This window comes from Schistocerca gregaria, unplaced genomic scaffold (assembly GCF_023897955.1).
Source record: "Schistocerca gregaria isolate iqSchGreg1 unplaced genomic scaffold, iqSchGreg1.2 ptg000174l, whole genome shotgun sequence".
Classification (NCBI taxonomy): Eukaryota; Metazoa; Arthropoda; class Insecta; order Orthoptera; family Acrididae; genus Schistocerca; species Schistocerca gregaria.
In genome coordinates, this window is record NW_026061726.1 from 4,846,481 (window position 1) to 4,918,569 (window position 72,089).

Sequence of the window (72,089 nt, forward strand, 5' to 3'; positions counted from 1 at the left end):
GGAGTAATGTCTCAGACAGTCTACACTTTGATCGTTCCCTGGAAGACCAGTAGTAGTTTCCGATGCACATGTGGAGGCATTCTGTAATCGGTGGACTATCAGACTATTGATGAAACACAGAAATTGCATCGGGATTGAATACAACAGTCACTATGCGCACTCTCCTCTATGGGAGTAATGTCTCAAACAGTCTGCGCTTTGATCGTTCCCAGGAAGACCAGTAGTAGTTTCCGATGCACATCTGGTGGCATTCTGTAATCTGTGGACTCTCTGAGTGTTGATGAAACAGAGAAATTGCATTGGGATTGAATACAATAGTCACCATGCGCACTTTCCTCCATGGGAGTAATTTCTCAAACAGTCTAACCTTTGATCATTCCCTGGAAGACCAGTAGTAGTTTCCGATGCACATCCGAAGGCATTCTGTAATCTGTGGTCTATCAGAGTGTTGATGAAACACAGAAATTGCATCGGGATTGAATACAACAGTCACCAGACGCTATTTCCTCCATGGGAGTAATGTCATAAACAGTCTACGCTTTGATCGTTCCCAGGAAGACCAGTAGTAGTTTCCGATGCACATCTGGAGGCATTCTGTAATCTGTGGACTATCAGAGTGTTGATGAAACACAGAAATTGCATCGGGATTGAATACAACAGTCACCATCGGCACTTTCCTCCATGGGAGTAATGTCTCAAACAGTTTACGCTTTGATCGTTTCCTGGAAGACCAGTAGTAGTTTCCGATGCACATCTGGAGGCATTCTGTAATCTGTGGACTATCAGAGTGTTGATGAAACACAGAAGTTGCATCGGGATTGAATACAACAGTCACCATGCGCACTTTCCTCCATGGGAGTAATGGCTGAAACAGTCTACGCTTTGATCGTTCCCTGGAAGACCAGTAGTAGTTTCCCATGCACATCTGTACGCAATCTGTAATCCTTGGACCTTCAAAGTGTTGATGAAACACAGAAATTGCCTCGGGATTGAATACAACAGTCAGCATGCGCACTTTCCTCCATGGGAGTAATGTCTCAAACAGTCTACGCTTTGATCGTTCGCTGTAAGACCAGTAGTAGTTTCCGATGCACATCTGGAGGCATTCTGTAATCTGTGGACTATCAGAGTGTTGATGAAACACGGAAATTGCATCTGGATTAAATACAACCGTCACCTAGCACACTCTCCTCCATGGGAATAATGTCTCAAAGGGTCTACGCATTGATCGTTCCCAGGAAAACCAGTAGTAGTTTCCGATGCACATCGGGGGGCATTCTGTAATCTGTGGACTATCAGAGTGTTGATGGAACACAGAAGTTGCATCGGGATTCAATACAACAGTCACCATGCGCCCATTCCTCCATGGGAGTAATGCCTCAAACAGTCTACACTTTGATCGTTTCCTGGAACTCCAGTAGTAGTTTCTGAGGCTCATCTGGAGGCATTCTGTAATCTGTGGACTATCAGAGTGTTGATGAAACACAGTAATTGCATCGGGATTGAATACAACAGTCACCATGCGCACTTTCCTCCATGGGAGTAATGTCTCAGACAGTCTACGCTTTGATCGTTCCCTGGAAGACCAGTAGAAGTTTCCGATGCACATCTGGAGGCATTCTGTGATCTGTGGACTATCAGAGTGTTGATGAAACACAGTAATTGCATCGGCATTGAATACAACAGTCACCATGCGCACTTTCCTCCATGGGAGTAATGGCTGAAACAGTCTACGCTTTGATCGTTCCCTGGAAGACCAGTAGTAGTTTCCCATGCACATCTGGAGGCATTCTGTAATCCTTGGACCTTCAATGTGTTGATGAAACACAGAAATTGCCTCAGGATAGAATACAACAGTCACCATGCGCACTTTCCTCCATGGGAGTAATGTCTCAATCAGTCTACGCTTTGATCGTTCCCTGGAAGACCAGTAGTAGTTTCCGATGCACATCTGGAGGCATTCTGTAATCTGTGGACTATCAGAGTGTTGATGAAACACAGAAATTGCATCGGGATTGAATACAACAGTCACCATCGGCACTTTCCTCCATGGGAGTAATGTCTCAAACAGTTTACGCTTTGATCGTTTCCTGGAAGACCAGTAGTAGTTTCCGATGCACATCTGGAGGCATTCTGTAATCTGTGGACTATCAGAGAGTTGATGAAACACAGAAGTTGCATCGGGATTCAATACAACAGGCACCATGCGCACATTCCTCCATGGGAGTAATGCCTCAAACAGTCTACACTTTGATCGTTTCCTGGAACTCCAGTAGTAGTTTCTGAGGCTCATCTGGAGGCATTCTGTAATCTGTGGACTATCAGAGTGTTGATGAAACACAGTAATTGCATCGGGATTGAATACAACAGTCACCATGCGCATTTTCCTCCATGGGAGTAATGTCTCAGACAGTCTACGTTTTGATCGTTCCCTGGAAGACCAGTAGAAGTTTCCGATGCACATCTGGAGACATTCTGTAATCTGTGGACTATCAGAGTGTTGATGAAACACAGTAATTGCATCGGCATTGAATACAACAGTCACCATGCGCACTTTCCTCCATGGGAGTAATGGCTGAAACAGTCTACGCTTTGATCGTTCCCTGGAAGACCAGTAGTAGTTTCCCATGCACATCTGGAGGCATTCTGTAATCTGTGGACTATCTGAGTGTTGATGAAACACAGAAATTGCATCGGGATTGAATACAACAGTCACCATGCGCACTTTCCTCCATGGGAGTAATGTGTCAAACAGTCTAAGCTTTGATCGTTACCTGGAAGACCAGTAGTAGTTTCCGATGCACATCTGGAGGCATTCTGTAATCTGTGGACTATCAGAGTGTTGATGAAACACAGTAATTGCATCGGGAATGAATACAACAGTCACCATGCGCACTTTCCTCCATGGGAGTAATGTCTCAGACAGTCTACGATTTGATCGTTCCCTTGAAGACGAGTAGTAGTTTCCGATGCACATCTGGAGGCATTCTGTAATCTGTGGACTATCAGAGTGTTGATGAAACACAGAGATTGCATCTTGATTGAATACAAAAGTCACCATGCGCACTTTCCTCCATGGGATTAATGGCTCAAACAGTCTACGCTTTGATCGTTCCCTGGAAGACCAGTAGTAGTTTCCGATGCACATCTGGAGGCATTCTGTAATCTGTGGACTATCTGCGTGTTGATGAAACACAGAAATTGCATCGGGATTGAATACAACAGTCACCATGCGCACTTTCCTCCATTGGAGTAATGTCTCAAACAGTCTAAGATTTGATCGTTACCTGGACGACCAGTAGTAGTTTCGGATGCACATCTGGAGGCATTCTGTATTCTGTGGACTATCTGAGTGTTGATGAAACACAGAAATTGCATCGGGATTGAATACAACAGTCACCATGCGCACTTTCCGCCATGGGAGTAATGTCTCAAACAGTCTACGCTTTGATCGTTCCCTGCAAGATCAGTAGTAGTCTCCGATGCACATCTGGAGGCATTCTGTAATCCTTGGACCTTCAAAGTGTTGATGAAACACAGAAATTGCATCGGGATTGAATACAACAGTCACCATGCGCACTTTCCTCCATGGAAGTAATGTCTCAAACAGTCTACGCTTTGATCTTTTTCTGGAAGACCAGTAGTAGTTTCCGATGCACATCTGGAGGAATTCCGTAATCTGTGGACTATCAGAGTGTTGATGAAACACAGAAATTGCATCGGGATTGAATACAACTTTCACCATGCGCACTTACCTCCATGGGAGTAATGTCTCAAACAGTCTACGGTTTGATCGTTCCCTGGAAGACCAGTAGTAGTTTCCGATGCACATCTGGAGGCATTCTGTAATCTGAGGACTATCAGAGTGTTGATGAAACACTGTAATTGCATCGGGATTGAATACAACAGTCACCATGCGCACTTTCTGATGGGAGTAATGTCTCAAACAGTCTACGCTTTGATCGTTCCCTGGAAGACCAGTAGTAGTTTCCGATTCACATCTGGAGGCATTCTGAAATCTGTGGACTATCAGAGTGTTGATGAAACACAGAAATTCCATCGGGATTGAATTAGAAAGTCACCATGCGCACTTACCTCCATGGGAGTAATGTCTCAGACAGTCTACGCTTTGATCGTTACCTGGAAGACCAGTAGTAGTTTCCGATGCACATCTGGAGGCATTCTGTATTATGTGGACTATCAGAGTGTTGATGAAACACAGAAATGGCATCGGGATTGAATACAACAGTCACCATCCGCACTTTCCTCCATGGTAGTAATGTCTCAAACAGTCTACGCTTTGATCGTTCCCTGCAAGACCAGTAGTAGTTTCCGATGCACATCTGGAGGCATTCTGTAATCCTTGGACCTTCAAAGTGTTGATGAAACACAGAAATTGCATCGGGATTGAATACAACAGTCACCATGCGCACTTTTTTCCATGGAAGTAATGTCTCAAACAGTCTACGCTTTGATCGGTCACTGGAAGACCAGTAGTAGTTTCCTATGCACATCTGGAGGCATTCCGTAATCTGTGGACTATCAGAGTGTTGATGAAACACAGAAATTGCATCGATATTGAATACAACAGTCACCATGCGCAGTTTCCTCATTGGGAGTAATGTCTCAAACAGTCTACGCTTTAACCGTTCCCTGGAAGACCAGTAGTAGTTTCCGATGCACAGCTGGAGGCATTCTGTACTCCTTGGACCTTCAAAGTGTTGATGAAACACGGAAATTGCCTTGGGATTGAATACAACAGTCATCATGCGCACTTTCCTCCATGGGAGTAATGTCTCAAACAGTCTACGCTTTGATCGTTCCCTGGAAGACCAGTAGTAGTTTCCGATGCACATCTGGTGGCATTCCGTAATCTGTGGACTATCAGAGTGTTGATGAAACACAGAAATTGCATCGATATTGAATACAACAGTCACCATGCGCAGTTTCCTCATTGGGAGTAATGTCTCAAACAGTCTACGCTTTAATCGTTCCCTGGAAGACCAGTAGTAGTTTCCGATGCACATCTGGAGGCATTCTGTACTCCTTGGACCTTCAAAGTGTTGATGAAACACGGAAATTGCCTTGGGATTGAATACAACAGTCATCATGCGCACATTCCTCCATGGGAGTAATTTCTCAAACAGTCTACGCTTTGATCGTGTCCTGGAAGACCAGTAGTAGTTTCCGATGCACATCTGGAGGCATTCTGTAATCTGTGGACTATCAGAGTGTTTATGAAACACAGAAATGGCATCGGCATTGAATACAACAGTCACCATGCGCACATTCCTCCATGGGAGTAATGTCTCAGACAGTCTACATTTTGATCGTTCCGTGGAAGACCAGTAGTAGTTTCCGATGCAGATCTGGAGGCATTCTGTAATCTGTGGACTATCAGAGTATTGATGAAACACAGAAATTGCATCGGGATTGAATACAACAGTCACCATGCGCACTCTCCTCCATGGGAGTAAAGTCTCAAACAGTCTACGCTTTGATCGTTCCCCAAAAGACCAGTAGTAGTTTCCGATGCACATCTGGAGGCATTCTGTAATCTGTGGACTATCTCAGTGTTGATGAAACACAGAAATTGCATCGGGATTCAATACAATAGTCACCATGCGCACTTTCCTCCATGGGAGTAATTTCTCAAACAGTCTAAGCTTTGATCGTTCCCTGGAAGACCAGTAGTAGTTTCCGATGCACATCCGAAGGCATTCTCTAATCTGTGGACTATCAGAGTGTTGATGAAACACAGAAATTGCATCGGGATCGAATACAACAGTCACCAGCCGCTATTTCCTCCATGGGAGTAATGTCTCAAACAGTCTACGCTTTGATCGTTCCCTGGAAGACCAGTAGTAGTTTCCGATGGACATCTGGAAGCATTCTGTAATCCTTGGACCTTCAAATTGTTGATGAAACACAGAAATTGCCTCGGGATTGAATACAATAGTCACCATGCGCACTTTCCTCCATGGGAGTAATGTCTCAAAGAGTCTACGCTTTGATCGTTCCCTGGAAGACCAGTAGTAGTTTCCGACGCACATCTGGAGGCATTCTGTAATCTGTGGACTATCAGAGTGTTGATGAAACACAGAAATTGCAGCGGGATTGAATACAACAGTCACCATCGCCACTTTCCTCCATGTGATTAATTTCTCAAACAGTCTACGCCTTGATCGTTTCCTGGAAGACCAGTAGTAGTTCCCGATGCACATCTGGAGGCATTCTGTAATCTGTGGACTATCAGAGTGTTGATGAAACACAGTTATTGCATCGGGATTGAATACAACAGTCCCAATGCGCACTTTCCTCAATGGGAGTAATGTATCAGACAGTCTACGCTTTGTTCGTTCCCTGGAAGACCAGTAGTAGTTTCCGATGCACATCTTGAGGCATTCTGTAATCTGTGGACTATCAGCGTGTTGATGAAACACAGAAATTGCATTAGGATTGAATACAACAGTCACCAGGCGCTACTTCCTCAATGGGAGTAATGTCTCAAACAGTCTACGCTTTGATCGTTCCCTGGGAGTCCAGTAGTAGTTTCCGATGCACATCTTTACGCGATCTGAAATCCTTGGACCTTCAAAGTGTTGATGAAACACAGAAATTGCCTCGGGATTGAATACAACAGTCACCGTGCGCACTTTCCTCCATGGGAGTAATGTCTCAAACAGTCTACGTTTTGATCGTTCCCTGGAAGGCCAGTAGTAGTTTCCGATGCACATCTGGAGGCATTCTGTAATCCTTGGACTTTCAAAGTGTTGATTAAACACAGAAATTGATTCGGGATTGAATACAACAGTCACCATACGCACTTTCCTCCATGGGAGTAATGTCTCAAACAGTCTACGTTTTGATCGTTTCCTGGAAGAGCAGTAGTAGTTTCCGATGCACATCAGGAGGCATTCTGTAATCTGTGGACCATCAGAGTGTTGATGAAACACAGTAATTGCATCGGGATTGAATACAACAGTCACCATGCGCACTTTCCTCCATGGGAGTAATGTCTCAGACAGTCTACACTTTGATCGTTCCCTGGAAGACCAGTAGTAGTTTCCGATGCACATGTGGAGGCATTCTGTAATCGGTGGACTATCAGAGTATTGATGAAACACAGAAATTGCTTCGGGATTGAATACAACAGTCACTATGCGCATTCTCCTCTATGGGAGTAATGTCTCAAACAGTCTACGCTTTGATCGTTCCCAGGAAGACCAGTAGTAGTTTCCGATGCACATCTGGTGGCACTCTGTAATCTGTGGACTCTCTGAGTGTTGATGAAACAGAGAAATTGCATCGGGATTGAATACAATAGTCACTATGCGCACTTTCCTCCATGGGAGTAATTTCTCAAACAGTCTAACCTTTGATCATTCCCTGGAAGACCAGTAGTAGTTTCCGATGCACATCCGAAGGCATTCTGTAATCTGTGGTCTATCAGAGTGTTGATGAAACACAGAAATTGCATCGGGATTGAATACAACAGTCACCAGACGCTATTTCGTCCATGGGAGTAATGTCATAAACAGTCTACGCTTTGATCGTTCCCTGGAAGACCAGTAGTAGTTTCCGATGGACATCTAGAGGCATTCTGTAATCTATGGACCTTCAAATTGTTGATGAAACACAGAAATTGCCTCCGGATTGAATACTATATTCACCATGCGCACTTTCCTCCATGGGAGTAATGTCTCAAACAGTCTACGTTTTGATCGTTCCCTGGAAGACCAGTAGAAGTTTCCGATGCACATCTGGAGACATTGTGTAATCTGTGGACTATCAGAGTGTTGATGAAACACAGTAATTGCATCGGCATTGAATACAACAGTCACCATGCGCACTTTCCTCCATGGGAGTAATGGCTGAAACAGTCTACGCTTTGATCGTTCCCTGGAAGACCAGTAGTAGTTTCCCATGCACATCTGGAGGCATTCTGTAATCTGTGGACTATCTGAGTGTTGATGAAACACAGAAATTGCATCGGGATTGAATACAACAGTCACCATGCGCACTTTCCTCCATGGGAGTAATGTGTCAAACAGTCTAAGCTTTGATCGTTACCTGGAAGACCAGTAGTAGTTTCCGATGCACATCTGGAGGCATTCTGTAATCTGTGGACTATCAGAGTGTTGATGAAACACAGTAATTGCATCGGGAATGAATACAACAGTCACCATGCGCACTTTCCTCCATGGGAGTAATGTCTCAGACAGTCTACGATTTGATCGTTCCCTGGAAGACCAGTAGTAGTTTCCGATGCACATCTGGAGGCATTCTGTAATCTGTGGACTATCAGAGTGTTGATGAAACACAGAGATTGCATCTTGATTGAATACAAAAGTCACCATGCGCACTTTCCTCCATGGGATTAATGGCTCAAACAGTCTACGCTTTGATCGTTCCCTGGAAGACCAGTAGTAGTTTCCGATGCACATCTGGAGGCATTCTGTAATCTGTGGACTATCTGCGTGTTGATGAAACACAGAAATTGCATCGGGATTGAATACAACAGTCACCATGCGCACTTTCCTCCATTGGAGTAATGTCTCAAACAGTCTAAGATTTGATCGTTACCTGGACGACCAGTAGTAGTTTCGGATGCACATCTGGAGGCATTCTGTATTCTGTGGACTATCTGAGTGTTGATGAAACACAGAAATTGCATCGGGATTGAATACAACAGTCACCATGCGCACTTTCCGCCATGGGAGTAATGTCTCAAACAGTCTACGCTTTGATCGTTCCCTGCAAGATCAGTAGTAGTCTCCGATGCACATCTGGAGGCATTCTGTAATCCTTGGACCTTCAAAGTGTTGATGAAACACAGAAATTGCATCGGGATTGAATACAACAGTCACCATGCGCACTTTCCTCCATGGAAGTAATGTCTCAAACAGTCTACGCTTTGATCTTTCTCTGGAAGACCAGTAGTAGTTTCCGATGCACATCTGGAGGAATTCCGTAATCTGTGGACTATCAGAGTGTTGATGAAACACAGAAATTGCATCGGGATTGAATACAACTTTCACCATGCGCACTTACCTCCATGGGAGTAATGTCTCAAACAGTCTACGGTTTGATCGTTCCCTGGAAGACCAGTAGTAGTTTCCGATGCACATCTGGAGGCATTCTGTAATCTGAGGACTATCAGAGTGTTGATGAAACACTGTAATTGCATCGGGATTGAATACAACAGTCACCATGCGCACTTTCTGCCATGGGAGTAATGTCTCAAACAGTCTACGCTTTGATCGTTCCCTGGAAGACCAGTAGTAGTTTCCGATTCACATCTGGAGGCATTCTGAAATCTGTGGACTATCAGAGTGTTGATGAAACACAGAAATTCCATCGGGATTGAATTAGAAAGTCACCATGCGCACTTACCTCCATGGGAGTAATGTCTCAGACAGTCTACGCTTTGATCGTTCCCTGGAAGACCAGTAGTAGTTTCCGATGCACATCTGGAGGCATTCTGTATTCTGTGGACTATCAGAGTGTTGATGAAACACAGAAATGGCATCGGGATTGAATACAACAGTCACCATCCGCACTTTCCTCCATGGTAGTAATGTCTCAAACAGTCTACGCTTTGATCGTTCCCTGCAAGACCAGTAGTAGTTTCCGATGCACATCTGGAGGCATTCTGTAATCCTTGGACCTTCAAAGTGTTGATGAAACACAGAAATTGCATCGGGATTGAATACAACAGTCACCATGCGCACTTTTTTCCATGGAAGTAATGTCTCAAACAGTCTACGCTTTGATCGGTCACTGGAAGACCAGTAGTAGTTTCCTATGCACATCTGGAGGCATTCCGTAATCTGTGGACTATCAGAGTGTTGATGAAACACAGAAATTGCATCGATATTGAATACAACAGTCACCATGCGCAGTTTCCTCATTGGGAGTAATGTCTCAAACAGTCTACGCTTTAACCGTTCCCTGGAAGACCAGTAGTAGTTTCCGATGCACAGCTGGAGGCATTCTGTACTCCTTGGACCTTCAAAGTGTTGATGAAACACGGAAATTGCCTTGGGATTGAATACAACAGTCATCATGCGCACTTTCCTCCATGGGAGTAATGTCTCAAACAGTCTACGCTTTGATCGTTCCCTGGAAGACCAGTAGTAGTTTCCGATGCACATCTGGTGGCATTCCGTAATCTGTGGACTATCAGAGTGTTGATGAAACACAGAAATTGCATCGATATTGAATACAACAGTCACCATGCGCAGTTTCCTCATTGGGAGTAATGTCTCAAACAGTCTACGCTTTAATCGTTCCCTGGAAGACCAGTAGTAGTTTCCGATGCACATCTGGAGGCATTCTGTACTCCTTGGACCTTCAAAGTGTTGATGAAACACGGAAATTGCCTTGGGATTGAATACAACAGTCATCATGCGCACATTCCTCCATGGGAGTAATTTCTCAAACAGTCTACGCTTTGATCGTGTCCTGGAAGACCAGTAGTAGTTTCCGATGCACATCTGGAGGCATTCTGTAATCTGTGGACTATCAGAGTGTTTATGAAACACAGAAATGGCATCGGCATTGAATACAACAGTCACCATGCGCACATTCCTCCATGGGAGTAATGTCTCAGACAGTCTACATTTTGATCGTTCCGTGGAAGACCAGTAGTAGTTTCCGATGCAGATCTGGAGGCATTCTGTAATCTGTGGACTATCAGAGTATTGATGAAACACAGAAATTGCATCGGGATTGAATACAACAGTCACCATGCGCACTCTCCTCCATGGGAGTAAAGTCTCAAACAGTCTACGCTTTGATCGTTCCCCAAAAGACCAGAAGTAGTTTCCGATGCACATCTGGACGCATTCTGTAATCTGTGGACTATCTCAGTGTTGATGAAACACAGAAATTGCATCGGGATTCAATACAATAGTCACCATGCGCACTTTCCTCCATGGGAGTAATTTCTCAAACAGTCTAAGCTTTGATCGTTCCCTGGAAGACCAGTAGTAGTTTCCGATGCACATCCGAAGGCATTCTCTAATCTGTGGACTATCAGAGTGTTGATGAAACACAGAAATTGCATCGGGATCGAATACAACAGTCACCAGCCGCTATTTCCTCCATGGGAGTAATGTCTCAAACAGTCTACGCTTTGATCGTTCCCTGGAAGACCAGTAGTAGTTTCCGATGGACATCTGGAAGCATTCTGTAATCCTTGGACCTTCAAATTGTTGATGAAACACAGAAATTGCCTCGGGATTGAATACAATAGTCACCATGCGCACTTTCCTCCATGGGAGTAATGTCTCAAAGACTCTACGCTTTGATCGTTCCCTGGAAGACCAGTAGTAGTTTCCGACGCACATCTGGAGCTATTCTGTAATCTGTGGACTATCAGAGTGTTGATGAAACACAGAAATTGCAGCGGGATTGAATACAACAGTCACCATCGCCACTTTCCTCCATGTGATTAATTTCTCAAACAGTCTACGCCTTGATCGTTTCCTGGAAGACCAGTAGTAGTTCCCGATGCACATCTGGAGGCATTCTGTAATCTGTGGACTATCAGAGTGTTGATGAAACACAGTTATTGCATCGGGATTGAATACAACAGTCCCCATGCGCACTTTCCTCAATGGGAGTAATGTACCAGACAGTCTACGCTTTGTTCGTTCCCTGGAAGACCAGTAGTAGTTTCCGATGCACATCTTGAGGCATTCTGTAATCTGTGGACTATCAGCATGTTGATGAAACACAGAAATTGCATTAGGATTGAATACAACAGTCACCAGGCGCTACTTCCTCAATGGGAGTAATGTCTCAAACAGTCTACGCTTTGATCGTTCCCTGGGAGTCCAGTAGTAGTTTCCGATGCACATCTTTACGCGATCTGAAATCCTTGGACCTTCAAAGTGTTGATGAAACACAGAAATTGCCTCGGGATTGAATACAACAGTCACCGTGCGCACTTTCCTCCATGGGAGTAATGTCTCAAACAGTCTACGTTTTGATCGTTCCCTGGAAGGCCAGTAGTAGTTTCCGATGCACATCTGGAGGCATTCTGTAATCCTTGGACTTTCAAAGTGTTGATTAAACACAGAAATTGATTCGGGATTGAATACAACAGTCACCATACGCACTTTCCTCCATGGGAGTAATGTCTCAAACAGTCTACGTTTTGATCGTTTCCTGGAAGAGCAGTAGTAGTTTCCGATGCACATCAGGAGGCATTCTGTAATCTGTGGACCATCAGAGTGTTGATGAAACACAGTAATTGCATCGGGATTGAATACAACAGTCACCATGCGCACTTTCCTCCATGGGAGTAATGTCTCAGACAGTCTACACTTTGATCGTTCCCTGGAAGACCAGTAGTAGTTTCCGATGCACATGTGGAGGCATTCTGTAATCGGTGGACTATCAGAGTATTGATGAAACACAGAAATTGCATCGGGATTGAATACAACAGTCACTATGCGCATTCTCCTCTATGGGAGTAATGTCTCAAACAGTCTACGCTTTGATCGTTCCCAGGAAGACCAGTAGTAGTTTCCGATGCACATCTGGTGGCACTCTGTAATCTGTGGACTCTCTGAGTGTTGATGAAACAGAGAAATTGCATCGGGATTGAATACAATAGTCACTATGCGCACTTTCCTCCATGGGAGTAATTTCTCAAACAGTCTAACTTTTGATCATTCCCTGGAAGACCAGTAGTAGTTTCCGATGCACATCCGAAGGCATTCTGTAATCTGTGGTCTATCAGAGTGTTGATGAAACACAGAAATTGCATCGGGATTGAATACAACAGTCACCAGACGCTATTTCGTCCATGGGAGTAATGTCATAAACAGTCTACGCTTTGATCGTTCCCTGGAAGACCAGTAGTAGTTTCCGATGGACATCTAGAGGCATTCTGTAATCTATGGACCTTCAAATTGTTGATGAAACACAGAAATTGCCTCCGGATTGAATACTATATTCACCATGCGCACTTTCCTCCATGGGAGTAATGTCTCAAACAGTCTACGCTTTGATCGTTCGCTGGAAGACCAGTAGTAGTTTCCGATGCACATCTGGAGGCATTCTGTAATCTGTGGACTATCAGAGTGTTGATGAAACACAGAAATTGCATCGGGATTGAATACAACAGTCACCATCGCCACTTTCCTCCATGGGATTAATTTCTCAAACAGTCTACGCTTTTATCGTTTCCTGGAAGACCAGTAGTAGTTCCTGATGCACATCTGGAGGCATTCTGTAATCTGTGGACTATCAGAGTGTTGATGAAACACAGTTATTGCAGCGGGATTGAATACAACAGTCCCCATGCGCACTTTCCTCCATGGGAGTAATGTATCAGACAGTCTACGCTTTGTTCTTTCCCTGGAAGACCAGTAGTAGTTTCCGATGCACATCTGGAGGCATTCTGTAATCTGTGGACTATCAGAGTGTTGATGAAACACAGAAATTGCATCGGGATTGAATACATCAGTTACCATCGCCACTTTCCTCCATGGGAGTAATGTCTCAAACAGTCTAAGCTTTGATCGTTCCCTGGAAGACCAGTAGTAGTTTCCGATGCACATCTGGAGACATTCTGTAATCCTTGGACCTTCAATGTGTTGATGAAACACAGAAATTGCCTCAGGATAGAATACAACAGTCACCATGCGCACTTTCCTCCATGGGAGTAATGTCTCAAACAGTATACGCTTTGATCGTTCCCTGGAAGGCCAGTAGTAGTTTCCGATGCACATCTGGAGGCATTCTGTAATCTGTGGACTATCAGAGTGTTGATGAAACACAGAAATTGCATCGGGATTAAATACAACAGTCACCATCGGCACTTTCCTCCATGGGAGTAATTTCTCAAACAGTTTACGCTTTGATCGTTTCCTGGAAGACCAGTAGTAGTTTCCGATGCACATCTGGAGGCATTCTGGAATCTGTGGACTATCAGAGTGTTGATGAAACACAGAAGTTGCATCGGGATTCAATACAACAGTCACCATGCGCACATTCCTCCATGGGAGTAATGCCTCAAACAGCCTACACTTTGATCGTTTCCTGGAACTCCAGTAGTAGTTTCTGTGGCTCATCTGGAGGCATTCTGTAATCTGTGGACTATCAGAGTGTTGATGAAACACAGTAATTGCATCGGGATTGAATACAACAGTCACCATGCGCACTTTCCGCCATGGGAGTAATGTCTCAAACAGTCTACGATTTGATCGTTCCCTAGAAGACTAGTAGTAGTTTCCGATGCACATCTAGAGGCATTCTGCAATCTGTGGACCGTCAGAGTGTTGATGAAACACAGTAATTGCATCGGGATTGAATACAACAGTCACCATGCGCACTTTCTGCCATGGGAGTAATGTCTCAAACAGTCTACGCTTTGATCGTTCCCTGGAAGACCAGTAGTAGTTTCCGATGCACATCTGGAGGCATTCTGTAATCTGAGGACTATCAGAGTGTTGATGAAACACTGTAATTGCATCGGGATTCAATACAACAGTCACCATGCGCACTTTCCGCCATGGGAGTAATGTCTCAAACAGTCTACGATTTGATAGTTCCCTAGAAGACTAGTAGTATTTTCCGATGCACATCCGAAGGCATTCTGTAATCTGTGGTCTATCAGAGTGTTGATGAAACACAGATATTGCATCGGGATTGAATACAACAGTCACCAGGCTCTATTTCCTCCATGGGAGTAATGTCTCAAACAGTCTACGCTTTAATCGTTCCCTGGAAGACCAGTAGTAGTTTCCGATGCACATCTGGAGGCATTCTGTACTCCTTGGACCTTCAAAGTGTTGATTAAACACAGAAATTGATTCGGGATTGAATACAACAGTCACCATACGCACTTTCCTCCATGGGAGTAATGTCTCAAACAGTCTACGCTTTGATCGTTTCCTGGAAGAGCAGTAGTAGTTTCCGATGCACATCAGGAGGCATTCTGTAATCTGTGGACCATCAGAGTGTTGATGAAACAGAGTAATTGCATCGGGATTGAATACAACAGTCACCATGCGCACTTTCCTCCATGGGAGTAATGTCTCAGACAGTCTACACTTTGATCGTTCCCTGGAAGACCAGTAGTAGTTTCCGATGCACATGTGGAGGCATTCTGTAATCGGTGGACTATCAGAGTATTGATGAAACACAGAAATTGCATCGGGATTGAATACAACAGTCACTATGCGCACTCTCCTCAATGGGAGTAATGTCTCAAACAGTCTACGCTTTGATCGTTCCCAGGAAGACCAGTAGTAGTTTCCGATGCACATCTGGTGGCATTCTGTAATCTGTGGACTCTCTGAGTGTTGATGAAACAGAGAAATTGCTTCGGGATTGAATACAATAGTCACCATGCGCACTTTCCTCCATGGGAGTAATTTCTCAAACAGTCTAACCTTTGATCATTCCCTGGAAGACCAGTAGTAGTTTCCGATGCACATCCGAAGGCATTCTGTAATCTGTGGTCTATCAGAGTGTTGATGAAACACAGAAATTGCATCGGGATTGAATACAACAGTCACCAGACGCTATTTCGTCCATGGGAGTAATGTCATAAACAGTCTACGCTTTGATCGTTCCCTGGAAGACCAGTAGTAGTTTCCGATGGACATCTAGAGGCATTCTGTAATCTATGGACCTTCAAATTGTTGATGAAACACAGAAATTGCCTCCGGATTGAATACAATATTCACCATGCGCACTTTCCTCCATGGGAGTAATGTCTCAAACAGTCTACGCTTTGATCGTTCGCTGGAAGACCAGTAGTAGTTTCCGATGCACATCTGGAGGCATTCTGTAATCTCCGGACTATCAGAGTGTTGATGAAACACAGAAATTGCATCGGGATTGAATACAACAGTCACCATCGCCACTTTCTTCCATGGGATTAATTTCTCAAACAGTCTACGCTTTTATCGTTTCCTGGAAGACCAGTAGTAGTTCCTGATGCACATCTGGAGGCATTCTGTAATCTGTGGACTATCAGAGTGTTGATGAAACACAGTTATTGCAGCGGGATTGAATACAACAGTCCCCATGCGCACTTTCCTCCATGGGAGTAATGTATCAGACAGTCTACGCTTTGTTCGATCCCTGGAAGACCAGTAGTAGCTTCCGATGCACATCTGGAGGCATTCTGTAATCTGTGGACTATCAGAGTGTTGATGAAACACAGAAATTGCATCGGGATTGAATACAACAGTCACCATCGCCACTTTCCTCCATGGGAGAAATGTCTCAAACAGTCTAAGTTTTGATCGTTCCCTGGAAGACCAGTAGTAGTTTCCGATGCACATCTGGAGGCATTCTGTAATCTGTGGACTATCAGAGTGTTGATGAAACACAGAAATTGCATTTGGACTGAAAACAACAGTCACCAGGCGCTACTTCCTCAATGGGAGTAATGTCTCAAACAATCTACGCTTTGATCGTTCCCTGGGAGTCCAGTAGTAGTTTCCGATGCACATCTGTACGCAATCTGTAATCCTTGGACCTTCAAAGTGTTGATGAAACACAGACATTGCCTCGGGATTGAATACAACAGTCAGCATGCGCACTTTCCTCCATGGGAGTAATGTCTCAAACAGTCTACGCTTTGATCGTTCGCTGTAAGACCAGTAGTAGTTTCCGATGCACATCTGGAGGCATTCTGTAATCTGTGGACTATCAGAGTGTTGATGAAACACGGAAATTGCATCTGGATTAAATACAACTGTCACCTAGCACACTCTCCTCCATGGGAATAATGTCTCAAAGTGTCTACGATTTGATCGTTCCCAGGAAAACCAGTAATAGTTTCCGATGCACATCGGGGGGCATTCTGTAATCTGTGGACTATCTGAGTGTTGATGTAACACAGAAATTGCATCGGGATTGAATACAACAGTCGCCATGCGCACTTTCCTCCATGGTAGTAATATCTCAAACAGTCTAAGCTTTGATCGTTCCCTGGAAGACCAGTAGTAGTTTCCGATGCACATCTGAAGGCATTCTGTAATCTGTGGACTATCACAGTGTTGATGAAACACGGAAATTGCATCGGGATTGAATACAACAGTCACCAGGCGCTATTTCCTCCATGGGAGTAATGTCTCTAACAGTCTACGCTTTGATCGTTCCCTGGAAGACCAGTAGTAGTTTCCGATGCACATCTGGAGGCATTCTGTAATCCTTGGACCTTCAATGTGTTGATGAAACACAGAAATTGCCTCAGGATAGAATACAACAGTCACCATGCGCACTTTCCTCCATGGGAGTAATGTCTCAAACAGTATACGCTTTGATCGTTCCCTGGAAGACCGGTAGTAGTTTCCGATGCACATCTGGAGGCATTCTGTAATCTGTGGACTATCAGAGTGTTCATGAAACACAGAAATTGCATCGGGATTGAATACAACAGTCACCATCGGCACTTTCCTCCATGGGAGTAATTTCTCAAACAGTTTACGCTTTGATCGTTTCCTGGAAGACCAGTAGTAGTTTCCGATGCACATCTGGAGGCATTCTGGAATCTGTGGACTATCAGAGTGTTGATGAAACACAGAAGTTGCATCGGGATTCAATACAACAGTCACCATGCGCACATTCCTCCATGGGAGTAATGTCTCAAACAGTCTACGCTTTGATCGTTCCCTGGAAGACCAGTAGTAGTTTCCGATGCACATCTGGAGGCATTCTGTAATCTGAGGACTATCAGATTGTTGATGAAACACTGTAATTGCATCGGGATTCAATACAACAGTCACCATGCGCACTTTCATCCATGGGAGTAATGTCTCAAACAGTCTACGATTTGATCGTTCCCTTGAAGACTAGTAGTAGTTTCCGATGCACATCTGGAGGCATTCTGCAATCAGTGGACTATCAAAGTGTTGATGAAACACAGAAATTGCATCGGGATTGAATACAACAGTCACCATGCTCACTTTCTGCCATGGGAGTAATGTCTCAAACAGTCTACGCTTTGATCGTTCCCTGGAAGACCAGTAGTAGTTTCCGATTCACATGTGGAGGCATTCCGAAATCTGTGGACTATCAGAGTGTTGATGAAACACAGAAATTGCATCGGGATTGAATTAGAAAGTCACCATGCGCACTTACCTCAATGGGAGTAATGTCTCAGACAGTCTACGCTTTGATCGTTACCTGGAAGACCAGTAGAAGTTTCCGATGCACATCTGGAGGCATTCTGTAATCTGAGGACTATCAGAGTGTTGATGAAACACTGTAATTGCATCGGGATTGAATACAACAGTCACCATGCGCACTTTCCGCCATGGGAGTAATGTCTCAAACAGTCTACGATTTGATCGTTCCCTAGAAGACTAGTAGTAGTTTCCGATGCACATCTGGAGGCATTCTGCAATCAGTGGACTATCAGAGTGTTGATGAAACACAGATATTGCATCGGGATTGAATACAACAGTCACCAGGCTCTATTTCCTCCATGGGAGTAATGTCTCAAACAGTCTACGCTTTAATCGTTCCCTGGAAGACCAGTAGTAGTTTCCGATGCACATCTGGAGGCATTCTGTACTCCTTGGACCTTCAAAGTGTTGATGAAACACGGAAATTGCCTTGGGATTGAATACAACATTCATCATGCGCACTTTCCTCCATGGGAGTAATGTCTCAAACAGTCTACGCTTTGATCGTTCCCTGGAAGACCAGTAGTAGTTTCCGATGCACATCTGGAGGCATTCTGTAATCCTTGGACCTTCAAAGTGTTGATTAAACACAGAAATTGATTCGGGATTGAATACAACAGTCACCATACGCACTTTCCTCCATGGGAGTAATGTCTCAAACAGTCTACGCTTTGATCGTTCCCAAAAAGACCAGTAGTAGTTTCCGATGCACATCTGGAGGCATCCTGTAATCTGAGGACTATCAGAGTGTTGATGAAACACTGTAATTGCATCGGGATTGAATACAACAGTCACCATGCGCACTTTCCGCCATGGGAGTAATGTCTCAAACAGTCTACGATTTGATCGTTCCCTAGAAGACTAGTAGTAGTTTCCGATGCACATCTGGAGGCATTCTGCAATCTGTGGACTATCAGAGTATTGATGAAACACAGAAATTGCATCGGGATTGAATACAACAGTCACCATGCGCACTCTCCTCCATGGGAGTAATGTCTCAAACAGTCTACGCTTTGATCGTTCCCAAAAAGACCAGTAGTAGTTTCCGATGCACATCTGGAGGCATTCTGTAATCTGTGGACTATCTCAGTGTTGATGAAACACAGAAATTGCATCGGGATTGAATACAATAGTCACCATGCGCACTTTCCTCCATGGGAGTAATTTCTCAAACAGTCTAAGCTTTGATCGTTCCCTGGAAGACCAGTAGTAGTTTCCGATGCACATCCGAAGGCATTCTCTAATCTGTGGACTATCAGAGTGTTGATGAAACACAGAAATTGCATCGGGATTGAATACAACAGTCACCAGCCGCTATTTCCTCCATGGGAGTAATGTCTCAAACAGTCTAAGCTTTGATCGTTCCCAGGAAGACCAGTAGTAGTTTCCGATGCACATCCGAAGGCATTCTGTAATCTGTGGTCTATCAGAGTGTTGATGAAACACAGAAATTGCATCGGGATTGAATACAACAGTCACCAGGCTCTATTTCCTCCATGGGAGTAATGTCTCAAACAGTCTACGCTTTAATCGTTCCCTGGAAGACCAGTAGTAGTTTCCGATGCACATCTGGAGGCATTCTGTACTCCTTGGACCTTCAAAGTGTTGATGAAACACGGAAATTGCCTTGGGATTGAATACAACAGTCATCATGCGCACTTTCCTCCATGGGAGTAATGTCTCAAACAGTCTACGCTTTGATCGTTCCCTGGAAGACCAGTAGTAGTTTCCGATTCACATCTGGAGGCATTCTGTAATCCTTGGACCTTCAAAGTGTTGATTAAACACAGAAATTGATTCGGGATTGAATACAACGGTCACCATACGCACTTTCCTCCATGGGAGTAATGTCTCAAACAGTCTACGCTTTGATCGTTCCCAAAAAGACCAGTAGTAGTTTCCGATGCACATCTGGAGGCATTCTGTAATCTGAGGACTATCAGAGTGTTGATGAAACACTGTAATTGCATCGGGATTGAATACAACAGTCACCATGCGCACTTTCCGCCATGGGAGTAATGTTTCAAACAGTCTACGATTTGATCGTTCCCTAGAAGACTAGTAGTAGTTTCCGATGCACATCTGGAGGCATTCTGCAATCTGTGGACTATCAGAGTATTGATGAAACACAGAAATTGCATCGGGATTGAATACAACAGTCACCATGCGCACTCTCCTCCATGGGAGTAATGTCTCAAACAGTCTACGCTTTGATCGTTCCCAAAAAGACCAGTAGTAGTTTCCGATGCACATCTGGATGCATTCTGTAATCTGTGGACTATCTCAGTGTTGATGAAACACAGAAATTGCATCGGGATTGAATACAATAGTCACCATGCGCACTTTCCTCCATGGGAGTAATTTCTCAAACAGTCTAAGCTTTGATCGTTCCCTGGAAGACCAGTAGTAGTTTCCGATGCACATCCGAAGGCATTCTCTAATCTGTGGACTATCAGAGTGTTGATGAAACACAGAAATTGCATCGGGATTGAATACAACAGTCACCAGCCGCTATTTCCTCCATGGGAGTAATGTCTCAAACAGTCTACGATTTGATCGTTCCCTGGAAGACCAGTAGTAGTTTCCGATGGACATTTGGAAGCATTCTGTAATCCTTGGACCTTCAAATTGTTGATGAAACACAGAAATTGCCTCGGGATTGAATACAATAGTCACCATGCGCACTTTCCTCCATGTGAGTAATGTCTCAAAGAGTCTACGCTTTGATCGTTCCCTGGAAGACCAGTAGTAGTTTCCGACGCACATCTGGAGGCATTCTGTAATCTGTGGACTATCAGAGTGTTGATGAAACACAGAAATTGCAGCGGGATTGAATACAACAGTCACCATCGCCACTTTCCTCCATGTGATTAATTTCTCAAACAGTCTACGACTTGATCGTTTCCTGGAAGACCAGTAGTAGTTCCCGATGCACATCTGGAGGCATTCTGTAATCTGTGGACTATCAGAGTGTTGATGAAACACAGTTATTGCATCGGGATTGAATACAACAGTCCCCATGCGCACTTTCCTCAATGGGAGTAATGTATCAGACAGTCTACGCTTTGTTCGTTCCCTGGAAGACCAGTAGTAGTTTCCGATGCACATCTTGAGGCATTCCGTAATCTGTGGACTATCAGCGTGTTGATGAAACACAGAAATTGCATTAGGATTGAATACAACAGTCACCAGGCGCTACTTCCTCAATGGGAGTAATATCTCAAACAGTCTACGCTTTGATCGTTCCCTGGGAGTCCAGTAGTAGTTTCCGATGCACATCCGAAGGCATTCTGTAATCTGTGGACTATCAGAGTGTTGATGAAACACAGAAATTGCAGCGGGATTGAATACAACAGTCACCATCGCCACTTTCCTCCATGTGATTAATTTCTCAAACAGTCTACGCCTTGATCGTTTCCTGGAAGACCAGTAGTAGTTTCCGATGCACATGTCTAGGCATTCTGTAATCGGTGGACTATCAGAGTATTGATGAAACACAGAAATTGCATCGGGATTGAATACAACAGTCACTATGCGCACTCTCCTCTATGGGAGTAATGTCTCAAACAGTCTACGCTTTGATCGTTCCCAGGAAGACCAGTAGTAGTTTCCGATGCTCATCTGGTGGCATTCTGTAATCTGTGGACTCTCTGAGTGTTGATGAAACAGAGAAATTGCATCGGGATTGAATACAATAGTCACCATGCGCACTTTCCTCCATGGGAGTAATTTCTCAAACAGTCTAACCTTTGATCATTCCCTGGAAGACCAGTAGTAGTTTCCGATGCACATCCGAAGGCATTCTGTAATCTGTGGTCTATCAGAGTGTTGATGAAACACAGAAATTGCATCGGGATTGAATACAACAGTCACCAGACGCTATTTCGTCCATGGGAGTAATGTCATAAACAGTCTACGATTTGATCGTTCCCTGGAAGACCAGTAGTAGTTTCCGATGGACATCTAAAGGCATTCTGCAATCTATGGACCTTCAAATTGTTGATGAAACACAGAAATTGCCTCCGGATTGAATACAATATTCACCATGCGCACTTTCCTCCATGGGAGTAATGTCTCAATCAGTCTACGCTTTGATCGTTCGCTGGAAGACCAGTAGTAGTTTCCGATGCACATCTGGAGGCATTCTGTAATCTGTGGACTATCAGAGTGTTGATGAAACACAGAAATTGCATCGGGATTGAATACAACAGTCACCATCGCCACTTTCCTCCATGGGATTAATTTCTCAAACAGTCTACGCTTTTATCGTTTCCTGGAAGACCAGTAGTAGTTCCTGATGCACATCTGGAGGCATTCTGTAATCTGTGGACTATCAGAGTGTTGATGAAACACAGTTATTGCAGCGGGATTGAATACAACAGTCCCCATGCGCACTTTCCTCCATGGGAGTAATGTATCAGACAGTCTACGCTTTGTTCGTTCCCTGGAAGACCAGTAGTAGTTTCCGATGCACATCTGGAGGCATTCTGTAATCTGTGGACTATCAGAGTGTTGATGAAACACAGAAATTGCATCGGGATTGAATACAACAGTCACCATCGCCACTTTCCTCCATGGGAGAAATGTCTCAAACAGTCTAAGCTTTGATCGTTCCCTGGAAGACCAGTAGTAGTTTCCGATGCACATCTGGAGGCATTCTGTAATCTGTGGACTATCAGAGTGTTGATGAAACACAGAAATTGCATTTGGACTGAAAACAACAGTCACCAGGCGCTACTTCCTCAATGGGAGTAATGTCTCAAACAGTCTACGCTTTGATTGTTCCCTGGGAGTCCAGTAGTAGTTTCCGATGCACATCTGTACGCAATCTGTAATCCTTGGACCTTCAAATTGTTGATGAAACACAGACATTGCCTCGGGATTGAATACAACAGTCAGCATGCGCACTTTCCTCCATGGGAGTAATGTCTCAAACAGTCTACGCTTTGATCGTTCGCTGTAAGACCAGTAGTAGTTTCCGATGCACATCTGGAGGCATTCTGTAATCTGTGGACTATCAGAGTGTTGATGAAACACGGAAATTGCATCTGGATTAAATACAACTGTCACCTAGCACACTCTCCTCCATGGGAATAATGTCTCAAAGTGTCTACGATTTGATCGTTCCCAGGAAAACCAGTAGTAGTTTCCGATGCACATCGGGGGGCATTCTGTAATCTGTGGACTATCTGAGTGTTGATGTAACACAGAAATTGCATCGGGATTGAATACAACAGTTACCAGGCGCACTTTCCTCCATGGGAGTAATGTCTCAAACAGTCTACGCTTTGATCGTTCCCTGGAAGACCAGTAGTAGTTTCCGATGCACATCTGGAGGCATTCTGTAATCCTTGGACCTTCAATGTGTTGATGAAACACAGAAATTGCCTCAGGATAGAATACAACAGTCACCATGCGCACTTTCCTCCATGGGAGTAATGTCTCAAACAGTCTACGCTTTGATCGTTGCCTGGAAGACCAGTAGTAGTTTCTGATGCACATCTGGAGGCATTCTGTAATCTGTGGACTATCAGAGTGTTGATGAAACACAGAAATTGCATCGGGATTGAATACAACAGTCACCATCGGCACTTTCCTCCATGGGAGTAATTTCTCAAACAGTTTACGCTTTGATCGTTTCCTGGAAGACCAGTAGTAGTTTCCGATGCACATCTGGAGGCATTCTGGAATCTGTGGACTATCAGAGTGTTGATGAAACACAGAAGTTGCATCGGGATTCAATACAACAGTCACCATGCGCACATTCCTCCATGGGAGTAATGTCTCAAACAGTCTACGCTTTGATCGTTCCCTGGAAGACCAGTAGTAGTTTCCGATGCACATCTGGAGGCATTCTGTAATCTGAGGACTATCAGATTGTTGATGAAACACTGTAATTGCATCGGGATTCAATACAACAGTCACCATGCGCACTTTCCGCCATGGGAGTAATGTCTCAAACAGTCTACGATTTGATCGTTCCCTAGAAGACTAGTAGTAGTTTCCGATGCACATCTGGAGGCATTCTGCAATCAGTGGACTATCAGAGTGTTGATGAAACACAGAAATTGCATCGGGATTGAATACAACAGTCACCATGCTCACTTTCTGCCATGGGAGTAATGTCTCAAACAGTCTACGCTTTGATCGTTCCCTGGAAGACCAGTAGTAGTTCCGATTCACATCTGGAGGCATTCCGAAATCTGTGGACTATCAGAGTGTTGATGAAACACAGAAATTGCATCGGGATTGAATTAGAAAGTCACCATGCGCACTTACCTCCATGGGAGTAATGTCTCAGACAGTCTACGCTTTGATCGTTACCTGGAAGACCAGTAGAAGTTTCCGATGCACATCTGGAGGCATTCTGTAATCTGAGGACTATCAGAGTGTTGATGAAACACTGTAATTGCATCGGGATTGAATACAACAGTCACCATGCGCACTTTCCGCCATGGGAGTAATGTCTCAAACAGTCTACGATTTGATCGTTCCCTAGAAGACTAGTAGTAGTTTCCGATGCACATCTGGAGGCATTCTGCAATCAGTGGACTATCAGAGTGTTGATGAAACACAGATATTGCATCGGGATTGAATACAACAGTCACCATGCGCACTTTCTGCCATGGGAGTAATGTCTCAAACAGTCTAAGCTTTGATCGTTCCCTGGAAGACCAGTAGTAGTTTCCGATGCACATCCGAAGGCATTCTGTAATCTGTGGTCTATCAGAGTGTTGATGAAACACAGAAATTGCATCGGGATTGAATACAACAGTCACCAGGCTCTATTTCCTCCATGGGAGTAATGTCTCAAACAGTCTACGCTTTAATCGTTCCCTGGAAGACCAGTAGTAGTTTCCGATGCACATCTGGAGGCATTCTGTACTCCTTGGACCTTCAAAGTGTTGATGAAACACGGAAATTGCCTTGGGATTGAATACAACAGTCATCATGCGCACTTTCCTCCATGGGAGTAATGTCTCAAACAGTCTACGCTTTGATCGTTCCCTGGAAGACCAGTAGTAGTTTCCGATGCACATCTGGAGGCATTCTGTAATCCTTGGACCTTCAAAGTGTTGATTAAACACAGAAATTGATTCGGGATTGAATACAACAGTCACCATACGCACTTTCCTCCATGGGAGTAATGTCTCAAACAGTCTACGCTTTGATCGTTCCCAAAAAGACCAGTAGTAGTTTCCGATGCACATCTGGAGGCATTCTGTAACCTGAGGACTATCAGAGTGTTGATGAAACACTGTAATTGCATCGGGATTGAATACAACAGTCACCATGCGCCACTTTCCGCCATGGGAGTAATGTCTCAAACAGTCTACGATTTGATCGTTCCCTAGAAGACTAGTAGTAGTTTCCGATGCACATCTGGAGGCATTCTGCAATCTGTGGACTATCAGAGTATTGATGAAACACAGAAATTGCATCGGGATTGAATACAACAGTCACCATGCGCACTCTCCTCCATGGGAGTAATGTCTCAAACAGTCTACGCTTTGATCGTTCCCAAAAAGACCAGTAGTAGTTTCCGATGCACATCTGGAGGCATTCTGCAATCTGTGGACTATCTCAGTGTTGATGAAACACAGAAATTGCATCGGGATTGAATACAATAGTCACCATGCGCACTTTCCTCCATGGGAGTAATTTCTCAAACAGTCTAAGCTTTGATCGTTCCCTGGAAGACCAGTAGTAGTTTCCGATGCACATCCGAAGGCATTCTCTAATCTGTGGACTATCAGAGTGTTGATGAAACACAGAAATTGCATCGGGATTGAATACAACAGTCACCAGCCGCTATTTCCTCCATGGGAGTAATGTCTCAAACAGTCTACGCTTTGATCGTTCCCTGGAAGACCAGTAGTAGTTTCCGATGGACATCTGGAAGCATTCTGTAATCCTTGGACCTTCAAATTGTTGATGAAACACAGAAATTGCCTCGGGATTGAATACAATAGTCACCATGCGCACTTTCCTCCATGGGAGTAATGTCTCAAAGAGTCTACGCTTTGATCGTTTCCTGGAAGACCAGCAGTAGTTTCCGACGCACATCTGGAGGCATTCTGTAATCTGTGGACTATCAGAGTGTTGATGAAACACAGAAATTGCAGCGGGATTGAATACAACAGTCACCATCGCCACTTTCCTCCATGTGATTAATTTCTCAAACAGTCTACGCCTTGATCGTTTCCTGGAAGACCAGTAGTAGTTCCCGATGCACATCTGGAGGCATTCTGTAATCTGTGGACTATCAGAGTATTGATGAAACACAGTTATTGCATCGGGATTGAATACAACAGTCCCCAAGCGCACTTTCCTCAATGGGAGTAATGTATCAGACAGTCTACGCTTTTTTCGTTCCCTGGAAGACCAGTAGTAGTTTCCGATGCACATCTTGAGGCATTCCGTAATCTGTGGACTATCAGCGTGTTGATGAAACACAGAAATTGCATTAGGATTGAATACAACAGTCACCAGGCGCTACTTCCTCAATGGGAGTAATATCTCAAACAGTCTACGCTTTGATCGTTCCCTGGGAGTCCAGTAGTAGTTTCCGATGCACATCTGTACGCGATCTGAAATCCTTGGACCTTCAAAGTGTTGATGAAAGACAGAAATTGCCTCAGGATTGAATACAACAGTCACCATGCGCACTTTCCTCCATGGGAGTAATGTCTCAAACAGTCTACGTTTTGATCGTTCCCTGGAAGACCAGTAGTAGTTTCCGATGCACATCTGGAGGCATTCTGTAATCCTTGGACCTTCAAAGTGTTGATTAAACACAGAAATTGATTCGGGATTGAATACAACAGTCACCATACGCACTTTCCTCCATGGGAGTAATGTCTCAAACAGTCTACGATTTGATCGTTTCCTGGAAGAGCAGTAGTAGTTTCCGATGCACATCAGGAGGCATTCTGTAATCTGTGGACTATCAGAGTGTTGATGAAACACAGAAGTTGCATCGGGATTCAATACAACAGTCACCATGCGCACATTCCTCCATGGGAGTAATGCCTCAAACAGTCTACACTTTGATCGTTTCCTGGAACTCCAGTAGTAGTTTCTGAGGCTCATCTGGAGGCATTCTGTAATCTGTGGACTATCAGAGTGTTGATGAAACACAGTAATTGCATCGGGATTGAATACAATAGTCACCATGCGCACTTTCCTCCATGGGAGTAATGTCTCAGACAGTCTACGCTTTGATCGTTCCCTGGAAGACCAGTAGAAGTTTCCGATGCACATCTGGAGGCATTCTGTAATCTGAGGACTATCAGAGTGTTGATGAAACACTGTAATTGCATCGGGATTCAATACAACAGTCACCATGCGCACTTTCCGCCATGCTTGTAATGTCTCAAACAGTCTACGATTTGATCGTTCCCTAGAAGACTAGTAGTAGGTTCCGATGCACATCTAGAGGCATTCTGCAATCTGTGGACTATCAGAGTGTTGATGAAACACAGTAATTGCATCGGGATTGAATACAACAGTCACCATGCGCACTTTCTGCCATGGGAGTAATGTCTCAGACAGACTACGCTTTGATCGTTCCCTGGAAGACCAGTAGTAGTTTCCGATGCACATCTGGAGGCATTCTGTAATCGGAGGACTATCAGAGTGTTGATGAAACACTGTAATTGCATCGGGATTCAATACAACAGTCACCATGCGCACTTTCCGCCATGGGAGTAATGTCTCAAACAGTCTACGATTTGATCGTTCCCTAGAAGACTAGTAGTAGTTTCCGATGCACATCTGGAGGCATTCTGCAATCAGTGGACTATCAGAGTGTTGATGAAACACAGAAATTGCATCGGGATTGAATACAACAGTCACCATGCGCACTTTCTGCCATGGGAGTAATGTCTCAAACAGTCTACGCTTTGATCGTTCCCTGGAAGACCAGTAGTAGTTTCCGATTCACATCTGGAGGCATTCCGAAATCTGTGGACTATCAGAGTGTTGATGAAACACAGAAATTGCATCGGGATTGAATTAGAAAGTCACCATGCGCACTTACCTCCATGGGAGTAATGTCTCAGACAGTCTACGCTTTGATCGTTACCTGGAAGACCAGTAGAAGTTTCCGATGCACATCTGGAGGCATTCTGTAATCTGAGGACTATCAGAGTGTTGATGAAACACTGTAATTGCATCGGGATTGAATACAACAGTCACCATGCGCACTTTCCGCCATGGGAGTAATGTCTCAAACAGTCTACGATTTGATCGTTCCCTAGAAGACTAGTAGTAGTTTCCGATGCACATCTGGAGGCATTCTGCAATCAGTGGACTATCAGAGTGTTGATGAAACACAGAAATTGCATCGGGATTGAATACAACAGTCACCATGCGCACTTTCTGCCATGGGAGTAATGTCTCAAACAGTCTAAGCTTTGATCGTTCCCTGGAAGACCAGTAGTAGTCTCCGATGCACATCCGAAGGCATTCTGTAATCTGTGGTCTATCAGAGTGTTGATGAAACACAGAAATTGCATCGGGATTGAATACAACAGTCACCAGGCTCTATTTCCTCCATGGGAGTAATGTCTCAAACAGTCTACGCTTTAATCGTTCCCTGGAAGACCAGTAGTAGTTTCCGATGCACATCTGGAGGCATTCTGTAATCCTTGGACCTTCAAAGTGTTGATTAAACACAGAAATTGATTCGGGATTGAATACAACAGTCACCATACGCACTTTCCTCCATGGGAGTAATGTCTCAAACAGTCTACGCTTTGATCGTTCCCAAAAAGACCAGTAGTAGTTTCCGATGCACATCTGGAGGCATTCTGTAATCTGAGGACTATCAGAGTGTTGATGAAACACTGCAATTGCATCGGGATTGAATACAACAGACACCATGCGCACTTTCCGCCATGGGAGTAATGTCTCAAACAGTCTACGATTTGATCGTTCCCTAGAAGACTAGTAGTAGTTTCCGATGCACATCTGGAGGCATTCTGCAATCTGTGGACTATCAGAGTATTGATGAAACACAGAAATTGCATCGGGATTGAATACAACAGTCAACATGCGCACTCTCCTCCATGGGAGTAATGTCTCAAACAGTCTACGATTTGATCGTTCCCAAAAAGACCAGTAGTAGTTTCCGATGCACATCTGGAGGCATTCTGTAATCTGTGGACTATCTCAGTGTTGATGAAACACAGAAATTGCATCGGGATTGAATACAATAGTCACCATGGGCACTTTCCTCCATGGGAGTAATTTCTCAAACAGTCTAAGCTTTGATCGTTCCCTGGAAGACCAGTAGTAGTTTCCGATGCACATCCGAAGGCATTCTCTAATCTGTGGACTATCAGAGTGTTGATGAAACACAGAAATTGCATCGGGATTGAATACAACAGACACCAGCCGCTATTTCCTCCATAAGAGTAATGTCTCAAACAGTCTACACTTTGATCGTTTCCTGGAAGACCAGTAGTAGTTTCCGATGGACATCTGGAAGCATTCTGTAATCCTTGGACCTTCAAATTGTTGTTGAAACACAGAAATTGCCTCGGGATTGAATACAATAGTCACCATGCGCACTTTCCTCCATGGGAGTAATGTCTCAAAGAGTCTACGCTTTGATCGTTCCCTGGAAGACCAGTAGTAGTTTCCGACGCACATCTGGAGGCATTCTGTAATCTGTGGACTATCGGAGTGTTGATGAAACACAGAAATTGCAGCGGGATTGAATACAACAGTCACCATCGCCACTTTCCTCCATGTGATTAATTTCTCAAACAGTCTACGCCTTGATCGTTTCCTGGAAGACCAGTAGTAGTTCCCGATGCACATCTGGAGGCATTCTGTAATCTGTGGACTATCAGAGTGTTGATGAAACACAGTTATTGCATCGGGATTGTATACAACAGTCCCCTTGCGCACTTTCCTCAATGGGAGTAATGTATCAGACAGCCTACGCTTTGTTCGTTCCCTGGAAGACCAGTAGTAGTTTCCGATGCACATCTTGAGGCATTCCGTAATCTGTGGACTATCAGAGTGTTGATGAAACACAGAAATTGCATCGGGATTGAATACAACAGTCACCAGCCGCTATTTCCTCCATGGGAGTAATGTCTCAAACAGTCTACGCTTTGATCGTTCCCTGGGAGTCCAGTAGTAGTTTCCGATGCACATCTGTACGCGATCTGAAATCCTTGGACCTTCAAAGTGTTGATGAAACACAGAAATTGCCTCGGGATTGAATACAACAGTCACCATGCGCACTTTCCTCCATGGGAGTAATGTCTCAAACAGTCTACGTTTTGATCGTTCCCTGGAAGACCAGTAGTAGTTTCCGATGCACATCTGGAGGCATTCTGTAATCCTTGGACCTTCAATGTGTTGATTAAACACAGAAATTGATTCGGGATTGAATACAACAGTCACCATACGCACTTTCCTCCATGGGAGTAATGTCTCAAACAGTCTACGTTTTGATCGTTTCCTGGAAGAGCAGTAGTAGTTTCCGATGCACATCAGGAGGCATTCTGTAATCTGTGGACCATCAGAGTGTTGATGAAACACAGTAATTGCATCGGGATTGAATACAACAGTCACCATGCGCACTTTCCTCCATGGGAGTAATGTCTCAGACAGTCTACACTTTGATCGTTCCCTGAAAGACCAGTAGTAGTTTCCGATGCACATGTGGAGGCATTCTGTAAACGGTGGACTATCAGAGTATTGATGAAACACAGAAATTGCATCGGGATTGAATACAACAGTCACTATGCGCACTCTCCTCTATGGGAGTAATGTCTCAAACAGTTTACGCTTTGATCGTTCCCAGGAAGACCAGTAGTAGTTTCCGATGCACATCTGGTGGCATTCTGTAATCTGTGGACTCTCTGAGTGTTGATGAAACAGAGAAATTGCATCGGGATTGAATACAATAGTCACCATGCGCACTTTCCTCCATGGGAGTAATTTCTCAAACAGTCTAACCTTTGATCATTCCCTGGAAGACCAGTAGTAGTTTCCGATGCACATCCGAAGGCATTCTGTAATCTGTGGTCTATCAGAGTGTTGATGAAACACAGAAATTGCATCGGGATTGAATACAACAGTCACCAGACGCTATTTCCTCCATGGGAGTAATGTCATAAACAGTCTACGCTTTGATCGTTCCCTGGAAGACCAGTAGTAGTTTCCGATGGACATCTAGAGGCATTCTGTAATCTATGGACCTTCAAATTGTTGATGAAACACAGAAATTGCCTCCGGATTGAATACAATATTCACCATGCGCACTTTCCTCCATGGGAGTAATGTCTCAAACAGTCTACGCTTTGATCGTTCGCTGGAAGACCAGTAGTAGTTTCCGATGCACATCTGGAGGCATTCTGTAATCTGTGGACTATCAGAGTGTTGATGAAACACAGAAATTGCATCGGGATTGAATACAACAGTCACCATCGCCACTTTCCTCCATGCGATTAATTTCTCAAACAGTCTACGCTTTTATCGTTTCCTGGAAGACCAGTAGTAGTTCCTGATGCACATCTGGAGGCATTCTGTAATCTGTGGACTATCAGAGTGTTGATGAAACACAGTTATTGCAGCGGGATTGAATACAACAGTCCCCATGCGCACATTCCTCCATGGGAGTAATGTATCAGACAGTCTACGCTTTGTTCGTTCCCTGGAAGACCAGTAGTAGTTTCCGATGCACATCTGGAGGCATTCTGTAATCTGTGGACTATCAGAGTGTTGATGAAACACAGAAATTGAATCGGGATTGAATACAACAGTCACCATCGCCACTTTCCTCCATGGGAGTAATGTCTCAAACAGTCTAAGCTTTGATCGTTCCCTGGAAGACCAGTAGTAGTTTCCGATGCACATCTGGAGGCATTCTGTAATCTGTGGACTATCGGAGTGTTGATGAAACACAGAAATTGCATTTGGACTGAATACAACAGTCACCAGGCGCTACTACCTCAATGGGAGTAATGTCTCAAACAGTCTACGCTTTGATCGTTCCCTGGGAGTCCAGTAGTAGTTTCCGAAGCACATCTGTACGCAATCTGTAATCCTTGGACCTTCAAAGTGTTGATGAAACACAGAAATTGCCTCGGGATTGAATACAGCAGTCAGCATGCGCACTTTCCTCCATGGGAGTAATGTCTCAAACAGTCTACGCTTTGATCGTTCGCTGTAAGACCAGTAGTAGTTTCCGATGCACATCTGGAGGCATTCTGTAATCTGTGGACTATCAGAGTGTTGATGAAACACAGAAATTGCATCGGGATTGAATACAACAGTCACCATCGGCACTTTCCTCCATGGGAGTAATTTCTCAAACAGTTTACGCTTTGATCGTTTCCTGGAAGACCAGTAGTAGTTTCCGATGCACATCTGGAGGCATTCTGGAATCTGTGGACTATCAGAGTGTTGATGAAACACAGAAGTTGCATCGGGATACAATACAACAGTCACCATGCGCACATTCCTCCATGGGAGTAATGCCTCAAACAGTCTACACTTGATCGTTTCCTGGAACTCCAGTAGTAGTTTCTGAGGCTCATCTGGAGGCATTCTGTAATCTGTGGACTATCAGAGTGTTGATGAAACACAGTAATTGCATCGGGATTGAATACAACAGTCACCATGCGCTCTTTCCTCCATGGGAGTAATGTCTCAGACAGTCTACGCTTTGATCGTTCCCTGGAAGACCAGTAGAAGTTTCCGATGCACATCTGGAGGCATTCTGTAATCTGAGGACTATCAGAGTGTTGATGAAACACTGTAATTGCATCGGGATTCAATACAACAGTCACCATGCGCACTTTCCGCCATGGGAGTAATGTCTCAAACAGTCTACGATTTGATCGTTCCCTAGAAGACTAGTAGTAGTTTCCGATGCACATCTGGAGGCATTCTGCAATCAGTGGACTATCAGAGTGTTGATGAAACACAGAAATTGCATCGGGATTGAATACAACAGTCACCATGCGCACTTTCTGCCATGGGAGTAATGTCTCAAACAGTCTACGCTTTGATCGTTCCCTGGAAGACCAGTAGTAGTTTCCGATGCACATCTGGAGGAATTCTGTAATCTGAGGACTATCAGAGTGTTGATGAAACACTGTAATTGCATCGGGATTCAATACAACAGTCACCATGCGCACTTTCCGCCATGGGAGTAATGTCTCAAACAGTCTACGATTTGATCGTTCCCTAGAAGACTAGTAGTAGTTTCCGATGCACATCTGGAGGCATTCTGCAATCAGTGGACTATCAGAGTGTTGATGAAACACAGAAATTGCATCGGTATTGAATACAACAGTCACCATGCGCACTTTCTGCCATGGGAGTAATGTCTCAAACAGTCTACGCTTTGATCGTTCCCTGGAAGACCAGTAGTAGTTTCCGATTCACATCTGGAGGCATTCCGAAATCTGTGGACTATCAGAGTGTTGATGAAACACAGAAATTGCATCGGGATTGAATTAGAAAGTCACCATGCGCACTTACCTCCATGGGAGTAATGTCTCAGACAGTCTACGCTTTGATCGTTACCTGGAAGACCAGTAGTAGTTTCCGATGCACATCTGGAGGCATTCTGTATTCTGTGGACTATCAGAGTGTTGATGAAACACAGAAATGGCATCGGGATTGAATACAACAGTCACCATCCGCACTTTCCTCTATGGTAGTAATGTCTCAAACAGGCTACGCTTTGATCGTTCCCTGCAAGACCAGTAGTAGTTTCCGATGCACATCTGGAGGCATTCTGTAATCCTTGGACCTTCAAAGTGTTGATGAAACACAGAAATTGCATCGCGATTGAATACAACAGTCACCATGCGCACTTTCTTCCATGGAAGTAATGTCTCAAACAGTCTACGCTTTGATCGGTCCCTGGAAGACCAGTAGTAGTTTCCGATGCACATCTGGAGGCATTCCGTAATCTGTGGACTATCAGAGTGTTGATGAAACACAGAAATTGCATCGATATTGAATACAACAGTCACCATGCGCAGTTTCCTCATTGGGAGTAATGTCTCAAACAGTCTACGCTTTGATCGTTTCCTGGAAGAGCAGTAGTAGTTTCCGATGCACATCTGGAGGCATTCTGTAATCTGTGGACTATCAGAGTATTAATGAAACACTGATATTGCTTCGGGATTGAATACAACAGTCACCATGCACACTTACCTCCATGGGAGTAATGTCTCAAACAGTTTACTCTTTGATCGTTCCCTGGAAGACCAGTAGTAGTTTCCGATGCACATCTGGAGGCATTCTATAATCTGTGGACTATCAGAGTGTGGATGAAACAAAGAAATTGCATCGGGATTGAATACAACAGTCACCACGCGCACTTACCTCCATGGGCGTAATGTCTCAAAAAGTCTACGCTTTGATCGTTTCCTGGAAGACCAGTAGTAGTTTCCGATGCACATCTGGAGCCATACTGTAATCTGTGGACTCTCAGAGTGTAGATGAAACCAAAATTGCATCGGATTGATTACAACAGTCACCATGCGCACTTTCCTCCATGGGAGTAATGTCTCAAACAGTCTACGCTTTGATCGTTCCAAGGAAGACCAGTAGTAGTTTCCGATGCACATCTGGAGGCATTCTGTAATCTGTGGACTATCAGAGTGTTGATGAAACACAGAAATTGCTTCGGGATTGGATACAACACTCACCATGCGCACTTTCCCCCATGGGAGTAGTGTCTCAAACAGTTTACGTTTTTGCTCGTTAGCTCGAAGACCAGTAGTAGTTTCCAATGCACATCTGGTGGCATTCTGTAATCTGCGGACTATCAGAGTGTTGTTGAAACACGGTAATTGCATCGGGATTGAATACAACAGTCATCATGCGCACTTTCCTCCATGGGAGAAATGTCTCAAACAGTCTACGCTTTGATCGATACCAGGAAGACCTGTAGTAGTTTCCGATGCACATCTGGAGGCATTCTGTAATCTGTGGACTATCTGAGTGTTGATGAAACACAGAAATTGCATCGGGATTGAATACAATAGTCACCATGCGCACTTTCCTCCATGGGAGTAATTTCTCAAACAGTCTAAGCTTTGATCGTTCCCTGGAAGACCAGTAGTAGTTTCCGATGCACATCCGAAGGCATTCTGTAATCTGTGGTCTATCAGAGTGTTGATGAAACACAGAAATTGCATCGGGATTGAATACAACAGTCACCAGGCTCTATTTCCTCCATGGGAGTAATGTCTCAAACAGTCTACGCTTTAATCGTTCCCTGGAAGACCAGTAGTAGTTTCCGATGCACATCTGGAGGCATTCTGTACTCCTTGGACCTTCAAAGAGTTGATGAAACACGGAAATTGCCTTGGGATTGAATACAACAGTCATCATGCGCACTTTCCTCCATGGGAATAATGTCTCAAACAGTCTACGCTTTGATCGTTCCCTGGAAGACCAGTAGTAGTTTCCGATGCACATCTGGAGGCATTCTGTAATCTGTGGACTATCAGAGTGTTGATGAAACACAGAAATTGCATCGGGATTGAATACAACAGTCACCATCAACACATTCCTCCATGGGAGTAATTTCTCAAACAGTCTACGCTTTGATCGTGTCCTGGAAGACCAGTAGTAGTTTCCGATGCACATCTGGAGGCATTCTGTAATCTGAGGACTATCAGAGTGTTTATGAAACACATAAATGGCATCGGCATTGAATACAACAGTCACCATGCGCACATTCCTCCATGGGAGTAATGTCTCAGAGAGTCTACATTTTGATCGTTCCGTGGAAGACCAGTAGTAGTTTCCGATGCACATCTGGAGGCATTCTGTAATCTGTGGACTATCAGAGTGTTGATGAAACACAGAAATTGCATCGGGATTGAATACAACAGTCACCAGCCGCTATTTCCTCCATGGGAGTAATGTCTCAAAGAGTCTACGCTTTGATCGTTCCCTGGAAGACCAGTAGTAGTTTCCGATGGATATCTGGAAGCATTCTGTAATCCTTGGACCTTCAAATTGTTGATGAAACACAGAAATTGCCTCGGGATTGAATACAATAGTCACCATGCGCACTTTCCTCCATGGGAGTAATGTCTCAAAGAGTCTACGCTTTGATCGTTCCCTGGAAGACCAGTAGTAGTTTCCGATGCACATCTGGAGGCATTCTGTAATCTGTGGACTATCAGAGTGTTGATGAAACACAGAAATTGCAGCGGGATTGAATACAACAGTCACCATCGCCACTTTCCTCCATGTGATTAATTTCTCAAACAGTCTACGCCTTGATCGTTTCCTGGAAGACCAGTAGTAGTTCCCGATGCACATCTGGAGGCATTCTGTAATCTGTGGACTATCAGAGTGTTGATGAAACACAGTAATTGCATCGGCATTGAATACAACAGTCACCATGCGCACTTTCCTCCATGGGAGTAATGGCTGAAAGAGTCTACGCTTTGTTCGTTCCCTGGAAGACCAGTAGTAGTTTCCGATGCACATCTTGAGGCATTCTGCAATCTGTGGACTATCAGCGTGTTGATGAAACACAGAAATTGCATTAGGATTAAATACAACAGTCACCAGGCGCTACTTCCTCAATGGGAGTAATGTCTGAAACAGTCTACGCTTTGATCGTTCCCTGGGAGTCCAGTAGTAGTTTCCGATGCACATCTGTACGCGATCTGAAATCCTTGGACCTTCAAAGTGTTGATGAAACACAGAAATTGCCTCGGGATTGAATACAACAGTCACCATGCGCACTTTCCTCCATGGGAGTAATGTCTCAAACAGTCTACGCTTTGATCGTTCCCTGGAAGACCAGTAGTAGTTTCCGATGCACATCTGGAGGCATTCTGTAATCCTTGGACCTTCAAAGTGTTGATTAAACACAGAAATTGATTCGGGATTGAATACAACAGTCACCATACGCACTTTCCTCCATGGGAGTAATGTCTCAAACAGTCTACGTTTTGATCGTTTCCTGGAAGAGCAGTAGTAGTTTCCGATGCACATCAGGAGGCATTCTGTAATCTGTGGACCATCAGAGTGTTGATGAAACACAGTAATTGCATCGGGATTGAATACAACAGTCACCATGCGCACTTTCCTCCATGGGAGTAATGTCTCAGACAGTCTACACTTTGATCGTTCCCTGGAAGACCAGTAGTAGTTTTCGATGCGCATGTGGAAGCATTCTGTAATCGGTGGACTATCAGAGTATTGATGAAACACAGAAATTGCATCGGGATTGAATACAACAGTCACTATGCGCACTCTCCTCTATGGGAGTAATGTCTCAAACAGTCTACGCTTTGATCGTTCCCAGGAGGACCAGTAGTAGTTTCCGATGCACATCTGGTGGCATTCTGTAATCTGTGGACTCTCTGAGTGTTGATGAAACAGAGAAATTGCATCGGGATTGAATACAATAGTCACCATGCGCACTTTCCTCCATGGGAGTAATTTCTCAAACAGTCTAACCTTTGATCATTCCCTGGAAGACCAGTAGTAGTTTCCGATGCACATCCGAAGGCATTCTGTAAACTGTGGTCTATCAGAGTGTTGATGAAACACAGAAATTGCATCGGGATTGAATGCAACAGTCACCAGACGCTATTTCCTCCATGGGAGTAATGTCATAAACAGTCTACGCTTTGATCGTTCCCTGGAAGACCAGTAGTAGTTTCCGATGGACATCTGGAGGCATTCTGTAATCTGTGGACTATCAGAGTGTTGATGAAACACAGAAATTGCATCGGGATTGAATACAACAGTCACCATCGCCACTTTCCTCCATGGGATTAATTTCTCAAACAGTCTACGCTTTGATCGTTTCCTGGAAGACCAGTAGTAGTTCCTGATGCACATCTGGAGGCATTCTGTAATCTGTGGACTATCAGAGTGTTGATGAAACACAGTTATTGCAGCGGGATTGAATACAACAGTCCCCATGCGCTCTTTCCTCCATGGGAGTAATGTATCAGACAGTCTACGCTTTGTTCGTTCCCTGGAAGACCAGTAGTAGTTTCCGATGCACATCTGGAGGCATTCTGTAATCTGTGGACTATCAGAGTGTTGATGAAACACAGAAATTGCATCGGGATTGAATACAACAGTCACCATCGCCACTTTCCTCCATGGGGGTAATGTCTCAAACAGTCTAAGCTTTGATCGTTCCCTGGAAGACCAGTAGTAGTTTCCGATGCACATCTGGAGGCATTCTGTAATCTGTGGACTATCAGAGTGTTGATGAAACACAGAAATTGCATTTGGACTGAATACAACAGTCACCAGGCGCTACTTCCTCAATGGGAGTAATGTCTCAAACAGTCTACGCTTTGATCGTTCCCTGGGAGTCCAGTAGTAGTTTCCGATGCACATCTGTACGCAATCTGTAATCCTTGGACCTTCAAAGTGTTGATGAAACACAGAAATTGCCTCGGGATTGAATACAACAGTCAGCATGCGCACTTTCCTCCATGGGAGTAATGTCTCAAACAGTCTACGCTTTGATCGTTCGCTGTAAGACCCGTAGTAGTTTCCGATGCACATCTGGAGACATTCTGTAATCTGTGGACTATCAGAGTGTTGATGAAACACGGAAATTGCATCTGGATTAAATACAACTGTCACATAGCACACTCTCCTCCATGGGAATAATGTCTCAAAGTGTCTACGATTTGATCGTTCCCAGGAAAACCAGTAGCAGTTTCCGATGCACATCGGGGGGCATTCTGTAATCTGTGGACTATCTGAGTGTTGATGTAACACAGAAATTGCATCGGGATTGAATACAACATTCGCCATGTGCACTTTCCTCCATGGTAGTAATATCTCAAACAGTCTAAGCTTTGATCGTTCCCTGGAAGACCAGTAGTAGTTTCCGATGCACATCTGAAGGCATTCTGTAATCTGTGGACTATCACAGTGTTGATGAAACACGGAAATTGCATCGGGATTGAATACAACAGTCACCAGGCGCTATTTCCTCCATGGGAGTAATGTCTCTAACAGTCTACGCTTTGATCGTTCCCTGGAAGACCAGTAGTAGTTTCCGATGCACATCTGGAGGCATTCTGTAATCCTTGGACCTTCAATGTGTTGATGAAACACAGAAATTGCCTCAGGATAGAATACAACAGCCACCATGCGCACTTTCCTCCATGGGAGTAATGTCTCAAACAGTATACGCTTTGATCGTTCCCTGGAAGACCAGTAGTAGTTTCCGATGCACATCTGGAGGCATTCTGTAATCTGTGGACTATCAGAGTGTTGATGAAACACAGAAATTGCATCGGGATTGAATACAACAGTCACCATCGGCACTTTCCTCCATGGGAGTAATACCTCAAACAGTTTACGCTTTGATCGTTTTCTGGAAGACCAGTAGTAGTTTCCGATGCACATCTGGAGGCATTCTGGAATCTGTGGACTATCAGAGTGTTGATGAAACACAGAAGTTGCTTCGGGATTCAATACAACAGTCACCATGCGCACTTTCCTCCATGGGAGTAATGTCTCAGACAGTCTACGCTTTGATCGTTCCCTGGAAGACCAGTAGAAGTTTCCGATGCACATCTGGAGGCATTCTGTAATCTGTGGACTATCAGAGTGTTGATGAAACACAGTAATTGCATCGGCATTGAATACAACAGTCACCATGCGCACTTTCCTCCATGGGAGTAATGGCTGAAACAGTCTACGCTTTGATCGTTCAGTGGAAGACCAGTAGTAGATTCCCATGCACATCTGGAGGCATTCTGTAATCCTTGGACCTTCAATGTGTTGATGAAACACAGAAATTGCCTCAGGATAGAATACAACAGCCACCATGCGCACTTTCCTCCATGGGAGTAATGTCTCAAACAGTATACGCTTTGATCGTTCCCTGGAAGACCAGTAGTAGTTTCCGATGCACATCTGGAGGCATTCTGTAATCTGTGGACTATCAGAGTGTTGATGAAACACAGAAATTGCATCGGGATTGAATACAACACTCACCATCGGCACTTTCCTCCATGGGAGTAATACCTCAAACAGTTTACGCTTTGATCGTTTTCTGGAAGACCAGTAGTAGTTTCCGATGCACATCTGGAGGCATTCTGGAATCTGTGGACTATCAGAGTGTTGATGAAACACAGAAGTTGCTTCGGGATTCAATACAACAGTCACCATGCGCACTTTCCTCCATGGGAGTAATGTCTCAGACAGTCTACGATTTGATCGTTCCCTGGAAGACCAGTAGAAGATTCCGATGCACATCTGGAGGCATTCTGTAATCTGTGGACTATCAGAGTGTTGATGAAACACAGTAATTGCATCGGCATTGAATACAACAGTCACCATGCGCACTTTCCTCCATGGGAGTAATGGCTGAAACAGTCTACGCTTTGATCGTTCAGTGGAAGACCAGTAGTAGATTCCCATGCACATCTGGAGGCATTCTGTAATCTGTGGACTATCTGAGTGTTGATGAAACACAGAAATTGCATCGGGATTGAATACAACAGTCACCATGCGCACTTTCCTCCATGGGAGTAATGTGTCAAACAGTCTAAGCTTTGATCGTTACCTGGAAGACCAGTAGTAGTTTCCGATGCACATCTGGAGGCATTCTGTAATCTCCGGACTATCAGAGTGTTGATGAAACACTGTAATTGCATCGGGATTGAATACAAGTCACCATGCGCACTTTCCGCCATGGGAGTAATGTCTCAAACAGTCTACGCTTTGATCGTTCCCTGGAAGCCCAGTAGTAGTTTTCGATGCACATCTGGACGCAATCTGTAATCTGTGGACTATCAGAGTGTTGATGAAACACAGAAGTTGCCTCGGGATTCAATACAACAGTCACCATGCGCACATTCCTCCATGAGAGTAATGCCTCAAACAGTCTACGGTTTGATCGTTTCCTGGAAATCCAGTAGTAGTTTTCGATGCACATCTGGAGGCATTCTGTAATCTGTGGACTATCAGAGTGTTGATGAAACACAGTAATTGCATCGGGAATGAATACAACAGTCACCATGCGCACTTTCCTCCATGGGAGTAATGTCTCAGACAGTCTACGATTTGATCGTTCCCTGGAAGACCAGTAGTAGTTTCCGATGCACATCTGGAGGCATTCTGTAATCTGTGGACTATCAGAGTGTTGATGAAACACAGACATTGCATCTTGATTGAATACAAAAGTCACCATGCGCACTTTCCTCCATGGGATTAATGGCTCAAACAGTCTACGCTTTGATCGTTTCCTGGAAGACCAGTAGTAGTTTCCGATGCACATCTGGAGGCATTCTGTAATCATTGGACTATCTGCGTGTTGATGAAACACAGAAATTGCATCGGGATTGAATACAACAGTCACCATGCGCACTTTCCTCCATGGGAGTAATGTCTCAAACAGTCTAAGCTTTGATCGTTACCTGGACGACCAGTAGTAGTTTCCGATGCACATCTGGAGGCATTCTGTATTCTGTGGACTATCTGAGTGTTGATGAAACACAGTAATTGCATCGGGATTGAATACAACAGTCACCATGCGCACTTTCCTCCATGGAAGTAATGTCTCAAAAAGTCTACGCTTTGATCTTTCTCTGGAAGACCAGTAGTAGTTTCCGATGCACATCTGGAGGAATTCCGTAATCTGTGGACTATCAGAGTGTTGATGAAACACAGAAATTGCATCAAGATTGAATACAACATTCACCATGCGCACTTACCTCCATGGGAGTAATGTCTCAAACAGTCTACGATTTGATCGTTCCCTGGAAGACCAGTAGTAGTTTCCGATGCACATCTGGAGGCATTCCGTAATCTGAGGACTATCAGAGTGTTGATGAAACACTGTAATTGCATCGGGATTCAATACAACTGTCACCATGCGCACATTCCGCCATGGGAGTAATGTCTCAAACAGTCTACGATTTGATCGTTCCCTAGAAGACTAGTAGTAGTTTCCGATGCACATCTGGAGGCATTCTGCAATCAGTGGACTATCAGAGTGTTGATGAAACACAGAAATTGCATCGGGATTGAATACAACAGTCACCATGCGCACTTTCTGCCATGGGAGTAATGTCTCAAACAGTCTACGCTTTGATCGTTCCCTGGAAGACCAGTTGTAGTTTCTGATTCACATCTGGAGGCATTCTGAAATCTGTGGACTATCAGAGTGTTGATGAAACACAGAAATTGCATCGGGATTGAATTAGAAAGTCACCATGCGCACTTACCTCCATGGGAGTAATGTCTCAGACAGTCTACGCTTTGATCGTTTCCTGGAAGACCAGTAGTAGTTTCCGATGCACATCTAGAGGCATTCCGTAATCTGTGGACTATCAGAGTGTTGATGAAACACAGAAATTGCATCGGGTTTGAATACAACAGTCACCATGCCCAGTTTCGTCAATGGGACTAATGTCTCAAACAGTCTACGCTTTGATCGTTACCTGGAAGACCAGTAGTAGTTTCGATCCACATCTGAAGGCATTCTGTAATCTGTGGACTATCAGAGTGTTGATGAAACACTGATATTGTATCGGGATTGAATACAACAGTCACCATGCGCACTTACCTCCATGGGAGTAATGTCTGAAACAGTTTACTCTTTGATCGTTTCCTGGAAGACCAGTAGTAGTTTCCGATGCACAACTGGAAGCATTCTGTAATCTGTGGACTATCAGAGTGTTGATGAAACACAGAAATGAATCGGGATGGAATACAACAGTCACCATGCGCACTTCCCTCCATGGGAGTAATGTCTCAAACAGTCTACGCTTTGATCGTTCCCTGGAAAACCAATAGTGGTTTCCGATGCACATCTGAATGCATTCTGTAATCTGTGGACTATCAAATTGTTGATGGAACACAGAAATTGCATCGGGATTGAATGCAACAGTCACCATGCGCACTTTCCTCCATGGGAGTAATGTCTCAGACAGTCTAGGTTTTGATCGTTCCCTGAAAGACCAGTAATAGTTTCCGATGCACATCTGAAGGCATTCTGTAATCTGTGGACTATCAGAGTGTTGATGAAACACAGAAATTGCATCGGGATTGAATACAACAGTCACCATGCGCACTTTCCTCCATGGGAGTAATGGCTCAAACAGTCTACGCATTGATCGTTCCCTGGAAGACCAGTAGTAGTTTCCGATGCACATCTGGAGGCATTCTGTAATCCTTGGACCATCAGAGTGTTGATGAAACACAGAAATTGCATCGGGATTGCATACAACAGTCACCATGCGCACTTTCCGCCATGGGAGTAATGTCTCAAACAGTCTACGATTTGATCGTTCCCTAGAAGACCAGTATTAGTTTTCGATGCACATCTGGAGGCATTCTAGAATCAGTGCACTATCAGAGTGTTGATGAAACACAGAAATTGCATTGGGATTGAATACAACAGTCACCATGCGCACTTTCCGCCATGCGAGTAATGTCTCAAACTGTCTACGCTTTGATCGTTCCCTGGAAGACCAGTAGTAGTTTCCGATTCACATCTGGAGGCATTCTGAAGTCTGTGGACTATCTGAGTGTTGATGAAACACAGAAATTGCATCGGGATTGTATTACACAGTCACCATGCGCACTTACCTCCATGGGAGTAATGTCTCAAACAGTCTACGCTTTGATCGTTTCCTGGAAGACCAGTAGTAGTTTCCGATACACATCTGGAGGCATTCTGTAATCTGTGGACTATCAGAGTGTTGATGAAACACAGAAATTGCATCGGGATTCAATACAACAGCCACCATGCGCACTTTCCTCCATGGGAGTAATGTCTCAAACAGTCTACGCTTTGATCGTTCCCAGGAAGACCAGTAGTAGTTTCAGATGCACATCTGGAGGTATTCTGTAATCTCCGGACTATCAGAGTGTTGATGAAACACTGTAATTGCATCGGGATTGAATACAACAGTCACCATGCGTACTTTCCCCCAAGGGAGTAATGTCTCAAACAGTCTACGCTTTGATCGTTCACTGGAAGACCAGTAGTAGTTTACGATGCACATCTGGAGGCATTCTGTAATCTGTGGACTATCTGAGTGTTGATGAAACTCAGAAATTGCATCGCGATTGAATACAACAGTCACCATGCGCACTTTCCTCCACGGGAATATTGTCTCAAACAGTCTACCCTTTGATCATTAGCTGGAACACCAGTAGTAGTTTCCGATGCACATCTGGAGGCATTCTGTAATCTGTGGACTATCAGAGTGTTGATGAAACACAGAAATTGCATCGGGATTTAATACAACAGTAGACATGCGCACTTTCCTCCATGGGAGTAATGCCTCAAACAGTCTACGGTTTGATCGTTTCCTGGAAGTCCAGTAGTAGTTTCCGATGCACATCTGGAGGCATCCTGTAATCTGTGGACTATCAGACTGTTGATGAAACACAGAAATTGCATCGGGATTGAATACAACAGTCACCATGCGCACTTTCCTCCATGGGAGTAATGTCTCAGACAGTCTAGGTTTTGATCGTTCCCTGAAAGACCAGTAATAGTTTCCGATGCACATCTGAAGGCATTCTGTAATCTGTGGACTATCAGAGTGTTGATGAAACACAGAAATTGCATCGGGATTGAATACAACAGTCACCATGCGCACTTTCCTCCATGGGAGTAATGGCTCAAACAGTCTACGCATTGATCGTTCCCTGGAAGACCAGTAGTAGTTTCCGAAGCACATCTGGAGGCATTCTGTAATCTCCGGACTATCAGAGTGTTGATGACACAGAGAAATTGCATCGGGATTGAATACAACAGTCACCATGCGCACTTTCCGCCATGGGAGTAATGTCTCAAATAGTCTACGCTTTGATCGTTCCCTGGAAGACCAGTAGTAGTTTCCGATGCACATCTGGAGGCATTCTGTAATCTGTGGACTATCAGAGTGTTAATGAAACACAGAAGTTGCATCGGGATTCAATACAACAGTCACCATGCGCACTTTCCTCCATGGGAGTAATGCCTCAAACAGTCTACGGTTTGATCGTTTCCTGGAACTCCAGTAGTACTTTCCGATGCACATCTGGAGGCATTCTGTAATCTGTGGACTATCACAGTGTTGATGAAACACAGAAGTTGCATCGGGATTCAATACAACAGTCACCATGCGCACTTTCCTCCATGGGAGTAATTTCTCAGACAGTCTACACTTTGATCGTTCCCTGGAAGACCAGTAGTAGTTTCCGATGCACATCTGGAGGCATTCTGTAATCTGTGGACTATCAGAGTATTGATGAAACACAGAAATTGCATCGGGATTGAATACAACAGGCACCATGCGCACTCTCCTCCATGGGACTAATGTCTCAAACAGTCTACGCTTTGATCGTTCCCAGGAAGACCAGTAGTAGTTTCCGATGCACATCTGGAGGCATTCTGTAATCTGTGGACTATCTGAGTGTTGATGAAACACAGAAATTGCATCGGGATTGAATACAACAGTCACCATGCGCAATTTTCTCCATGGGAGTAATTTCTCAAACAGTCTAAGTTTTCATCGTTCCCTGGAAGACCAGTAGTAGTTTCCGATGCACATCCGAAGGCATTCTGTAATCTGTGGACTATCACAGTGTTGATGAAACACAGAAATTGCATCGGGATTGAATACAACAGTCACCAGCCGCTATTTCCTCGATGGGAGTAATGTTTCAAACGGTCTAAGATTTGATCGTTCCCTGGAAGAACATTAGTAGTTTCCGATGGACATCTCGAGGCATTCTGTAATCCTTGGACCTTCAAATTGTTGATGAAACACAGAAATTGAATGGGGATTGAATACTACAGTCACCATGCGCACTTACCTCCATGGGAGTAATGTCTCAAACAGACTACGCTTTGATCGCTCCCTGGAAGACCAGTAGTAGTTTCCGATGCACATCTAGAGGCATTCTGTAATCTGTGGACTATCAAAGTGTTGATGAAACACAGAAATTGCATCGGGATTGAATACAACAGTCACCATCGCCACTTTCCTCCATGGGATTCATTTCTCAAACAGTCTACGCTTTGATCGTTTCCTGGAAGACCAGTAGTAGTTCCCGATGCACATCTGAAGGCATTCTGTAATCTGTGGACTATCAGAGTGTTGATGAAACACAGTTGTTGCATCGGGATTGAATACAACAGTCCCAATGCGCACTTTCCTCCATCGGAGTAAAGTATCAAACTGTCTACGCTTTGTTCGTTCCCTGGAAGACCAGTAGTAGTTTCCGATGCACATCTGGAGGCATTCTGTAATCTGTGGACTATCAGATTGTTGATGAAACACAGAAATTGCATCGGGATTGAATACAACAGTCACCATGCGCACTTACCTCCATGGGAGTAATGTCTCAATCAGTCTACGCTTTGATCGTTCCCTGGAAGACCAGTAGTAGTTCCGTTGCACATCTGGAGGCATTCTGTAATCTGTGGACTATCAGAGTGTTGATGAAACACAGAAATTGCATCGTGATTGAATACAACAGTCACCATTCGCACTTCCCTCCATGGGAGTAATGTCTCAAACAGTCTAAGCTTTGATCGTTCCCTGGAAGGCCAGTAGTAGTTTCCGATGCTCAGCTGGAGGCATTCTGTAATCTGTGGACTATCAGAGTGTTGATGAAATACAGAAATTGTATTAGGATTGAATACAACAGTCACCTTGCGCACTTTCCTCCCTGGGAGTAATGTCTCAAACAGTCTACGCTTTGATCGTTCCCTGGGAGTCAGGTAGTAGTTTCCGATGCACATCTGAACGCAATCTGTAATCCTTGGACTTTCAAAGTGTTGATGAAACACAGAAATTGCCTCGGGATTGAATACAACAATCACCATGCGCACTTTCCTCCATGGGAGTAATGTCTCAATCAGTCTACGCTTTGATCGTTCCCTGGAAGACCAGTAGTAGTTCCGATGCACATCTGGAGGCATTCTGTAATCTATGGACTATCTGAGTGTTGAAGAAACACAGAAATTGCATCGGGATTCAGTACAACTGTCACCATGCGCACTTTGTTCAATGGGAGTAATGTCTCAAAGAGTCTACGCTTTGATCGGTCCCTGGAAGACCAGTAGTAGTTTCCGATGCACATCTGGAGGCAATCTGTAATCTGTGGACTATCAGAGTGTTGATGAAACACAGAAATTGCATCGGGATTGAATACAACAGTCACCATGCGCACTTACCTTCATGGGAGTAATGTCTCAAACAGTTTACCCTTTGATCGTTCCCTGGAAGACCAGTAGTAGTTTCCGATGCACATCTGGAGGCATTCTGTAATCTGTGGACCATCAGAGTGTTGATGAAACACAGAAATTGTATCGGGATTGAATACAACAGTCACCATGTGCATTTACCACCATGGGAGTAATGTGTCAAACAGTCTACGCTTTGATCGCTTCCTGGAAGACCAGTAGTAGCTTCCGATGCACATCTGGAACCATTCTGTAATCTGTGGGCTATCAGAGTGTTGATGAAACCAAAATTGCATCGGGATTGAATACAACAGTCACCATGCACACTTTCCTCCATTGGAGTAATATCTCAAACAGTCTACGTTTTGATCGTTCGGTGGAACACCAGTAGTAGTTTCCGATGCACATCTGGAGGCATTCTGTAATCTGTGGACTATCAGAGTGTTGATGAAACACAGAGATTGCATCGGGATTGAATACAACAGTCGCCATGCGCACTTTCCTCCATGGGAGTAATATCTCAAACAGTCTAAGCTTTTATCGTTCCCTGGAAGGCCAGTAGTAGTTTCCGATGCACATCTGAAGGCATTCTGTAATCTGTAAACTATCACAGTATTGATGAAACACAGAAATTGCATCGGGATTGAATACAACAGTCACCAGGCGCTATTTCTTCCATGGGTGTAATGTCTCAAACAGTCTACGCATTGATCGTTCCCTGGAAGACCAGTAGTAGTTTCCGATGCACATCTGGGGGCATTCTGTAATCTGTGGACTATCTGAGTGTTGATGAAATACAGAAATTGCATCGGGATTGAATACAACAGTTACCATGCGCACTTTCCTCCATGGGAGTAATATCTCAAACAGTCTAAGTTTGATCGTTCCCTGGAAGACCAGTAGTAGTTTCCGATGCACATCAGAAGGCATTCTGTAATCTGTGGACTATCAGAGTGTTGATGAAACACAGAAACTGCAGCGGGATTGAATACAACAGTCACCAGGCGCTATTTCCTCCATGGGAGTTATGTCTCAAACAGTCTACGTTTTGATCGTTCCCTGGAAGACCAGTAGTAGTTTCCGATACACATCTGGAGGCATTCTGTAATCCTTATACCTTCAAAGTGTTGATGAAACACAGAAGTTGCCTCGGGATAGAATACAACAGTCACCATGCGCACTTACCTTAATGGGAGTAATGTCTCAAACAGTCAACGCTTTGATCGTTCCCTGGAAGACCGGTAGTAGTTTCCGATGCACATCTGGAGGCATTCTGTAATCTGTGGACTATCAGAGTGTTGATGAAACACAGAAATTGCATCGTAATTGAATACAACAGTCACCATCGGCACTCTCCTCCATGGGAGTAATGTCTCAAACAGTCTACGCTTTGATCGTTTCCTGGAAGGCTAGTAGTAGTTTCCGATGCACATCTGGAGGCATTCTGTAATCTGTGGACTATCAGAGTGTTGATGAAACACAGTAATTGCATCGGGATTGAATACAACAGTCCCCATGCGCACTTTCCTCCACCGGAGTAATGTCTCAGACAGTCTACGATTTGATTGTTCTTTGGAAGACCAGTAGTAGTTTCCGATGCACATCTGGAGGCATTCTGTAATGTGTGGACTATCAGAGTGTTGATGAAACACAGGAATTGCATCGGGATTGAATACAACATTCACCATGCGCACTTTCCTACATTGGAGTTATGTCTCAAACAGTCTACGCTTTGAACGTTCCCTGGAACACCAGTAGTAGTTTCCGATGCACATCTGGAGGCATTCTGTAATCTGTGGACTATCAGAGTGTTGATGAAACTCTGTAATTGCATCGGGTTTGAATACAACAGTCACCATGCGCACTTTCCGCCATGGGAGTAATGTCTCAAACAGTCTACGCTGTGATCGTTCCCTGGAAGACCAGTAGTAGTTTCCGATGCACATCTGGAGGCATTCTGTAATCTGTGGACTATCAGAGTGTTGATGAAACACAGAAGTTGAATCGGGATTCAATACAACAGTCACCATGCGCACTTACCTCCATGGGAGTAATGCCTCAAACAGACTACGGTTTGATCGATTCCTGGAACTCCAGTAGTAGTTTCCGTTGCACATCTGGAGGCATTCTGTAATCTGTGGACTATCAGTGTGTTGATGAAACACAGAAATTGCATCGGGATTGAATACAACAGTCACCATGCGCAGTTTCCTCCATGGGAGTAATGGCTCAAACAGTCTACGCTTTGATCGTTCCCTGGGAGTCAGGTAGTAGTTTCCGAAGCACATCTGAACGCAATCTGTAATCCTTGGACTTTCAAAGTGTTGATGAAACACAGAAATTGCCTCGGGATTGAATACAACAATCACCATGCGCACTTTCCTCCATGGGAGTAATGTCTCAATCAGTCTAAGCTTTTATCGTTCCCTGGAAGACCAGTAGTAGTTCCGATGCACATCTGGAGGCATTCTGTAATCTGTGGACTATCTGAGTGTTGAAGAAACACAGAAATTGCATCGGGATTGAGTACAACTGTCACCATGCGCACTTTCTTCAATGGGAGTAATGTCTCAAAGAGTCTACGCTTTGATCGTTCCCTGGAAGACTAGTAGTAGTTTCCGATGCACATCTGGAGGCAATCTGTAATCTGTGGACTATCAGAGTGTTGATGAAACACAGAAATTGCATCGGGATTGAATACAACAGTCACCATGCGCACTTACCTTCATGGGAGTAATGTCTCAAACAGTTTACCCTTTGATCGTTCCCTGGAAGACCAGTTGTAGTTTCCGATGCACATCTGGAGGCATTCTGTAATCTGTGGACTATCAGAGTGTTGAAGAAACACAGAAATTGTATCGGGATTGAATACAACAGTCGTTATGCGCATTTACCACCATGGGAGTAATGTCTCAAACAGTCTAAGCTTTGATCGCTTCCTGGAAGACCAGTAGTAGCTTCCGATGCACATCTGGAAGCATTCTGTAATCTGTGGACTATCAGAGTGTTGATGAAACCAAAATTGCATCGGGATTGAATACAACAGTCACCATGCACACTTTCCTCCATTGGAGTAATATCTCAAACAGTCTACGTTTTGATCGTTCGGTGGAACACCAGTAGTAGTTTCCGATGCACATCTGGAGGCATTCTGTAATCTGTGGACTATCAGAGTGTTGATGAAACACAGAAATTGCATCGGGATTGAATACAACAGTCACCATGCGCACTCTCCTCCATGGGACTAATGTCTCAAACAGTCTACGCTTTGATCGTTCCCAGGAAAACCAGTAGTAGTTTCCGATGCACATCTGGGGTGATTCTGTAATCTGTGGACTATCTGAGTGTTGATGAAACAGAGAAATTGCATCGGGATTGAATACAACAGTCGCCATGCGCACTTTCCTCCATGGGAGTAATATCTCAAACAGTCTAAGGTTTTATCGTTCCCTGGAAGACCAGTAGTAGTTTCCGATGCACATCTGAAGGCATTCTGTAATCTGTAAACTATCACAGTATTGATGAAACACAGAAATTGCATCGGGATTGAATACAACAGTCACCAGGCGCTATTTCTTCCATAGGTGTAATGTCTCAAACAGTCTACGCATTGATCGTTCCCTGGAATACCAGTAGTAGTTTTCGATGCACATCTGGAGGCATTCTGTAATCCTTGGACCGTCAAAGTGGATGAAACACAGAAATTGATTCGGGATTCAATACAACAGTCACCGTGCGCACTTTCCTCCATGGGAATAATGTCTCAAACAGTCTACACTTTGATCGTTCCCTGGAACACCAGTAGTAGTTTCCGATGCACATCTGGAGGCATTCTGTAATCTGTGGACTATCAGAGTGTTGATGAAACAAAGAAATTGCATCGGGATTGAATACAACAGCCACTATGCGCACTCTCCTCCATGGGAGTAATATCTCAAACAGTCTACGCTTTGATCGTTCCCAGGAAGTCCAGTAGTAGTTTCCGATGCATATCTGGGGAAATTCTGTAATCTGTGGACTATCTGAGAGTTGATGAAATACAGAAATTGCATCGGGATTGAATACAACAGTTACCATGCGCACTTTCCTCCATGGGAGTAATATCTCAAACAGTCTAAGTTTGATCGTTCCCTGGAAGACCAGTAGTAGTTTCCGATGCACATCAGAAGGCATTCTGTAATCTGTGGACTATCAGAGTGTTGATGAAACACAGAAACTACAGCGGGATTGAATACAACAGTCACCAGCCGCTATTTCCTCCATGGGAGTTATGTCTCAAACAGTCTACGTTTTGATCGTTCCCTGGAAGACCAGTAGTAGTTTCCGATGCACATCTGGAGGCATTCTGTAATCTGTGGACTATCAGAGGGTTGATGAAACACAGAAATTGCATCGTAATTGAATACAACAGTCACCATCGGCACTTTCCTCCATGGGAGTAATGTCTCAAACAGTCTACGCTTTGATCGTTTCCTGGAAGACTAGTAGTAGTTTCCGATGCACATCTGGAGGCATTCTGTAATCTGTGGACTATCAGAGTGTTGATGAAACACAGTAATTGCATCGGGATTGAATACAACAGTCCCCATGCGCACTTTCCTCCATCGGAGTAATGTCTCAGACAGTCTACGATTTGATTGTTCTTTGGAAGACCAGTAGTAGTTTCCGATGCACATCTGGAGGCATTCTGTAATCTGTGGACTATCAGAGTGTTGATGAAACACAGAAATTGCATCGGGATTGAATACAACATTCACCATGCGCACTTTCCTCCATTGGAGTTATGTCTCAAACAGTCCATGCTTTGAACGTTCCCTGGAAGACCAGTAGTAGTTTCCGATGCACATCTGGAGGCATTCTGTAATCTGCGGACTATCAGAGTGTTGATGAAACTCTGTAATTGCATCGGGTTTGAATACAACAGTCACCATGCGCACTTTCCGCCATGGGAGTAATGTCTCAAACAGTCTACGCTGTGATCGTTCCGTGGAAGACCAGTAGTAGCTTCCGATGCACATCTGGAGGCATTCTGTAATCTGTGGACTATCAGAGTGTTGATGAAACACAGAAGTTGAATCGGGATTCAATACAACAGTCACCATGCGCACTTACCTCCATGGGAGTAATGCCTCAAACAGTCTACGGTTTGATCGATTCCTGGAACTCCAGTAGTAGTTTCCGTTGCACATCTGGAGGCATTCTGTAATCTGTGGACTATCAGAATGTTGATGAAACACAGAAATTGCATCGGGATTGAATATAACAGTCACCATGCGCAGTTTCCTCCATGGGAGTAATGGCTCAAACAGTCTACGCTTTGATCGTTCCCTGGAAGACCACTAGTAGTTTCCGATGCACATCTGGAGGCATTCTGTTATCTATGGACTATCTGAGTGTTGATGAAACAGAGAAATTGCATCGGGAATGAATACAACAGTCACCATGCGCACATTCCACCATGGGAGTAATGTCTCAAACAGTCTAAGCTTTGATCGTTACCTGGAAGACCAGTCGTAGTTTCCGATGCACATCTGGAGGCATTCTGTATTCTGTGGACTATCAGAGTGTTGATGAAACACAGAAATTGCATCGGGATTGAATACAACAGTCACCATCGGCACTTTCCTCCATGGGAGTAATGTCTCAAACAGTCTACGCTTTGATCGTTCCCTGCAAGACCAGTTGTAGTTTCCGATGCACATCTGTAGGCATTCTGTAATCCTTGGACCTTCAAAGTGTTGATGAAGCACAGAAATTGTATCGGGATTGAATACAACAGTCACCATGCGCACTTTCCTCCATGGAAGTAATGTCTCAAACAGTCTACGCTTTGATCGTTCCCTGGAAGACCAGTAGTAGTTTCCGATGCACATCTGGAGGCATTCTGTAATCTGTGGACTATCAGAGTATTGATAAAACACTGATATTGCATTGGGATTGAATACAACAGTCACCATGCGCACTTACCTCCATGGGAGTAAGGTCTCAAACACTTTACTCTTTGATCGCTCCCTGGAAGACCAGTAGTAATTTCCGATGCACATCTGGATGCATTCTGTAATCTGTGGACTATCAGAGTGTTGATGAAACAAAGAAATTGCATCGGGATTGAATACAACAGTCACCATGCGCACTTACCTCCATGGGACTAATATCTCAAACAGTCTACGCTTTGATCGTTCCCAGGAAGACCAGTAGTAGTTTCCGATGCACATCTGGAGGCATTCTGTAATGTGTGGACTATCTGAGTGTTGATGAAGCACAGAAATTGCATCGGGATTGAATACAACAGTCCCCATGCGCACTACCTCCATGGGAGTAATTTCTCAAACAGTCTAAGTTTTGATCGTTCCCTGGAAGACCAGTAGTAGTTTCCGATGCACATCCGAAGGCATTCTGTAATCTGTGGACTATCAGAGTGTTGATGAAACACAGAAATTGCATCAGGATTGAATACAACAGTCACCAGCCGCTATTTCCTCCATGGGAGTAATGTCTCAAACAGTTTACGCTTTGATCGTTCCCTGGAAGACCAGTAGTAGTTTCCGAAGGACATCTGGAGGCATTCTGTAATACTTGGAAGTTCAAATTGCTGATGAAACCCAGAAATTGCCTGGGGATTTTATACAACAGTCACCATGCGCTCTTTCCACCATGGGAGTAATGTCTCAAACAGTCTACGCTTTGATTGTTCCCTGGAAGACCAGTAGTAGTTTCCGATGCACATCTGGAGGCATTCTGTAATCTGTGGACTATCAGAGTGTTGATGAAACACAGAACTTGAATCGGGATTGAATACAACAGTCACCATCGCCACTTTCCTCCATGTGATTAATTTCTCAAACAGTCTACGCTTTGATCGTTTCCTGGAAGACCAGTAGTAGTTCCCGATGCACATCTGGAGGCATTCTGTAATCTGTGGACTATCAGAGTGTTGATGAAACACAGTTATTGCATCTGGATTGAATCCAACAGTCCCCATGCCCACTTTCCTCCATGGGAGTTATGTATCAGACAGTCTACGCTTTGTTCGTTCCCTGGAAGACCAGTAGTAGTTTCCGATGCACATCTGGAGGCACTCTGTAATCTGTGGACTATCAGAGTGTTGATGAAACACAGAAATTGCATCGGGATTGAATACAACAGTCACCATGCGCACTTTCCTCCATGGGAGTAATGTCTCAAACAGTCTAAGCTTTGATCGTTCCCTGGAAGACCAGTAGTAGTTTCCGATGCACATCTGGAGGCATTCTGTAATCTGTGGACTATCAGAGTGTTGATGAAAAACTGATATTGTATTCGGATTGAATACAACAGTCACCTTGCGCACTTTCCTCCATGGGAGTAATGTCTCATACAGTCTACGCTTTGATCGTTCCCTGGGAGTCCAGTAGTAGTTTCCGATGCACATCTGAACGCAATCTGTAATCCTTGGACCTTCAAAGTGTTCATGAAACACAGAAATTGCCTCGGGATTGAGTACAACAGTCACCATGCGCACTTTCCTCCATGGGAGTAATGTCTCAATCAGTCTACGCTTTGATCGTTCCCTGGAAGACCAGTAGTAGTTCCGATGCACATCTGGAGGCATTCTTTAATCTGTGGACTATCTGAGTGTTGATGAAACACAGAATTTGCATCGGGATTGAATACAACAGTCACCATGCCCACTTTCTTCTATGGGAGTAATGTCTCGAACAGTTTTCTCTTTGATCGTTCCCTGGAAGACCAGTAGTAGTTTCCGATGCACATCTGGAGGCATTCTGTAATCTGTGGACTATCAGAGTGTTGATGAAACACAGAAATTGCATCAGGATTGAATACATCATTCACCATGCGCACTTACCTCCATGGGAGTAATGTCTCAATCAGTCCACGCTTTGATCGTTCCCTGGAAGACCAGTAGTAGTTTCCGATGCACATCTGGAGGCATTCTGTAATCTGTGGACTATCAGAGTGTTGATGAAACACAGAAATTGTATTAGGATTGAATACAACAGTCAACATGCGCACTTACCTCCATGGGACTAATATCTCAAACAGTCTACGCTTTGATCGTTCCCAGGAAGACCAGTAGTAGTTTCCGATGCACATCTGGAGGCATTCTGTAATGTGTGGACTATCTGAGTGTTGATGAAGCACAGAAATTGCATCGGGATTGAATACAACATCCCCCATGCGCACTTCCTCCATGGGAGTAATCTCTCAAACAGTCTAAGTTTTGATCGTTCCCTGGAAGACCAGTAGTAGTTTCCGATGCACATCCGAAGGCATTCTGTAATCTGTGGACTATCAGAGTGTTGATGAAACACGGAAATTGCATCAGGATTGAATACAACAGTCACCAGCCGCTATTTCCTCCATGGGAGTAATGTCTCAAACAGTTTACGCTTTGATCGTTCCCTGGAAGACCAGTAGTAGTTTCCGATGGCCATCTGGAGGCATTCTGTAATCCTTGGAAGTTCAAATTGCTGATGAAACACAGAAATTGCCTGGGGATTGAATACAACAGTCACCATGCGCTCTTTCCTCCATGGGAGTAATGTCTCAAACAGTCTAAGCTTTGATCGTTCCCTGGAAGACCAGTAGTAGTTTCCGATGCACATCTGGAGGCATTCTGTAATCTGTGGACTATCAGAGTGTTGATGAAACACAGTTATTGCATCTGGATTGAATACAACAGTCCCCATGCGCTCTTTCCTCCAAGGGAGTAATGTATCAGACAGTCTACGCTTTGTTCGTTCCCTGGAAGACCAGTAGTAGTTTCCGATGCACATCTGGAGGCACTCTGTAATCTGTGGACTATCAGAGTGTTGATGAAACACAGAAATTGCATCGGGATGAATACAACAGTCACCATGCGCACTTACCTCCATGGGAGTAATGTCTCAAACAGTCTAAGCTTTGATCGTTCCCTGGAAGACCAGTAGTAGTTTCCGATGCACATCTGGAGGCATTCTGTAATCTGTGGACTATCAGAGTGTTGATGAAACACAGATATTGTATTCGGATTGAATACAACAGTCACCTTGCGCACTTTCCTCCATGGGAGAAATGTCTCATACAGTCTACGCTTTGATCGTTCCCTGGGAGCCAGTAGTAGTTTCCGATGCACATCTGAACGCAATCTGTAATCCTTGGACCTTCAAAGTGTTGATGAAACACAGAAATTGCCTCGGGATTGAATACAACAGTCACCATGCGCACTTTCCTCCATGGGAGTAATGTCTCAATCAGTCTACGCTTTGATCGTTCCCTGGAAGACCAGTAGTAGTTTCCGATGCACATCTGGAGGCATCCTGTAATCTGTGGACTATCAGAGTGGTGATGCAACACAGAAATTGCATCGTAATTGAATACAACAGTCACCATCGGCACTTTCCTCCCTGGGATTAATGTCTCAAACAGTCTACGCTTTGATCGTTTCCTGGAAGACCAGTAGTAGTTTCCGATGCACATCTGGAGGCATTCTGTAATCTGTGGACTATCAGAGTGTTGATTAAACACAGTAATTGCATCGGGATTGAATACAACAGTCACCATCGGCACCTTCCTCCATGGGAGTAATGTCTCAAACAGTCTACGCTTTGATCGTTTCCTGGAAGACCAGTAGTAGTTTCCGATGCACATCTGGAGGCATTCTGTAATCTGTGGACTATCAGAGTGTTGATGAAACACAGTAATTGCATCGGGATTGATTACAACAGTCCCCATGCGCACTTTCCTCCATCGGAGTAATGTCTCAGACAGTCTACGATTTGATTGATCTTTGGAAGACCAGTAGTAGTTTCCGATGCACATCTGGAGGCATTCTGTAATCTGTGGACTATCAGAGTGTTGATGAAAAACAGAAATTGCATTGGGATTGAATACAACATTCACCATGCGCACTTTCCTCCATTGGAGTTATGTCTCAAACAGTCTACGCTTTGAACGTTCCCTGGAAGACCAGTAGTAGTTTCCGATGCACATCTGGAGGCATTCTGTAATCTGCGGACTATCAGAGTGTTGATGAAACTCTGTAATTGCATCGGGTTTGAATACAACAGTCACCATGCGCACTTTCCGCCATGGGAGTAATGTCTCAAACAGTCTACGCTGTGATCGTTCCCTGGAAGACCAGTAGTAGTTTCCGATGCACATCTGGAGGCATTCTGTAATCTGTGGACTATCAGAGTGTTGATGAAACACAGAAGTTGAATCGGGATTCAATACAACAGTCACCATGCGCACTTTCCTCCATGGGAGTAATGCCTCAAACAGTCTACGGTTTGATCGATTCCTGGAACTCCAGTAGTAGTTTCCGTTGCACATCTGGAGGCATTCTGTAATCTGTGGACTATCAGAGTGTTGATGAAACACAGAAATTGCATCGGGATTGAATACAACAGTCACCATGCGCAGTTTCCTCCATGGGAGTAATGGCTCAAACAGTCTACGCTTTGATCGTTCCCTGGAAGACCAGTAGTAGTTTCCGATGCACATCTGGAGGCATTCTGTAATCTGTGGACTATCTGAGTGTTGATGAAGCACAGAAATTGCATCGGGATTGAATACAACAGTCCCCATGCGCACTTCCTCCATGGGAGTAATTTCTCAAACAGTCTAAGTTTTGATCGTTCCCTGGAAGACCAGTAGTAGTTTCCGATGCACATCCGAAGGCATTCTGTAATCTGTGGACTATCAGAGTGTTGATGAAACACAGAAATTGCATCAGGATTGAATACAACAGTCACCAGCCGCTATTTCCTCCATGGGAGTAGTGTCTCAAACAGTTTACGCTTTGATCGTTCCCTGGAAGACCAGTAGTAGTTTCCGATGGACATCTGGAGGCATTCTGTAATCCTTGGAAGTTCAAATTGCTGATGAAACACAGAAATTGCCTGGGGATTGAATACAACAGTCACCATGCGCTCTTTCCTCCATGGGAGTAATGTCTCAAACAGTCTACGCTTTGATCGTTCCCTGGAAGACCAGTAGTAGTTTCCGATGCACATCTGGAGGCATTCTGTAATCTGTGGACTATCAGAGTGTTGATGAAACACAGAATTTGCATCGGGATTGAACACAACAGTCACCATCGCCACTTTCCTCCACGTGATTAATTTCTCAAACAGTCTACGCTTTGATCGTTTCCTGGAAGACCAGTAGTAGGTCCCGATGCACATCTGGAGGCATTCTGTAATCTGTGGACTATCAGAGTGTTGATGAGACACAGTTATTGCATCTGGATTGAATACAACAGTCCCCACGCGCACTTTCCTCCATGGGAGTAAATTATCAGACAGTCTACGCTTTGTTCGTTCCCTGGAAGACCAGTAGTAGTTTCCGATGCACATCTGGAGGCACTCTGTAATCTGTGGACTATCAGAGTGTTGATGAAACACAGAAATTGCATCGGGATTGAATACAACAGTCACCATGCGCACTTTCCTCCATGGGAGTAATGTCTCAAACAGTCTAAGCTTTGATCGTTCCCTGGAAGAGAAGTAGTAGTTTCCGATGCACATCTGGAGGCATTCTGTAATCTGTGGACTATCAGAGTGTTGATGAAACACTGATATTGTATTCGGATTGAATACAACAGTCACCTTGCGCACTTTCCTCCATGGGAGTAATGTATCAGACAGTCTACGCTTTGTTCGTTCCCTGGAAGACCAGTAGTAGTTTCCGATGCACATCTGGAGGCATTCTGTAATCTGTGGACTATCAGAGTGTTGATGAAATACAGAAATTGCATCAGGATTGAATACAACAGTCACCAGCCGCTATTTCCTCCATGGGAGTAATGTCTCAAACAGTTTACGCTTTGATCGTTCCTTGGAAGACCAGTAGTACTTTCCGATGGACATCTGGAGGCATTCTGTAATCCTTGGAAGTTCAAATTGCTGATGAAACACAGAAATTGCCTGGGGATTGAATACAACAGTCACCATGCGCTCTTTCCTCCATGGGAGTAATGTATCAAACAGTCTACGCCTTGATCGTTCCCTGGAAGACCAGTAGTAGTTTCCGATGCACATCTTTAGGCATTCTGTAATCTGTGGACTATCAGAGTGTTGATGAAACACAGATATTGTATTCGGATTGAATACAACAGTCACCTTGCTCACTTTCCTCCATGGGAGAAATGTCTCATACAGTCTACGCTTTGATCGTTCCCTGGGAGTCCAGTAGTAGTTTCCGATGCACATCTGAACGCAATCTGTAATCCTTGGACCTTCAAAGTGTTGATGAAACACAGAAATTGCCTCGGGATTGAATACAACAGTCACCATGCGCACTTTCCTCCATGGGAGTAATGTCTCAATCAGTCTACGCATTGATCGCTCCCTGGAAGACCAGTAGTAGTTCCGATGCACATCTGGAGGCATTCTGTAATCTGTGGACTATCTGAGTGTTGATGAAACACAGAAGTTGCATCGGGATTGAATACAACAGTCACCATGCCCACTTTCTTCTATGGGAGTAATGTCTTGAACAGTTTTCTCTTTGATCGTTCCCTGGAAGACCAGTAGTAGTTTCCGATGCACATCTGGAGGCATTCTGTAATCTGTGGACTATCAGAGTGTTGATGAAAAACAGAAATTGCATCAGGATTGAATACAACATTCACCATGCGCACTTACCTCCATGGGAGTAATGTGTCAATCAGACCACGCTTTGATCGTTCCCTGGAAGACCAGTAATAGTTCCGATGCACATCTGGAGGCATTCTGTAATCTGTGGACTATCAGAGTGTTGATGAAACACAGAAATTGCTCGGGATTGAATACAACAGTCACCATGCGCACTTTCCTCCATGGGAGTAATGTCTCAATCAGTCTACGCTTTGATCGTTCCCTGGAAGATCAGTAGTAGTTCCGATGCACATCTGGAGACATTCTGTAATCTGTGGACTATCTGAGTGTTGATGAAACACAGAAGTTGCATCGGGATTGAATACAACAGTCACCATGCCCACTTTCTTCTATGGGAGTAATGTCTTGAACAGATTTCTCTTTGATCGTTCCCTGGAAGACCAGTAGTAGTTTCCGATGCACATCTGGAGGCATTCTGTAATCTGTGGACTATCAGAGTGTTGATGAAAAACAGAAATTGCATCAGGATTGAATACAACATTCACCATGCGCACTTACCTCCATGGGAGTAATGTGTCAATCAAACCACGCTTTGATGGTTCCCTGGAAGACCAGTAGTAGTTCCGATGCACATCTGGAGGCATTCTGTAATCTGTGGACTATCAGAGTGTTGATGAAACACAGAAATTGCATCGTAATTGAATACAACAGTCACCATCGGCACTTTCCTCCATGGGAGTAATGTCTCAAACAGTCTACGCTTTGATCGTTTCCTGGAAGACCAGTAGTAGTTTCCGATGCACATCTGGAGGCATTCTGTAATCTGTGGACTATCAGAGTGTTGATGAAATACAGAAATTGCATCAGGATTGAATACAACAGTCACCAGCCGCTATTTCCTCCATGGGAGTAATGTCTCAAACAGTTTACGCTTTGATCGTTCCTTGGAAGACCAGTAGTACTTTCCGATGGACATCTGGAGGCATTCTGTAATCCTTGGAAGTTCAAATTGCTGATGAAACACAGAAATTGCCTGGGGATTGAATACAACAGTCACCATGCGCTCTTTCCTCCATGGGAGTAATGTATCAAACAGTCTACGCCTTGATCGTTCCCTGGAAGACCAGTAGTAGTTTCCGATGCACATCTTTAGGCATTCTGTAATCTGTGGACTATCAGAGTGTTGATGAAACACAGATATTGTATTCGGATTGAATACAACAGTCACCTTGCTCACTTTCCTCCATGGGAGAAATGTCTCATACAGTCTACGCTTTGATCGTTCCCTGGGAGTCCAGTAGTAGTTTCCGATGCACATCTGAACGCAATCTGTAATCCTTGGACCTTCAAAGTGTTGATGAAACACAGAAATTGCCTCGGGATTGAATACAACAGTCACCATGCGCACTTTCCTCCATGGGAGTAATGTCTCAATCAGTCTACGCTTTGATCGTTCCCTGGAAGACCAGTAGTAGTTCCGATGCACATCTGGAGGCATTCTGTAATCTGTGGACTATCTGAGTGTTGATGAAACACAGAAGTTGCATCGGGATTGAATACAACAGTCACCATGCCCACTTTCTTCTATGGGAGTAATGTCTTGAACAGTTTTCTCTTTGATCGTTCCCTGGAAGACCAGTAGTAGTTTCCGATGCACATCTGGAGGCATTCTGTAATCTGTGGACTATCAGAGTGTTGATGAAAAACAGAAATTGCATCAGGATTGAATACAACATTCACCATGCGCACTTACCTCCATGGGAGTAATGTGTCAATCAGACCACGCTTTGATCGTTCCCTGGAAGACCAGTAGTAGTTCCGATGCACATCTGGAGGCATTCTGTAATCTGTGGACTATCAGAGTGTTGATGAAACACAGAAATTGCCTCGGGATTGAATACAACAGTCACCATGCGCACTTTCCTCCATGGGAGTAATGTCTCAATCAGTCTACGCTTTGATCGTTCCCTGGAAGATCAGTAGTAGTTCCGATGCACATCTGGAGACATTCTGTAATCTGTGGACTATCTGAGTGTTGATGAAACACAGAAGTTGCATCGGGATTGAATACAACAGTCACCATGCCCACTTTCTTCTATGGGAGTAATGTCATGAACAGTTTTCTCTTTGATCGTTCCCTGGAAGACCAGTAGTAGTTTCCGATGCACATCTGGAGGCATTCTGTAATCTGTGGACTATGAGAGTGTTGATGAAAAACAGAAATTGCATCAGGATTGAATACAACATTCACCATGCGCACTTACCTCCATGGGAGTAATGTGTCAATCAAACCACGCTTTGATGGTTCCCTGGAAGACCAGTAGTAGTTCCGATGCACATCTGGAGGCATTCTGTAATCTGTGGACTATCAGAGTGTTGATGAAACACAGAAATTGCATCGTAATTGAATACAACAGTCACCATCGGCACTTTCCTCCATGGGAGTAATGTCTCAAACAGTCTACGCTTTGATCGTTTCCTGGAAGACCAGTAGTAGTTTCCGATGCACATCTGGAGGCATTCTGTAATCTGTGGACTATCAGAGTGTTGATGAAACACAGTAATTGCATCGGGATTGATTACAACAGTCCCCATGCGCACTTTCCTCCATCGGAGTAATGTCTCAGACAGTCTACGATTTGATTGATCTTTGGAAGACCAGTAGTAGTTTCCGATGCACATCTGGAGGCATTCTGTAATCTGTGGACTATCAGAGTGTTGATGAAAAACAGAAATTGCATCGGGATTGAATACAACATTCACCATGCGCACTTTCCTCCTTTGGAGTTATGTCTCAAACAGTCTACGCTTTGAACGTTCCCTGGAAGACCAGTAGTAGTTTCCGATGCACATCTGGAGGCATTCTGTAATCTGCGGACTATCAGAGTGTTGATGAAACTCTGTAATTGCATCGGGTTTGAATACAACAGTCACCATGCGCACTTTCCGCCATGGGAGTAATGTCTCAAACAGTCTACCCTTTGATCGTTCCCTGGAAGACCAGTTGTAGTTTCCGATGCACATCTGGAGGCATTCTGTAATCTGTGGACTATCAGAGTGTTGATGAAACACAGAAGTTGAATCGGGATTCAATACAACAGTCACCATGCGCACTTTCCTCCATGGGAGTAATGCCTCAAACAGTCTACGGTTTGATCGATTCCTGGAACTCCAGTAGTAGTTTCCGTTGCACATCTGGAGGCATTCTGTTATCTATGGACTATCTGAGTGTTGATGAAACAGAGAAATTGCGTCGGGAATTAATACAACAGTCACCATGCGCACTTTCCACCATAGGAGTAATGTATCAAACAGTCTAAGCTTTGATCGTTACCTGGAAGACCAGTCGTAGTTTCCGATGCACATCTGGAGGCATTCTGTAATCTGTGGACTATCAGAGTGTTGATGAAACAAAGAAATTGCATCGGGATTGAATACAACAGTCAACATGCGCACTTACCTCCATGGGACTAATATCTCAAACAGTCTACGATTTGATCGTTCCCAGGAAGACCAGTAGTAGTTTCCGATGCACATCTGGAGGCATTCTGTAATGTGTGGACTATCTGAGTGTTGATGAAGCACAGAAATTGCATCGGGATTGAATACAACAGTCCCCATGCGCACTTCCTCCATGGGAGTAATGTCTCAAACAGTTTACGCTTTGATCGTTCCCTGGAAGACCAGTAGTAGTTTCCGATGGACATCTGGAGGCATTCTGTAATCCTTGGAAGTTCAAATTGCTGATGAAACACAGAAATTGCATCGGGATTCAATACAACAGTCACCATGCGCTCTTTCCTCCATGGGAGTAATGTCTCAAACAGTCTACGCTTTGATCGTTCCCTGGAAGACCAGTAGTAGTTTCCGATGCACATCTGGAGGCATTCTGTAATCTGTGGACTATCAGAGTGTTGATGAAACACAGAATTTGCATCGGGATTGAACACAACAGTCACCATCGCCACTTTCCTCCATGTGATTAATTTCTCAAACAGTCTACGCTTTGATCATTTAATGGAAGACCAGTAGTAGTTCCCGATGCACATCTGGAGGCATTCTGTAATCTGTGGACAATCAGAGTGTTGATGAAACACAGTTATTGCATCTGGATTGAATACAACAGTCCCCACGCGCACTTTCCTCCATGGGAGTAAATTATCAGACAGTCTACGCTTTGTTCGTTCCCTGGAAGACCAGTAGTAGTTTCCGATGCACATCTGGAGGCACTCTGTAATCTGTGGACTATCAGAGTGTTGATGAAACACAGAAATTGCATCGGGATTGAATACAACAGTCACCATGCGCACTTTCCTCCATGGGAGTAATGTCTCAAACAGTCTAAGCTTTGATCGTTCCCTGGAAGACAAGTAGTAGTTTCCGATGCACATCTGGAGGCATTCTGTAATCTGTGGACTATCAGAGTGTTGATGAAACACTGATATTGTATTCGGATTGAATACAACAGTCACCTTGCGCACTTTCCTCCATGGGAGTAATGTCTCATACAGTCTACGCTTTGTTCGTTCCCTGGGAGTCCAGTAGTAGTTTCCGATGCACATCTGAACGCAATCTGTAATCCTTGGACCTTCAAAGTGTTGATGAAACACAGAAATTGCCTCGGGATTGAATACAACAGTCACCATGCGCACTTTCCTCCATGGGAGTAATGTCTCAATCAGTCTACGCTTTGATCGTTCCCTGGAAGACCAGTAGTAGTTCCGATGCACATCTGGAGGTATTCTGTAATCTGTGGACTATCTGAGTGTTGATGAAACACAGAAGTTGCATCGGGATTGAATACAACAGTCACCATGCCCACTTTCTTCTATGGGAGTAATGTCTCGAACAGTTTTCTCTTTGATCGTTCCCCGGAAGACCAGTAGTAGTTTCCGATGCACATCTGGAGGCATTCTGTAATCTGTGGACTATCAGAGTGTTGATGAAACACAGTTATTGCATCTGGATTGAATAAAACAGTCCCCATGCGCACTTTCCTCCATGGGAGTAATGTATCAGACAGTCTACGCTTTGTTCGTTCCCTGGAAGACCAGTAGTAGTTTCCGATGCACATATGGAGGCACTCTGTAATCTGTGGACTATCAGAGTGTTGATGAAACACAGAAATTGCATCGGGATTGAATACAACAGTCACCATGCGCACTTTCCTCCATGGGAGTAATGTCTCAAACAGTCTAAGCTTTGATCGTTCCCTGGAAGACCAGTAGTAGTTTCCGATGCACATCTGGAGGCATTCTGTAATCTGTGGACTATCAGAGTGTTGATGAAACACAGATATTGTATTCGGATTGAATACAACAGTCACCTTGCGCACTTTCCTCCATGGGAGAAATGTCTCATACAGTCTACGCTTTGATCGTTCCCTGGGAGTCGAGTAGTAGTTTCCGATGCACATCTGAACGCAATCTGTAATCCTTGGACCTTCAAAGTGTTGATGAAACACACAAATTGCCTCGGGATTGAATACAACAGTCACCATGCGCACTTTCCTCCATGGGAGTAATGTCTCAATCAGTCTACGCTTTGATCGTTCCCTGGAAGACCAGTAGTAGTTCCGATGCACATCTGGAGGCATTCTGTAATCTGTGGACTATCTGAGTGTTGATGAAACACAGAATTTGCATCGGGATTGAATACAACAGTCACCATGCCCACTTTCTTCTATGGGAGTAATGTCTCGAACAGTTTTCTCTTTGATCGTTCCCTGGAAGACCAGTAGTAGTTTCCGATGCACATCTGGAGGCATTCTGTAATCTGTGGACTATCAGAGTGTTGATGAAAAACAGAAATTGCATCAGGATTGAATACAACATTCACCATGCGCACTTACCTCCATAGGAGTAATGTCTCAATCAGTCCACGCTTTGATCGTTCCCTGGAAGACCAGTAGCAGTTCCGATGCACATCTGGAGGCATTCTGTAATCTGTGGACTATCAGAGTGTTGATGAAACACAGAAATTGCATCGGGATTGAATACAACAGTCACCATGCGCACTTTCCTAGATGGGAGTAATGTCGCAAACAGTCTAAGCTTTGATCGTTCCCTGGAAGACCAGTAGTAGTTTCCGATGCACATCTGGAGGCATTCTGTAATCTGTGGACTATCAGAGTGTTGATGAAACACAGAAATTGTATTAGGATTGAATACAACAGTCACCTTGCGCACTCTCCTCCATGGGAGTAATGTCTCAAACAGTCTACGATTTGATCGTTCCCTGGGAGTCCAGTTGTACTTTCCGATGCACATCTGAACGCAATCTGTAATCTTTGGACCTTCAAAGTATTGATGAAACACAGAAATTGCATCGGGTTTGAATACAACAGTCACCATGCGCACTTTCCTCCATGGGAGTAATGTCTCAATCAGTCTACGCTTTGATCGTTCCCTGGAAGACCAGTAGTAGTTCCGATGCACACCTGTAATCTGTGGACTATCTGAGTGTTGATGAAACACAGAAATTGCATCGGGATTGAATACAACAGTCACCATGAGCACTTTCTTCCATGGGAGTAATGTCTCAAACAGTCTACGATTTGATCGGTTCCTGGAAGACCAGTAGTAGTTTCCGATGCACATCTGGAGGCAATCTGTAATCTGTGGACTATCAGAGTGTTGACGAAACACAGAAATTGCATCGGGATTGAATACAACAGTCACCATGCGCACTTACCTTCATGGGAGTAATGTCTCAAACAGTTTACTCTTTGATCGTTCCCTGGAAGACCAGTAGTAGTTTCCGATGCACATCTGGAGGCATCCTGTAATCTGTGGACTATCAGAGTGTTGATGAAACACAGAAATTGCATCGGGATTGAATACAACAGTCTCCATGCGCACTTACCTCCATGGGAGTAATGTCTCAAACAGTTTACGCTTTGATCGATTCCTGGAAGACCAGTAGTAGCTTCCGATGCACATCTGGAAGCATTCTGTAATCTGTGGACTATCAGAGTGTTGATGAAACCAAAATTGCATCGGGATTGAATGCAACAGTCACCATGCACACCTTCCTCCATGGGAGTAATGTCTCAAACAGTCTACGCTTTGATCGTTCGCTGGAAGACCAGTAGTAGTTTCCGATGCACATCTGGAGGCATTCTGTAATCTGTGGACTATCAGAGTGTTGATGAAACACAGAAATTACATCGGGATTGAATACAACTGTCACCATGCGCACTCTCCTATATGGGAGTAATGTCTCAAACAGTCTACGCTTTCATCGTTCCAAGGAAAACCAGTAGTAGTTTCCGATGCACATCTGGTTGCATTCTGTAATCTGTGGACTATCTGAGTGTTGATGAAACACAGAAATTGCATCGCGATTGAATACAACAGTCGCCATGCGCACTTTCCTCCATGGGAGTAATATCTCAAACAGTCTAAGCTTTGATCGTTCCCTGGGAGTCCAGTAGTAGTTTCCGATGCACATCTGAACGCAATCTGTAATCCTTGGACCTTCAAAGTGTTGATGAAACACAGAAATTGCCTCGGGATTGAATACAACAGTCACCATGCGCACTTTCCTCCATGGGTGTAATGTCTCAATCAGTCTACGCTTTGATCGTTCCCTGGCAGACCAGTAGTAGTTCCGATGCACATCTGGAGGCTTTCTGTAATCTGTGGACTATCTGAGTGTTGATGAAACACAGAATTTGCATCGGGATTGAATACAACAGTCACCATGCACACTTTCCTCCATGGGAGTAATGTCTCAAACAGTCTACGCTTTGATCGTTTCCTGGAAGACCAGTAGTAGTTTCCAATGCACATCTGGAGGCAATCTGTAATCTGTGGACTATCAGAGTGTTGATGAAACACAAAAACTGCATCGAGATTGAATACAACAGTCACCATGCGCACTTATCTTCATGGGAGTAATGTCTCAAACAGTTTTCTCTTTGATCGTTCCCTGGAAGACCAGCAGTAGTTTCCGATGCACATCTGGAGGCATTCTGTAATCTGTGGACTAGAAGAGTGTTGATGAAACAAAGAAATTGCATCGGGATTGAATACAACAGTCACCATGCGCACTTTCTTCCATGGGAGTAATGTCTCAAACAGTCTACGCTTTGATCGTTTCCTGGAAGACCAGTAGTAGTTTCCAATGCACATCTGGAGGCAATCTGTAATCTGTGGACTATCAGAGTGTTGATGAAACACAGAAATTGCATCGGGATTGAATACAACAGTCACCATGCGCACTTACCTTCATGGGAGTAATGTCTCAAACAGTTTTCTCTTTGATCGTTCCCTGGAAGACCAGTAGTAGTTTCCGATGCACATCTGGAGGCATTCTGTAATCTGTGGACTATCAGAGTGTTGATGAAACACAGACATTGCATCAGGATTGAATACAACCGTCACCATGCGCACTTATCTCCATGGGAGTAATGTCTCAATCAGTCTACGCTTTGATCGTTCCCTGGAAGACCAGTAGTAGTTCCGATGCACATCTGGAGGCATTCTGTAATCTGTGGACTATCAGAGTGTTGATGAAACACAGAAATTGCATCGGGATTGAATACAACTGTCACCATGCGCACTCTCCTCCAAGGGAGTAATGTCTCAAACAGTCTACGCTTTGATCGTTCCCAGGAAAACCAGTAGCAGTTTCCGATGCACATCTGGGGGCATTCTGTAATCTGTGGACTATCTGAGTGTTGATGAAACACAGAAATTGCATCGGGATTGAATACAACAGCCGCCATGCGCACTTTCCTCCATGGGAGTAATATCTCAAACAGTCTAAGGTTTGATCGTTCCCTGGAAGACCAGTAGTAGTTTCCGATGCACATCTGATGACATTCTGTAATCTGTAAACTATCACAGTGTTGATGAAACACAGAAATTGCATCGGGATTTAATACAACAGTCACCAGGCGCTATTTCCTCCATGGGAGTAATGTCTCAAACAGTCTACACATTGATCGTTCCCTGGAAGACCAGTAATAGTGTCCGATGTACATCTGGAGGCATTCTGTAATCCTTGGACCTTCAAAGTGTTGTTGAAACACAGAAAGTGATTCGGGATTGAATACAACAGTCACCATGCGCACTTTCCTCGATGGGAGTAATGTCTCAAACTGTCTAAGCTTTGATCGTTCCCTGGAAGACCAGTAGTAGTTTCCGATGCACATCTGGAGGCATTCTGTAATCTGTGGACTATCAGGGTGTTGATGAAACACAGAAATTGTATTAGGATTGAATACAACAGTCACCTTGCGCACTTTCCTCCATGGGAGTAATGTCTCAAACAGTCTACGCTTTGATCGATCCCTGGGAGTCCAGTAGTAGTTTCCGATGCACATCTGAACGCAATCCGTAATCCTGGGACCTTCAAAGTGTTGATGAAACACAGAAATTGCATCGGGATTGAATACAACAGTCACCATGCACACTTATCTTCATGGGAGTAATGTCTCAAACAGTTTTCTCTTTGATCGTTCCCTGGAAGACCAGCAGTAGTTTCCGATGCACATGTGGAGGCATTCTGTAATCTGTGGATTAGAAGAGTGTTGATGAAACACAGAAATTGCATCGGGATTGAATACAACAGTCACCATGCGCACTTTCTTCAATGGGAGTAATGTCTCAAACAGTCTACGCTTTGATCGTTTCCTGGAAGACCAGTAGTAGTTTCCAATGCACATCTGGAGGCAATCTGTAGTCTGTGGACTATCAGAGTGTTGATGAAACACTGAAAATGCATCGGGATTGAATACAACCGTCACCATGCGCACTTACCTCCATGGGAGTAATGTCTCAATCAGTCTACGCTTTGATCGTTCCCTGGAAGACCAGTAGTAGTTCCGATGCACATCTGGAGGCATTCTGTAATCTGTGGACTATCAGAGTGTTGATGAAACACAGAAATTGCATCGGGATTGAACACAACTGTCACCATGCGCACTCTCCTCCATGCGAGTAATGTCTCAAACAGTCTACGCTTTGATCGTTCCCAGGAAAACCAGTAGTAGTTTCCGATGCACATCTGGGGGCATTCTGTAATCTGCGGACTATCTGAGTGTTGATGAAACACAGAAATTGCATCGGGATTGAATACAACAGTCACCATGCGCACTTTCTTCCATGGGAGTAATGTCTCAATCAGTCTACGCTTTGATCGTACCCTGGAAGACCAGTAGTAGTTCCGATGCACATCTGGAGGATTCTGTAATCTGTGGACTATCAGAGTGTTGACGAAACACAGAAATTGCATCAGGATTGAATACAACCGTCACCATGCGCACTTACCTCCATGGGAGTAATGTCTCAATCAGTCTACGCTTTGATCGTTCCCTGGAAGACCAGTAGTAGTTCCGATGCACATCTGGAGGCATTCTGTAATCTGTGGACTATCAGAGTGTTGATGAAACACAGAAATTGCATCGGGATTGAACACAACAGTCACCATGCGCACTTTCCTGCATGGGAGTAATGTCTCAAACAGTCTACGCTTTTATCGTTCCCAGGAAAACCAGTAGTAGTTTCCGATGCACATCTGGGGGCATTCTGTAATCTGCGGACTATCTGAGTATTGATGAAACACAGAAATTGCATCGGGATTGAATACAACAGCCACCATGCGCACTTTCCTCCATGGGAGTAATATCTCAAACAGTCTAAGGTTTGATCGTTCCCTGGAAGACCAGTAGTAGTTTTCGATGCACATCTGAAGACATTCTGTAATCTGTAAACTATCACAGTGTTGATGAAACACAGATATTGCATCGGGATTTAATACAACAGTCACCAGGCGCTATTTCCTCCATGGGAGTAATGTCTCAAACAGTCTACGCATTGATCGTTCCCTGGAAGACCAGTAATAGTTCCGATGCACATCTGGATGCATTCTGTAATCCTTGGACCTTCAAAGTGTTGATGAAACACAGAGAGTGATTAGGGATTGAATACAACAGTCACCATGCGCACTTTCCTCCATGGGAGTAATGTCTCAAACAGTCTAAGTTTTGATCGTTCCCTGGAAGACCAGTAGTACTTTCCGATGCACATCTGGAGGCATTCTGTAATCTGTGGACTATCAGAGTGTTGATGAAACACAGAAATTGTATTAGGATTGAATACAACAGTCACCTTGCGCACTTTTCTCCATGGGAGTAATGTCTCAAACAGTCTACGCTTTGATCGTTCCCTGGGAGTCCAGTAGTAGTTTCCGATGCACATCTGAACGCAATCTGTAATCCTTGGACCTTCAAAGTGTTGATGAAACACAGAAATTGCATCGGGATTGAATACAACAGTCACCATGCGCACTTACCTTCATGGGAGTAATGTCTCAAACAGTTTTCTCTTTGATCGTTCGCTGGAAGACCAGTAGTAGTTTCCGATGCACATCTGGAGGCATTCTGTAATCTGTGGACTATCAGAGTGTTGATGAAACACAGAAATTGCATCAGGATTGAATACAACAGTCACCATGCGCACTTACCTCCATGGGAGTAATGTCTCAATCAGTCTACGCTTTGATCGTTCCCTGGAAGACCAGTAGTAGTTCCGATGCACATCTGGAGGCATTCTGTAATCTGTGGACTATCAGAGTGTTGATGAAACACAGATATTGCATCGGGATTGAATACAACAGTCACCATGCGCACTTTCCTCCATGGGAGTAATGTCTCAAACAGTCAACGCTTTGATCGTTCCCTGGGAGTCCAATAGTAGTTTCCGATGCACATCTGAACGCAATCTGTAATCCTTGGACCTTCAAAGTATTGATGAAACACAGAAATTGCATCGGGATTGAATACAACAGTCACCATGCGCACTTATCTTCATGGGAGTAATGTCTCAAACAGTTTTCTCTTTGATCGTTCCCTGGAAGACCAGCAGTAGTTTCCGATGCACATGTGGAGGCATTCTGTAATCTGTGGACTATCAGAGTGTTGATGAAACACAGAAATTGCATCAGGATTAAATACAACCGTCACCATGCGCACTTACCTCCATGGGAGTAATGTCTCAATCAGTCTACGCTTTGATCGTTCCCTGGAGGACCAGTAGTAGTTCCGATGCACATCTGGAGGCATTCTGTAATCTGTGGACTATCAGAGTGTTGATGAAACACAGAAATTGCATCGGGATTGAACACAACTGTCACCATGCGCAC